The sequence below is a fragment of the Glycine max genome, chromosome 15 (genome assembly GCF_000004515.6).
Source record: "Glycine max cultivar Williams 82 chromosome 15, Glycine_max_v4.0, whole genome shotgun sequence".
Lineage (NCBI taxonomy): Eukaryota > Viridiplantae > Streptophyta > Magnoliopsida > Fabales > Fabaceae > Glycine > Glycine max.
Genome location: NC_038251.2, coordinates 44125727 through 44197815, shown reverse-complemented (window position 1 = coordinate 44197815; position 72089 = coordinate 44125727). Strand labels below are relative to the sequence as shown.

General features: G+C 34.4%; 2 protein-coding genes and 2 pseudogenes across 2 annotated transcripts; 1 reads left to right on the top strand and 3 right to left on the bottom strand.

Moving 5' to 3' along the window:
• Nucleotides 1-30287: 30287 nt before the first annotated feature.
• LOC121173574 (putative disease resistance protein At3g14460) lies at nucleotides 30288-31010 on the bottom strand. The gene has a single exon (XM_041009664.1). The coding sequence runs from the start codon at nucleotides 31008-31010 to the stop codon at nucleotides 30342-30344; it is 669 nt and encodes a 222-aa protein (XP_040865598.1). The 3' UTR covers nucleotides 30288-30341.
• Nucleotides 31011-31063: 53 nt separating this feature from the next.
• Nucleotides 31064-33308, bottom strand: LOC100783392 (putative disease resistance RPP13-like protein 1; annotated as a pseudogene).
• Nucleotides 33309-36817: 3509 nt separating this feature from the next.
• Nucleotides 36818-37507, top strand: LOC106796183 (uncharacterized mitochondrial protein AtMg00810-like). The gene has a single exon (XM_014767760.1). It carries the CDS (start codon nucleotides 36818-36820, stop codon nucleotides 37505-37507), a length of 690 nt encoding a protein of 229 aa, XP_014623246.1.
• A 29030-nt stretch (nucleotides 37508-66537) lies between these two features.
• Nucleotides 66538-70463, bottom strand: LOC102669571 (putative disease resistance RPP13-like protein 1; annotated as a pseudogene).
• Between the last annotated feature and the right edge of the window lie 1626 nt (nucleotides 70464-72089).

Sequence of the window (72089 nt, the reverse complement as noted above, 5' to 3'; positions counted from 1 at the left end):
TCTGGGTTAACAAAAGCACTCTCCTTAGGTGGATTTCGGTTCCTTTCCATTTATTAATTAGATTTATTAGCTGGAAAGAAGAAGGAACAACTGTTGACCTAAATACTAAGTCTTTCCAAATACCGAGTCTTTTGATACAGGATGATGTTCTTAGTTTTCTATGCATGATGATGATTTGGGAAGGATCATGCATTTTTATTGCTAATTTTCTCTTTCTTAATATTGTTTTTAGTCATGAAACTTGTTGTGAATCCATACCTAACTTAAGCTTTTAAGAGAGTTGCGGTGGCGGACTTACATTGCTTTGAGGGTGTGCACTTGCACCTCCTCATTTTTTAAAATTCACTAAATTTGTAAATAAAATTTTATATTTTTATATTTTATTTTATTTATATTTATATAATTAAACCCACGTATTTTATTTTGTATAATTTACACTCACTGAGTTAGGATCTTGGATCCGCCACTGGAGAGTTGGCTCTTTTCATGGTTTCAAAGTGTCTATCAGCTGGTGATCAATAGTTTGATCCTTGTTTACCTATTTTTCTTTCTTAAATTGAATTTCAATCTGCTTCGGGCTTCCAATTTAAAAGGGTTTTTGTATGAAGGGGGATACTAGAGATAAAAGTAATAATTCTTGGGCTGCAACTAATAATGTAGTTTTCAGGATAGTTGGTCTGGACAAAATTGATAGTTAACTCTGATTTAATTCCCCCTATATGTTTCCTGGTAATAATATATGCTGAGGTCTGAGGATATATTAATTAATAAAGTTAACATTTTTTTTAATAATTAATGTCATTTGTCCATTTATTTATATTGACATGTAAGATTTAAGCAGCTCTAGTAATATAATGTGTTTGTTGTCATTGCAAATTATTCTTATTGTAGTAGCTCTAGTAGTTTTTGATCCTTGGTCTATTGGAGCATCATTTTATAGGTGCCAGAGTATTCAGTCTTTGACAAAGATGGTGCTACCTGGTGATTTCTTATTTTTTCTTACTAATGAAATATGAATTGTCTTTAATTTTAGGTATTTTTATATGTATGCACTAATTTTTTATTTTGATACCTCTAATTTTTTCTGTAGATTCAGTGTGTAGAATATTTTTATAATTCAAATATTTAATTAAAATTGTGTTAATTTTATGAGTAATTAAATGAGTGGTTACTTTTATTCTGTTTTATAAGAATATTTTTATAATTAAAAAACTTAATTAAAATCATGTTAATTCAAATACTTGTGTTTCATAAGGAAATTTTAGTAACTAAATGAGTCGTTAATTTTATTTTGCTTTATATTTATTTTATAGAAAACTAGTTTTGTTTAGGTGGACTTCTTCCGTAATAGATACTAAAACCTAGGGTACCAATCTTATTTGGATTGCATGCCTTATTTTGATGCCATTACACGCCCTTATGACCAAAAAGAAATGTATTGAAGTCTATTCTATAATGAAATATAAAAGTGCACTTTCTTGTAAGACTAACAAGAGAATATGTGGGTAACTAAGCCTTGCATCACTTAATTCAAGTGCGTTAGTAGCATGATACGAAGCAAGGAGAAGCAGAAGGCAGAAGCACACATGCAGGGGCATAGAACACACAATCAGGGGTGCAGAAGCAGAACCAAGAGGTGCAGATAGCAGCTAGGACTAAGAGGACCCTCACAAGGCCCTCTTAGTGACTATGTCTAAAGCAGTACCAAGAGGGAGGAGCTAACCTGAGTGGCCATATTGCATCCATTTTGCCTTTTGTCTTTTTGCCAATTTATTGTAATGGTTGGGTACGTGGGGGACAGGGTAATCAACTTTTTGTTGATCCAACAATTGCAAATGATTTGTCCTTGGCACAAAAGGAAAAAGGTCGTTAGAAGGAAATTAGCATAAATAAGGCAATGTTTGTAATTCAGATATAGAGAAATCAGTCAAAAGCTTCTTCCTCACTCTTTTCTCTTCCTTATTACCTTTCTAGAGGTGCTGGCCTCGAACCCAGCTTTCTGCTTAACAATTTTGGTGCTCTCGTTGAGAGTCGAACTCAAGTGCGAAATAGAATCATGCTTCAGAAAGGTCTCATACAACCCAGCACGAGCCCTTTCTCTTCTCTGATACTATTGGTGAAGAAGAGCGGCGGGTCATGGCGGTTCTGTGTAGACTACCGCGCCTTGAATGCCATCACCGTCTGGGATCAGTTTCTCATCCCCACCATTGATGAGCTTCTGGACGAGCTCGAAGGCGCCAGATGCTTCTCCAAGTTGGATCTTCTGCAAGGGTACTACCAAATACGCATGCACCTAGAGGATGTGCCCAAAACCGCATTTCGTACCCACCATGGGCATTATGAATTCTGCATAATGCCATTTAGGCTATGCAATGCCCCCTCATCCTTTCAAACAACAATGAACAATCTTTTCTGCCCATATCTCTGGCAATTCATTATTGTATTCTTCGATGATATCTTAATCTACAGCGCGTGCCCGGATGACCACCTGCGCCACCTTGAATTGACCTTCCAGGTATTATCAGACAATCAATTCGCTTTGAAAATAACTAAGTGCTTTTTTGCTCAAAACCAGGTTGAGTATCTGGGCCATCTAGTTTCGCATAAAGGAGTGGAGCCTCTCGCTTCTAAGGTTGAAGCCATTCAGCAATGGAGGACACTGAGAACGGTGAGGGAAGTTCGCAGTTTTTTGGGATTAGTTGGATTCTATAGGCGCTTTATTTATGGATATGCTTCAATAGCGGCCCCACTCGTCCAGGTCACCACTTTGGCTGAATTCAAGTGGCCACCACAGGCTCAGGCTGCGTTCGAGCAACTCAAGTAGACCCTATCTCAGGCGCCTATCCTTGCCCTGCCGGATTATGAGCATCCCTTCATTGTTGAAACAGATGCTTTGGGGATTGGTATGGGTGCAGTGCTCTCCCAACGCAACCAACCAATCACCTTCTTCAGTAAGCCTTTTCCACTGAAGTTCCTCAATGCCTCAGTTTATGTTCGTGATTACAGCAGTAGTGAAAAAATGGAGACAGTATTTACTGGGTCGTTGCTTCACAATCATCACTTATCACATGAGCTTGAAAGAGCTATTAACTCAGGTAATTCAGACGCCCAAGCAGCATATGTACCTGGCACGCTTGATGGGCTACGAGTATCAAATCCAATATCGCACAGGAATTCATAATCAAGCCACAGATGAACTTTCTAGATGCTTTGATTCAGAGGGTGCCTCTCTTTTAAGTTTCTTTGTTCCTTGTCCTCTTTTTAGGGAGGAATTACGTCGGCAATTGGAGGCCAATGCTAAGTACCTTCATCTCTGACAAGCAATTCAATCCAGTCCAACCACACATCCTGAGTACACCTTGACTCACAACCTGATCCTGCGAAAAGGTCATCTATGGCTCCCAAAAGGATTAGCCATGATTCCTACACTATTAGTGGAATATCACACCACCCCCACCGGCGGGCACATGGGCGTGACAAAAAAAAAACCAATCGCTTGCTCGAAAATTTCGATTGCCCAGGGCTCCGACAAGATGTGATAGATTTTGTATCAAAATGCCTTGATTGTCAGCATGTTAAGTATGAAACTAAGCGAACCGTTGGCTTGCTATGTCCCTTACCCATCCCTTATCGACCTTGGGAAGATTTGTCCTTGGATTTTATCATAGGACTACCCCCGTTTCGTGGCAATACAATCATATTGGTAGTGGTGGATAGATTCTCTAAAGGGATTCACCTTGGTATGCTTCCGGCAGCACACACAGCCCATTCCGTCGCCGCCCCGTTCATGGACATAGTAGGGAAAATTCACGGGATACCTTGCAGCTTGGTCTTTGATCGAGACCCATTGTTCTTGAGTAAGTTCTAGCAAGAACTGTTTCGTCGGAGTGGCACACAGCTGCGAATGAGCTCTGCGTATCATCCACAGAGCGACGGCCAAACAGAGGTGTTGAACAGAGTCATAGAGTGCTTATGCGCCTTCGTCCATGGTCGACCAAAGGAGTGGGGTAAATTCCTTCTATGGGTAGAGTGGTCCCACACACACATCTTGGAACGCAGCCACCGGCACCACCCCTTTCGAAATCACCTTTGGCCGCAAGCCCTTTAATTTTCTAGAATATATCAAGGGAGCTTCAACCTTGGATGTTGTGGATGAAATGCTCACTAATAGGGAGGAAACATTTCAGGTGATTCAAAAGAAACTCCTTCGTGCTCAGGAGCGAATGAAGCTGGTTGCCGATACCAAACGAAGAGAGGTACACTACCAGCCAGGGGACTGGGTTATGCTCAAGCTGTGCCCATATCGACAGGTATCAGAAAAGGGCACCCACGCCATTAGTGGCAAGCTAGCAAAGAGGTTCTATGGCCCCTTTCAGGTTTTGGAGCGCATAGGACCCGTGGCCTATCGCTTGAAGCTGCCGGAGGAAGCCCGTATCAACTTTGTTTTCCATTGTTCAATGTTGAAACCCTTCAAAGGATCTCCACATGAGGTGCCAAGAGCAGAATTACCCACCAAACTCATTCAACACCAACCCCTCATTTCCCCCTTAGCTTTGCTGGATTACCGCAGAACCTCAGAGCACGCACTATTGGAAGTGTTGGTGCAATGGGAGGGTCTCCCTCCTGATGATACTTCATGGGAATTTTGGGAGCAATTGTGTGAAGACTTCCACCTTGAGGACAAGGTGAATCTCCATGGGCCAACGGATGATACGAAGCAAGGAGAAGCAGAAGGTAGAAGCACACATGCAGGGGCATAGAACACACAATCACTACTACAAATGAAGCATTTTACGACGCACATTCTAAGACGGTTATCTAGGACCGTCTTAGAATGTGACGCGGTGGCAAACTTGTAATTAAATTATCTAAAAATTGCTTTTTACAACGTTCAATCTAAGACGGTTGTTATTAACCGTCTTAGAATGTGCTTTAGAGGCAAATTTGTAATTATCACCATAACAACAACGACGGGTTTTACAAAAAACCGCCTTCGTTTTAATACATTTTACACAGCTGGCCCCAGTAGTTTTTTCATGATTCCTAGTCTAGGTCGCAACACAAATTTTACCCTAATTACAAAACTGCTTCAAGTCCTTTGAAATCTCTGACTCTTCGACTCAGCCACCAACTCAGAGTCGTTCAAGCATCGCTCATGGCACGGGGCTGTAACAGAAGGCGAAGCACTCCGTTGTGTCGGGGTCTATCTCAAGGTGCACCGTCATGCTGAACGTGAGTTTTCTGTCAAAGTAGTGACGGCCGAGCGTGTCGATGTTGCCGTCAGGGGTTACGTTAACGGCATAAGGGAGGTCGGATTCGCCAAGCGCGAAGAGACGATTCTCGAAGAAGGCTGGTGTTGGTGAAGCCAATGCCGTTAGCGGGGTTAAACTGCCCCATTAAGACAAATGTCGTGGAGGCCATGAGGGAGTTGAAGCTGGAGAACACGTTGGGGATGAGAGGGAAACTGACATCGTTTTCCATTGTGTATTTGCAGGTTTTAACGTAGCGGCTGCAGAGCATGGGTTTATTTGCAGGTTTTAGCTCCACGCGTTGTTGCGGCGTCGTTTTGGTGGTGGATGATGGGCTTTGTTTGGTTTTAGCTTTTTGAGTGGTGGTGGTGGGGGGTTAGGATTTGTGTTTGGGGTTTTTCTTCTATTCTGAGGGGTGAAACTACGTTGAGCGGTGGAGGGTGCATAAGTTGCCGGTGGTGGTGTTGTGACTAAGATTGGTTTTGGGACCATTTTTGTGGTGAGTGCGAACATGAGGGAGAGAGGGTTTAGGAGAAGTTTTGGGACCATTTTTGTGGTGATGCTGCTGATTTTGTTAACCAGAATTTTTGGTGATGCTGCTGATTTTGTTAACCAGAACTTTTGGTGATGTTGCTGATTTTGTTAAGCAGAACATTATAGTTATGAGTTTTCATCTAAACCAATTTTTTTTTTTATTTAAGCAGGAATTTGGGGAGAGGGGATATTTGATTTATTCTTGGTTTTGGATTTTCTAGTTTATGATTTGTGGTTAAATCAATATAAGTGAATCTGAAGAGTGTTGATTCTAAATCTAATAAATTTGTTCTGAAATGATCTAGAAAAAAGCTTGATCCTCTGAAGGTTTATATACCAGCTGTCATACTTACAGAGTTTCAGATCAAGGACTTGAAGCAATAATAACTTGAAGGTAATATAAAGTTTACTTACTCAGGCTTTTCTTTCTGCCACTACAGAAAAAACATTAGAGGATTAGGAACCCCAATTTGCCCTCTGCCCGTCTCTACTTCGTTGTGAGCCTGCAGCATCACTTTGTGTAAATATTAGAGCAGTAAGTGAAGCCTTCCTTCAACTTCTTAGTTCTTATTAATAATGTGATAATGTATTTTATCTATCGATCTTTTCTTTTTTTTTTTTTTTACCCCCCAACTGTTAAGTCATGTACTACTTATGCATGAACCAACTCAACAACTAGTCACTAAGTCATGTACTTCTTATTTATTTGCAGATTTCAAATCATGGCTCTCTTGAGCATCATGGATTTGCAAGGAACAAGTTTACCTTCACATTCGGAACACAAATACATATGCGAAATCGTTTACCTTCACATTTGCCTATAATACATATTTCTATGTTACTGACATCAGGTTTTATTTAGTGATATATGCATCCATCAATATCTTTATTTTTCCATCTAGCCATTCTAAATCAACTTTTAGTCAAAGATGATGATAATATTCTTGTTTCATTATCTTTTTAAATATTTTTGCTCATTGTTAAAGTATATATTTTGACTCCTTTAAAACAAAATGTATACTTTAGATTAGAGAACAAAATACACTTATAATCATTAACTAAAATCAACTTCAATAAAAAAAGTAAGAAAATCAACAATTGAAATTGTGATAAAAATAAGAAAAAAACATATAATAAATTTAAAAGTTAATTACAATCTCAGTCATTGATTTTCTAATTAATATTTAGAGTAGTCAAAACTTTGTTATTAAATGTTAATATTGTAGCATAATAAATAAGTGTAGTCTAGGTGAATCCATTTCTTAATAATTGAAATTTTGATAATTGGTGAAACATGGGTAAATCTTACTTTTTATAAAGTTTTGAAAACTTCAAATCTTTATTTATGATTAAGCACAAATATACAAGATACTTTATCAATACTTTAAAAAATGATTCTAAGTTTAGAAAGTTCATAAACAGCATATAAATTTTGGACACTTTCATATCTACGTATTGTTATTTCCATTTGGCCCTGGTCTAGTTTAACATCATATCATAATTACATTGTTTTGGAAATTATTATTTGTATTATTTGCAAGCTAATTAACACAATTCTTATGTCCAGTGAAGTGCGAATTGAAGGATTAATATTTATTACAAGTATAATAATTTTTTTGTGTTGCTAATATTTTATTGGTTCAACTATAACTATTTTATTTCATTTTTTTATGTTAAAGGTGGATAAAGTATACTTAAACACCCCCACAAAAATTGCTATCATAGACCATGAAAGGAAAAGAACTTTTGTACTACGAAAAGATGGGCTTCCAGATGCCGGTGAGTTTAATATTATTTAAAAGCTTTATGAGGTTTCCTTCTTATTATTGAGTATAGTATTCATATATTTACAGCGAGTATTTTCTTATTCATATATATACACAGTTCTTATTGTGAAGGTCACAGGAAGAACTTGATTCCTTGCTTTTCCATGCATCAAGAAATGATCCTGAAGCCTCAGTCGAATCAATGAAGGCAAAAATCAATTCTGCCCTTGGCGCTCTGGACAGGTGATTTGTGTAGTTTTTCTTGCCCATAATATCATTTCTGCTTCTTGCACATATTTCTCCGTGTCATACCAACTTAGTGTATGTGTGGATATTAGTTGGAAGAGCTCAAAAATATTTTTACTCCTAAAATAAAAAAAATTTCCAAATCAAAAATATTTAGTTGGAAGAGCTCAAAAATATTTTTACTCCGCCAATCACTAATAATTTTCTTAGATGCCAATCAATAATTTTACATTCAAGGTACAGACAATTATTGTCATGATTCATAGCATTTCATTCTTTATGGCCTATTTGATAAAAGTATAAAATTCTTCTCTTATATTAGCACTTTTTTTTATTGAACTGATAGGAAGTAAAATCTATTTAGAGGCAAATGAATAATATTAGGGGGGTCGACGGCAGGCTAAGGTTAAAGTTTGTTAATATACTTATATTAAAAAAAAATAAGGATGTGAACATTAATGAATACTTGTGAGATGTAAATATTTGTAAGCTGTAGGTGAAAATGATATTGCTCCTTGACGATGAGATTGCCGGATCACAACGGTAATAATTAAAAGGGTAAACAACGACATACTAAAACTTTGTAAGCTGTAGGTGACTTTTTACGACGGTTGTTCTATAACCGTCGTAGTTTATAATGTAGACACCGACATATTAAGACGGTTTTGGAAATAACCGTCTTAATAAACCAAGCAAAATAATGTTTTTCTAAGATGGTTATTACAATAACCGTCGTAAATTCTAAGGACATTTTAAGACGGTTATTGTTTAACCGTCGTAAAAAGTGGGACATATAAAGACAATTATCAAAACCGTTTAATTTTTTTTTACCTTTTACGACGCCTGATTCTACGACGGTTCAAAACCGTCATAAAATGCCTATTTTAACCGACTTAGAATGCGTTATTTCCAGTAGTGAATCAGGGGTGCATAAGTAGAACCAAGAGGTGCAGATAGCAGCTAGGACTAAGAGGACCCTCACAAGGCCCTCTTATCTTAGTGACTATGTCTAAAGTAGTACCAAGAGGGAGGAGCTAACCTAAGTGGCCATATTGCATCCGTTTTGCCTTTTGTCTTTTTGCCAATTCGTTGTAATGGTTGGGTACGTGGGGGATAGGGTAATCAACTTTTTGTTGATCCAACAATTGCAAATGATTTGTCCTTGGCACAAAAGGACAAAGGCCGTTAGAAGGAAATTAGCATAAATAAGGCAATGTTTGTAATTCAGATATAGAGAAATCAATCAAAAGCTTCTTCCTCACTCTTTTCTCTTCCTTATTACCTTTCTGGAGGTGCTGGCCTCGAACCCAGCTTTCTGCTTAACATAGCATAATAAGAAGTATAGTAGTTTACTCCAATAAAATTAAAGGACACTCTTACAAGCTTCGTCTGATTGAGAGAGAACTTTGGCAATCAACTCCCTGATAGTTGCGTACAAGAGTTTCTAAGTGAAAAAATTATAATCTATTTTGCATCTAAAATAACAATAGTAATAAATAGAGAAAAATAGATTTGTGTACCCGGATGCGCATTCTCAAAGCAATAATTCTTCAACAGTGTGAAGACTTTACGATAAATGGAGAAAAATAAATTTGCTATCAACTCTTGATGAGTGGAACTCTAAAAAGTAAATTTTTCTTGTACTTTTCAGGTCTAAAACTAGACTTAAACTTCTCTAATTTGTGACGGGTGCATTTTGTCTCTGGTATATGTTTCTATTTATGATGTTAAAGAGATATGGATTTGACCCTTCTTTCAACGAAAAAAAGAAAATTTTAAATAATTTCATATCTTTATAAAAATAAACATGATCTCATATATTTTATTTTAAGAAGTTTTCTCGTATAAGACAAATATATCACATGATTAATTATGATAATTAATCACATTCTAAATAGGTAGCAATAGAATATTATTCTTATTCTATGGACAACTTTCACATTTATAAAATAATATTCCTTTTATATATTAAATATATTTTTGGTGCTAGCAAAAAATATAATACTATTTCATTAGAATATTTATTTGATTAAATTAAATTCTTCAATTTAAGTATCAAATAAATTATTTTCTTTTGCAAAGATTGAAACATTCGTTTGCGTGACTCCGTGGGTTCAATACTAAACCGATAGTAAATTAATCATAATTAATTTACCAATCAAGGTAGGTGTCTAACAACACTTTTTGATATCCTGGTAACATGAAGTAACATCTTTTTCTTTCAAGAACCAATAGAAGAATAATGTAATATATCATTTCATTATTTATAGCTCAAGTTAACTCTAGAGTATAGTATCATTATCAAACTCTAGTAAGTTAATACATTTAATCAATGAATGACTTAAGAAACTCTTTTCTTCTTTTGTTGAATTGTCCCGTCCAAGGCCTTAATTCTATCATAGAGCTCAAACTCATTATCTAAATTTGATGGATTCCTTCTTGATTAATCATTAATTTTACAAGTATTTAATCATATCCAGTATTCATTCAACTAGTACTCTAAGACATTAGGTGTTCAAAATTAAAATATAATAAATAACTTGTTAATTAATTTGATAATCTCATATCAAAGAAAACTATTATATTTCTTCTTGAGAACTTCCTATTGACACATCAATGTAATATTAACTATTAAAAATTCTCAATTGAGCTAGTTCAATGATGACATCCACAATACATCATCTATATATGCAATTTAATCAACTATATCTATTAATCTTTATCCAATAAAGACCAATACATATATATTGATCTATCTGGATTATTGATGTTTTATTCAAAATAATCTTACGATAAAGAATAATTTAGATTAAAATTATAAAGGACTTGTTTCTTATTATCATAATCTCTATTATGATAACAAGTCTCTAATTTTAATCAAGGACTTGTCAAACTAACAATTTAATAAAACAATAAATATGATAATAAAATAAAGAACAATTCTTTGATAACATGATGAATTGAATCTTGGAGATACATATTTATCCCCAACACTCCCTACTAAAGATCACATGGAATTGGGATATTCTCCAATTATCAATGGCTCCATAAACCTATAATACAATATATAGAATTAACAAATATATTGAATTCCACATAAAAAAACAAATATATTGAATTGTTTATTTGTAGATTAGTATATATACACACATTTATTACATTCCCTAGCTAGTTAAACTATTATGTCAAAAACATATTATGCCATTCACCATTGTCTAACAAGATTTTGAATCTTCTAGAATTAAGCAAAATATCATTGTACTGATGACAAAAAATGAGAAAAAAAAAGTACACTAGTTAATAATTAGGTCTCTTTTAATGAGGCTTGATGACTATGATATTACTATATATAGTTGAGTTCTACATAAGATTTTAGGTTCATAAAGTAGCTACCATCCAAATATAAAATCAAGGGCTCTTTCTGCAGCATCATGATCCAACTCTGTATCATAGGGTGGCACTATCTACTGACATGCTAGCGATATCCCTATGATACCCTTTTGAGATGCCTAAATGTATGTGAAGAAAAAATTAAGTTTAACTAAATAAGAAAATCCATACACCTAGTACTTAGTCTTATAGATGTTGACAGAAACTCCATGAGCAAGTAACTAATTATGAGTTACTATATATGGCTCAAAGGCTGAAAAACCTCCACTACAATCTTTGTTTTGCCAAGTTGAACATCTTCCCATGTGTTGAAATTCCATCAGCATAGCCATATTTGCTAAATGCCCATGGTTCATTTAATGTAACCCAATGTTTCACCTTGTCTCCAAATTCTTTAAAGCAAAGCTTTGCATAGTCTCGAAAATCATTCCTAGATAATGATGAATGTGAGACCCTCTATCATGACATACGTATTTATATAATATCATACATAAAAATACGGAATATTAATTAAAGAGATTTTATTCAATAAACATAAAAGAGTTCATGTGGGCGCGTTAATCATCAAAATTAAAAACTTATCAAATAAGGGTATGAAAGCATTTCCAGCTCAAAATAAGGACGTTCAAGTTTACAAAAGAACTCAAGTTAAGTAGCAAAATAAAATAAAGTAAAGTGACATGTTTGGAACATCATGCAATTAAAACACAAACCCATGCCCCAATGTCACATCCTATCAGAGCAATGTGTCCTGATGTCCTCTACCTAGCACGAGGTTCTTTAAAGTAATTCACCAAGTCATTTGCTCACACGAATACAAGGTTCGAGATCACCACAAGATCCTAACACAAATAACACATGGAGAGTGAATTATCACATTCCTAAATAGGCAGAGATAAACGAAGACACATATATATGGTATAAGTATAACAAGGTTAACTTAGCACAATTCACATCATTTTACCACTCATTTTGTAACATCACTTGTCTCAAGGATTTAATCACAAAATTAAATTTTACACCTTCACATTAATCACGTATTCAGAACAACAAATCTCAAGTACAACATAATGTCTCACACTGAAAAAATTCATTACCCACCATCACGTAGCAAGTCACAATGATCATTAAACAAGCATTATGCAATAGATACACTAAGACTCAATCCGCCTATATGAAAAATGGTACCATGTCAGTGAAAAATAACACTAGGACAACTAGAAGTACATAACAAGACACACAACACAATGGGTATATGAGGTCACTCTTACTAAGTGAAATCATAATAAGGTGACCAGACAAGATCACTCTATTTTGCAAAAATGCTCTAACCTTATGAGATTAACATAAGCTTAAAGGAGCATTCAAATCCAGTGTATTTACCCCCAAGGTCTAAACTCTGAAGAATCCATTAGGGTCTCACCTTTCTGATTCAGGTCCAACCCCTAAAACAACTTTTGCATGCTAACACTAATCATGAATTATACAATACACATGATCTCACACTTATTTTTAATTACATTTAACACAATGCACTACAACTTAACACCTCAGGTCCTAACTTAGAACTCTACACTTTCCTTTTAACACATCACGCATTGCACCACAATTTAATACCTCAGGTCCCTAACTTGGAACCCTACATTTTCCTTTTAACACCTCGTGCATAAATATTTTTTTCAAGGTAAAGATCAGTTGGGTTATTGTATAATCACAACTCACAACACAAGTAATATCACCTCAAGTAACCACACACATAAACCAGATTCCATGTCCATAATTTTAACATCTCACAATTTAACACATTCAATTTATCCCTTACACACAATTTCATGATCCCAATATAACAATTTTTCACGCTAATCCAGTAAATCTTGTCCAAAATACAAACAAACTATACAAAAATGTTTCTCACAACATGGAAAGTAAAACCCCTTAAATAATTTCACATAATCATATTAAAATCAAAGGAATCAAAATCATTGGTCAAAAACACCAAAAACACTCAATTTTATCAACCAATTCACATCAAGGCATCAATTGGTCCATCAAACACAACAATTCCGTAATTATAATTGTAAAGGAAGAATTACAATATAATAAAAATTCTAAAATAAACCCCAATTTTATCATCTAATGATCCCTACATTTGTTCATTCTAATCTTAATTGCGATAAACTCATCCCTTACCTCTAAGCGGGCTCACGTATGTAGTCTGGCAACGATAGCGGCGTCTCTAGCGGTTCTGTAAGATTCCTCAAGTTTTTCTTCTAGTTGCTTTGCTAGGGTTTTCAAGCATTAGAGAGAAGGAAAAGAGATTGAAGCCTCAATTTCATTGATCTGCCTTTAGTTTCGAACATGGTGATCAAATTTTACAAAAATCCAATTGTTAATGATTTCAGGATCATAGTTTTACTGGACAGGTTTGGGTATATGTGGAAAAAAAAGAAAATTTTGAAAAAGGAAGAGAAAACAAATAAGAGAGGAAGAGAGAGTGTAGAGACATATGTAAATGTAAAAACTAACCTAATATATCTCTATTTATCGTTAGGGTACTCTCAACCTATTATTTACTCTATTTTACTCCCTATCAAATGAATAAATAAAACATTCTTTTTATTTTTTAAGAATACATATTTATTTTATTTACCTTAAAATCATTATTTTAATTAATAAAAATATTTTTCCTCATTTTATATATTTTAAAATAAAATCCTTTTTAATTTATTTTAAAAAAATGAGATATTACAATGAACAAAGTAGATCATATTAGTTAATTAAAGTATGTTCACCCAAATATATTTTGATTTTTAGCTATAAGAGATGTGAGCTACACTATATTATGACTTAAATAGCCACCATATTCGTCTTCTATGGCTTGAGGAAGGTCCCAATGAAAGAAGGTCTCGAAGGATTTAAGACCTGCATTATTGATGTCAACTAATTAAGGTATGTAATTGTTTCTGTTTTAAAACTAATTGAATTAGTGAAAATGAAAATTAATAAAAAGAAGAAACATTTGCACCTATAGTACTAACTGAGCTGCCTATGTTTAGTCTCAAATAAGAATTCATAAAAATAGATACGGTTCAAGATGGTTAGACACGGTTCTAATATGACTCAAGCTGTTTTAAATACAGCACCGATATGACTTATGTCACTTTTGATTTTATTTTTTAATTTGATCATTTTAACTTTAGGATTTTTAAAATAAAAAAGTTCTCAACAGCAATCATTTAGTTAGGAAAATCAGTTAGGAATTAGTTAGAATCCTGTTGTAACCACCTAACCACTTTATCTCTTCCTTCTTCGTCCCTGTATAAAAGCAATCTTCCTAACATCAATAAGACAAGCTGTTGATTTTGGTCATCTCAAATGCTTTACATGATTCCTTCTTCTTTCATGTATTTGTACCATTTTAATATTCAAACATACACAAAACATAACTCCATTTCTCATCTCAAAACACAAATAAAAACACGATATACTCCTTCCCTCTTATCCCAGCATGGCAAGTCGTTTTCGGTAGTCTTGAATGTTTGCTAAAACAAAATTTTCATATTTGCAGTGTTTTAACACCAACACTTTTATATTTTATTTTACATTCACATATAATTTTTTATTAACCTATCCAGGTATTGTATCCTTAATTTCAAAAAAAAACTATCATATCCTCATGTCCGTGTCATATCGTACCGTGCAATCTGCCCAAATATAAAATATCGGATTCTTATCATGTTTCGCGCATATGATGCATTGGGCAGTCTAAATTTGTACATATCTGTAAATATATCAATTGTATTTTAAATCTATAATGAACAATTAAATTCGGATATAGGATTATTTTCAATTGTTGACAATTTCTTTAAAATAATTAATGAAATTGAACAGGAAATTTGCTTTTGACCGTTGTGATTTTCAACCGGGTGTGGAATATTGTATTGCAATACTCCCAAGAAATTTGTTATGTTGACAAGGTTGTCTCTCCCATTTATTTTTGTTTTTTTTGTGGAAAATTCTCGATACTGTCATAAGTGGAAAATGATGATTTTCAAAACTGCTCAAGCTATCCCGTGCTCAGAATCAACCTATATGAATTTACCTTTTTTTGTATGGACACAATGTTGTGAAGTGTATTCCTCCCACTGCTTGTGGCCTCTCTAAACTCAGAATTACCGGTCTTATTGCTTTAGTGGCCACTACTCTATTCTTTCCGACTTGGATAACCTGTTTTGGCCATGTTTCCTTCTTCTCCTCAATCAATTGATTACAATTTTTTCAATTGATCGAACTTTGTTTCTGCGCCATCACTTTCAACATCTGCCATTTCTTCCTCATTGTTGACCACAGTGTGGTTGTGTTTACCTTTTCAATCTCTAATGACTTTGAATTGTTCTACATTTTGTGACTTATATGTACCAATCCTTGTCTCTGATTTTCAGACTTGGTGAAAATTTGTTATCTCTCCCTGATGCATCATCCTAGCGAGCAAAAGCTGCAGCTATTGAATCTTATGTGACTTTGATTATTGCAAGATCATACATGGTCATAATCTGAAATTTCGCATTGATCTCCTTGTGGATCCAGTACTTTGGACTAATTGCTAGTGTATGAGTGTTATTTATTTCAAAATAATTGAGTGGTAGTTCTTACAAGAAGAAAATAGAAACAACCAGCGTAGAAACACCTTGACTCACTCTGCCAGAGATAACACTCCTCAAAGAAAAATCCCTGCCCAAAATATAGAAATATGTCGCACAAACACTGAATTCCCCTTGCTTGCCTCTCTTGCAATCTGTTTCGTTAAGCATCCAATCCTCTTGATTGCCTCTCTGCATTCTTTCCTATATAAAAATCAGTGATAGATAGGTTCCTAATATTGACTCCATTACTTGGTCCATGCCTTTGTTTTCTTTTTTTTGTTAATGATTAATATTTGAAGAAGGATTTAGGACCATCTTGGTCCCTAAACAGTTGTTACCATCTAGCAATGCCTTTTTTAAGGCATATTATGCTGTTTATAAAAAGAAAATGAATACTGACACTTTTGCCGAAACAAAATCTAGATATATATTTTTTTCTCTCCAAAATTCAGTGATGCATGCCATCTGCTCTAAAATATTGTTCCACATGCATTACGAATTATTTTGTTTTCTTATTTTCACATCCCAATAGGCTGTTATTATGTAAAACACCACCTTTGCACTATGAAACAGAATGGATGAGGGGTGGAATCAAATCCCATTTAACCTGACTGATTTCACCAAGATAACTCATGAGAAGATATACTTCTCTGATTGACTCTACGTTGAAGAACTACCGCCGGCCAAAGTTCAAATTGCACCTTCCAATGCAAGTTACAAATCCTTTCATTTAAACTACTAGTTCTTATATGTTTATATTTTGGCTAAAATATATTTTTTATTCCTGTAAAATAATCAAAGTTTGGATTTAGTATGCAAAAAAATTTGTTCATTTTTAGTTCTATACAAATTTAATGTGTTACTTTTTGATCCGAGCAAAGGATTGTGAGATTTCTCATCTATTGCTTATCCACTAAAAACCCAACACATGTAGTTCTATTATGACTTTCTCTTTCCCCGATTCTTTCTCCTTTCTTAATCTCCTCCTATCTTGCTTTCAGATTTGAGGGAGCAAAATGTGTCGCTTTTCCTCATAGCATGATGACATTCCTTCGAGAGAGAAAACACGACGTAGTAGTACGTGTGTGAGACCACTAGTTAATCTAATGCGTCCCTAACTACTGCTAAGATAAAGCTATGAGTATCTGGAAAAGCTTCTCAATGATTTTATTCATTCATATGGCGGATACATATATAGTGGAATTACAGGGAACCAAATACTATTCTATTATAACGAATATAGCTTGTCTCGCTACCCCCAACACGCCTAACGAACTTAACATGTAATCACGCAGATGTGTGGGCCTCTAGTGGATTCGAGAAGTTCCACGTGCTTCCTTGGTTCCTGTGGCATTAATGGGCTGCATGGGTGTCTCATTGGGCTGCATGGTGGCCTCGTTGGTGCTTATCTCGCTATCATAATCCTCCATGTGACACCCTCTACCCCTCACATATATACTAATAAAGGAATAAAAATTCAAATATTAATTAAAAGTATTTTTTAAAAAAATTTAAATATTAGCCTTTCAAAGGGGTTAAAGGCTCAAATTTACTTTCTTCTGCATCATATTCAAACTTGTCCAAATAAATAATAAAGTCATCTCGGCTCAAACAAGGTCGTCTAAGCTTCATACAATTAATATAGAACCTATATCCTAATGTCACATCCTATCAGAGTGTTGTGTTCCCGTGTCTTCTAGCATGAGGTTCTTCATAGTCATCCACCTATTCATCTGCTCCCCCAAACACAAAGTTCAAAATCATCACAGGATCCAAACACAAACTACATACAAGGAGTGAGTTATCACATTCCTAACTAATAGAGAGAAACAAGATAACATGTAGGTATAAATATCATATAAACAAAATACAACTTACTTAAGCATCACTCACGTTATTTCACCACTTTGTCGCACAACATTACATCGCAACACCACACATTTTGTTCATTTTCACAACATTCACGTACTCAAGGATCAAAACACAATATCATCAAATCAATCAATACCGATCAATACACAAGCGTTATGCAACATACACACTAAGACTCAATCCTATATGCAATGTGGTATCATATTAGTAAAAAACCACGGCAGGCGCCTAGGAGTACATGACAAGACAAATCACACACTAGTAGGTCAGGTCACTCTCACTAGGTAAGATCATAGGGAGACCAGTTAGGGTCACAATGTTTTGCAAGAATGCTCCAACCATATGGGATCAACATAGGCTTAAAGGAGTACTCAAATCGGGTGACCCCCAAGGCCTACACTCCGAAGAGTCCGTTAGGGTCTTTCCCTCTTGATTCAGGTCCAACCCAAAAAACATTTAAGCACACAGACTTTATCTATGAACTGTACAAAACACATGACTCCTCAATTGTTCTCAAATATTTTTAACTCGTCGCCTTAAAAGGGACTTAACATCAACTCGTCACCCTTAAAGGGACTTAACATTAACTCATTGCCCAAAAAGGGACTTAACGTTAACTCGTCACCCTTAAAGGGACTTAGCATTAACTCATCGCCCTTAAAGGGACATATAGTCGTGTGATTGTACAATTCATAGTTCATACTCAATGCACACAACATCTCACTTGTGACACCCTCTACCCCAACATATATATAAATAAACAAAATATATAAAAATATCGATAACCAAATTCACACGGGTAAAAGGTTTACATTCACTTCACTATTATCAATTAAAACATATTCGGCTCAAAATAAGGCCGTCAAAATTTACATAGATATTTTGTTAAATCAGTGAAATAAAATAAAATAGACTAACATCATGCAATTAATATAAAAACTTATATCCCACTATCACATCCTATCAGAGCATTGTGTCTCGACGTCCTTCAGCACAATGTTCCTTAAAGCAATTCACCTAGTCATCTGTTCCCCCGAACACAAAGTTCAAGATCATCACAGGATCCAAACACAAACAACACACGGGGAGAGAGTTATCACATTCCTAACTAATAGAGAAACAAGACAACTAGATATGCATATCATATAAACCAAATAAAACTTACTTACACGTAATTCACGTAATTCCACCACTTTGTCATTCACAATTCACTTTTCATCCATCAATCACACTTTTCAATCATCAATCACATTACACAAGAATCACACGCTCTGATCAAGACATAATAACACATCAATTTTATAATAAACAATTAGCAAGCACATGAGACAGTTATGCTAAGACTCAAGCCTATATGCAATGTGGTACCATGTTAGTGAAAAACCACCCTGGGACACTTAGGAGTACATAACAAGACACACCACACAATGGGTTTGTCAGGTCACTCTCACTAAGTAAGATCATAGGGAGACCAGTCAGGGTCACGATGTTTTGCGAGAATGCTTCAACCATATGGGATCAGCATAGGCTTAAAGGAACACTCAAACCCGGTGACCCCCAAGGCTTACACTCCGAAGAGTCCGTCAGGGCCTCTCCCTCCTGATTCAGGTCCAATCCCTAAAATCATTTTAGCACACAGACACTGTTCGTGAATTATACAATACACACGACCTCACACTCGTGTGTTAAACACGTACAACATATTGTGCTACAATTTGACATTGGTTCCTAAATAGGAAACCTACACTTTCTCTTTAACACTGATTCCTAAATAGGAAACCTACACTTTCTCTTTAACACTACGCATTTACACTTTTCTCAAGATAACACTAGTCGGGTTATTGTACAATTCACAATTTACAACACCAATAATGTCACATCAAGAGTTAATCACACACTTATTCACGACCAAAACTCATTCACAATTTCACATCTCATAATGTCACAATCCACCATCACATGTTTTCACGTATCTCACAATTCAACACCTGTTCTACTTTACACTTTTACTCAATCTCAATAACAATATTATAATCTCAAGGCAACATATTATTCCACAATTCATCACATATTTCATTTATAAGCACTGCTCATGAATTATACAATACCACGACCTCACACTCATGTTTCAAACATATTTAACACAATTGCGCTACAATTTAACACTGGTTCCTAACTAGCAACCTACACTTTCTCTTTAACATTGCGCATAAAGACTGGTCGGGTTATTGTATAATTCATAGCTCACAATATAATTAATGTAACATCAAGTGTTAAACACGTCCACTTATTCACAATCGAATATCATGTCCACACTTTAACATCTCATAACATCACATCAACCATCTCATAACATTCCTAATGATATTCATAAGGTACAACATACACATGTTCATCAAATTTAACCATAATATTCTCAAACTCCAACACTTAATAATTTTTGGAATCATACTATAACACTCTACAATATTATTTACATAAATTATTAATATAAATAACTACCTCTATATATATAAACTAGCATACATCATATTGAATCACAAATTTAAGTGAATAGGCAATTTCGTCCCTGAGATTGTTCCCATTTTGCATATTAGTCCCTAACTTAATATTAAATTCAAAATAGTCCATATCTTTGCATAAGTGTTGCAAAATAGTCATTTTGTTAAATTTTAAAGTAACGTCGTTAGTGAGGTCAATTTTAGTGCCACATGGACTATTCAACATGGCACTAAAGGATGACGTGGCATGACACGTGGACGTGCCTCTTAAAAGATGCCACGTCATTCAATGATAACAAAACAAGTAAATAGGCAATTTAGTCCCTGACTTTGTACCCCTGTTGCATATTAGTCCCTAACTTAATGAAAAATTCAAAATAGTCCCTATCTTTTGCATAAGTATTGCAAAATAGTCTAATAATGGAGAAAGGAAGAGAGAGAGGAGACGCCACTTCAAGGAGAAGATGAGTCTAGAAGAAGCTCACCACCATAGGAGACCATGGATAAGAGCTTGGAGGAAGAAGGAGATGAATGAAGGGAGAGGGAGAGAAGAGCACGAAATTTTGTGCTCCAAATGAGCTTTGAAATCTGAAGTTTAATATTCAAATGATCAAAGTTGAAAAAAATGCACACACATGACCTCTATTTATAGCCTAAGTGTCACACAAAATTGGAGGGAAATTCAAATTTCACTTGAATTTGAAATTGAATTTGTGGAGCCAAACTTTGGAGCCAAAATTTCACTAATTATGATTAGTGAATTTTAGTTATGGTTCAGCCCACTAATCCAAGATCAATTCCAAGATTCTCCACTAAGTGTGCTTAGGTGTCATGAGGCATGAAAAGCATGAAGGACATGCACAAAGTGTGACTATATGATGTGGCAATGGGGTGTAGTAAGCAAATGGTCACCTCCCCCTCTAAAATTTAATTGGATTGGGTTTCTACCAATTCAATTAAATTTATTTCCAACCACACACATCAAAAATCCACTTAGTGCATGTGAAATTACAAAATTACCCCTAATACAAAAACTAGTCTAGGTGCCCTAAAATACAAGGGCTGAAAAATCCTATATTTCTAGGGTACCCTAGCTATATTATGGAGCCCTAAATACAAGGCCCAAAAATAATGAAACCTTAATCTAATATTTATAAAGATAAATGGGCTCGTACTTAGCTCATGGGCCCGAAATCTACCCTAAGGCTCATAAGAACGCTAGAGCCTTCTCTTGCATCTCTGGCCCAATCTACTTGGAGTTTTCTATCCAATGCCCTTGCGGGGTAGGATTGTATCATAGTCCTTCCGTTAAATTTTAAAGTAACGCTGTTAGTGAGGTCAATTTTAGTGCCACGTCATTTGATGATGATAGAATGAGTGGCTTCTTCAAATTTGATGGTTCTGAACCAATTGAGGCATATATATGAAAAAGAACCCACACACACTTGAACAAATAAAAAGAACCAAAACTCCACAACAACAACCATATCTCTATAGTCGTCAACACCAATGGGTGAGGCCTGCATAACCATTCTCTTTTCCTCTTTTTTTTTTCTCTTCAATTACCATCAATGTATCATTCCGGGTTTTGATTTTTTTTTTGTGTTTTAAACAGGAAGAGAAAAAATAAGAGGAAAACAAAGTGGAGGAGAAAAAAGCAAATGAAGAAGAAAAGAAAGAAGAAGAGAAAAAACTAGAGGAATCAAAAGATGATAAGGAATCCAAGGAGGAATCTGCGCCGCCAGAAATCGTGCAAGGCACAACCTTTGCAATGCATGGATACTTTAAGCACGATTTCTGGCATCTTTTAAGTAAAAGACTATTTTGCAACACTTATACAAAAGATAGGGACTATTTTGAATTTTTCATTAAGTTAGGGACTAATATGCAACAGAGGTACAAAGTCAGGGACTAAATTGTCTATTTACTCATTTTGTTATCATCAAATGACGTGACATCTTTTAGGAGGCACGTCCACGTGTCATGCCACGTCATCCTTTAGTGCCACATTGGATAGTCCATGTGACACCCTCTACCCTTACAATTATAACTAACTAATTAAATAAATCATACAAAATTTATTTAAAAGATTATAAACACATAATAATAAAAGAAGGAAAAAAACATGCAAAATTAATTAATATTTTTTCTTTTTAAACACATTTAATTTAAATCAATTCAAAAGGATAAAGGTCCACATCCGCTTAGTCAAAACATAATAGAATTTATATATATATATATATATATATATATATATATATATAAATAAAAGGTAAGATTATTCCGGCTCAAAACAAGGTCGTCCACTCTAAATAAATAATAAAAGAAACAAAAGTAGAAAAGTATAACGTGATTGTATCATTCAGTAAATCATAACATATGAAAATCATAATATGCAAAGTAAAATCCTATGCCCCAATGTCACACTTATCAGAGCATATCCCTATCACAGACTAATTCTCTCCATCTCTAGCATGTGATTCATCATATGAAGGCTCACCTGAAACAAAGTGGCAATCAGCCCAAACACAAACACACACCGGGAGTGAGTTATCACATTCGTATATAATAAAACATTAGAGCATGTGAAACATATAATAATACTTAAAGCTGAATTTATATAAATAACATTACTGCACAAAATCGCACACATTATTCACACCCATCCAAGTTTACACACTCCATAAAATAACATCAACCACAATTGTTAACTCAATGAAATTCAAACACAAGCATTATGCAACAATTATACTAAGACTCAAGCCTATATGCAATGTGGTACCCATGTCAGTGAAAAACAACACTGGGGCGCTTAGGAGTACATGACAAAGCACACCACACAATGGGTATACTCGGTCACTCTCACTAAGTAACATCATAAGGTGACCAGTCAAGGTTACTCTGTTTTGCGAGAATGCCCCAACCACATGGGATCAACATGGGCTTAAAGGAGCACTCAAACCAAGTATATTTACCCCCAAGGCCTAGACTCCGAAGAATCTGTTTGGGCCTCACCTTCCTGATTCAGGTCCAACCCCTAAAATATATATTTTTTTCACACAGACACTGTTTATGAGTTATATAATACCCATGACCTCACTCTTATATTTCAAACATATTTAACAAATTGCGCTATAGTTTAACCCTTCAGGATCCTAACTAGGAATCCTACAATTTCCTTTAACACTGCGCATAAAAGTTCTCTCAAGGTAAACACTGGTCGGGTTACTGTATAACTCATAACTCACATGACAAGTAATATCACTACAAATATCAATCACACACTCATTCACAACCATATTTCATGTCTAGAGTTTAACATTTCACACTTTAACTAATTACAAAATATACTCAACAATTAAATAACAATGTATGATAATAATAATAACATACAATATTTAACTTCAAGGCTTATAAACAAATAACTATAAAATACACGTAAAATATATATATAAGTATATTATATTCAATATATATATATATAACAAAATATATATTAACGTAAACGTAAACATACATACTATATAACTATATATATATATATATATAAAGTATTAAATATATATTAATATAAAATAATCACAATAATATCAAATATATCAGTAAGTATATACAAATTATATATAACAATAAAATATATACTCATATTGATTTCTATGAACAACATATATACTTATATTCTAAATATATTTCAACTAAGTTACTAACATCAAGAAAATGCCTAATTACAATGTGAATACAACTTAAGTTAATTTCTTTAAATGATTTTAGCCAATTCAATTATCCAATAATCCCTACACATACGAATTTCATGACGAGAAATCACCCACGTGAAATAAAATATAAAGTTTGTAAAAAAAAAAGCAGTATCAATATATATGTACACGTATACATTGCGGTGTGATAAAAAATAAAAAAAATAAAAAGAACAAGATTGAAAGGCCAACATATATGGTATAAACAAAATCACCACCACACAATTTTTATGCTAATTATAAAGAATTCTAATTCCTAAGGTACACACCTAACACAGGAACACATCAATTCTACAACAAACTCGCAACAGAACACCAATTGGTTCATCAAACACACTCAATCCGCGACTAAACATGAAAACATAATTAAATTCATAAACACCCCAAAATAACCCAAAAATTGATCCTTAAGGGATCTCTACACATGTTCATTCTAATCCCCAAGCGTGAGTAACTCATCCCTTACCTCGATGTAGTCGCTTAAATGTTCTCTGTTAGCAATGGTGGCGTCTCTAGTGCTCTCTAGAGCTCCTCCTCTGGTTGCTCTATTAGGGTTCTTGTGCGTCAGAAAAGAAGTAAGGAACAGAATGTGTTTTCTAAAAAGCTGCTCTAGGTTAACATTAGGCTTATATAGTGGGAATTTATGACCTAATAATTATTTATTTATTTATTTATTACTTATTTATTTATTTATTAATTTATTAATTTCTTAATTACTTATTGAAATTTACGGCTGTTACAGTTCACGTGGCATTAAAATTGACCTCACTAACGATGTTACTTTAAAATTTAATGGAAGGACTATTTTGCAACACTTATGTAAAGATAGGGACTATTTTGAATTTAATATTAAGTTAAGGACTAATATGCAAAATGGGTACAATCTCAGGGACTAAATTGCCTATTCACTCTACAAATTTCAAAGTAAGCTTTCAATGCACAAATTCTAAAATAATTATATGAACACTTTGGTCAATTTCAATTATGATATTAATTTTTTTAAATTATATATAAAAACCTAAAAAGCAAGAAAAAGCGAAAATACAAATTTTAATACAATCCAACGGTTAACGAATCCAGAATTGTAGTTTCACCGAGACAATTCTGGGTTTCTATGGAAAAATAAAAGGCTACAATGCGAAAGGTATTCCTCTAAGCCCAGACATGATTTTGAAATTTCCAATGGTGAGAATGCTCGGAATTGGGTTGCGAACCTATTGCTTAAATTTCAAGACGATCCAACGGTGAATGAGTCCGAGATCATCATTTTTCTGAGACATGTTTGGCGGTCTTTGGAAAAGAGAGGTTGAGAAGGGAAAACGAAATTGAGAGGCGGAGGAAGCGGCTGAGGAGTCAGTCTGAAAACTAACTTAACATTTTTCTATTTGTAGCTAAGGGTATTCACGACCTATTATTTACTCTATTTATTTATTTTTATTATTTTATGAAAAAATCTATTTTATTCTCCATCAAATGAATAATAAAATACCTTTTTTATTTTCTCTCAAATCATTATTTTAATTAATAAAGTTAATTTCCCTTATTTATTTAATTATAAAACCTCATCATTTTTTTTCTTAAACTCTATTTATTTACAAATAAAAAATCATTTTTAAATTAGTTTACGAAAATTGGGATGTTACACTCCAGCTTGAACCTCAGGGTTCTCATGGTGAGGCCTGATTAGAGGTGGGTGGAAAGATAAACTGCACAAGCCACTACTTCCACACAAAATATCTTTTGGAAGTCTTTTGCTCTTAAGCATACTCCTCGCCATGTCTAAGATTGTCTATTCTTCCTTTCTGCCACTCCATTTTGCTTGCGGGAACCCATTAAGGGTCATCAAATTTCATGATCTTCAAAATACTTTTGAAATTCATTAATTGTAAATTCTCCTCCATGATCGAATCTCATGGCTTTTGTCTCAAGACCACTCTCTAGGAATTTCCCCAAGCTCAAGATATTAATTTTTATATTTGGCACATATATAATACATTTGAGATGAATTGATGGTCACCATTCTTCAAACGGATAAGAATATTACCTTCCTTTCACTTGTATCTTGGATTCATCTCCAAAGATCATATTTTCGCTCACCAATTCACCTAGCTCCACCAACATGATCTTTTTCCGCACATATGATTGCTTGCACCGGTGTTCAGGTATCATCTATTGTATTTGCTTCTTTCAAAAATCGTGCAAGTCATCAATAAATGGTCACCTTCTTTACTTCTTTCTTCAATTTAGTTTTCCTTTTCGTTGACTCTATTGTTGCTATGAGCTCTACATTAAGAAGCATAATGACCAAATTTCTCACAATTGTAACATTTCACATTTGACTTGTTATACCTTGATCTTGAATTGCCCCTAGCTTTGTCCTTGTCCACGACCTTATCCTTTTCCTTGATCTCCACCACAACCTTGCCCTTGTTGACTTCTAATATTGTGACTACAATCTTTTATGGTTGAATAAAGTTTCATCTTGAGTAGCTGTTCCATGGTTCCCTTCTCCTTCTTTTTATTTTCCTTATAAGTTTGTAATGAGCCCAAAAGTTGCTCAGTGGTTACAGCCTACAAGTCTTTTGTTTCTTTGACGATGGCAACAATATGTTTGAACTTTGGATCTCACGATCTAAGAATATTCTTCATAATTTTTACATCATTAATCATTTTGTCATTTCTCTTAAGTTGATTGGTGATTGCTAAAATTCTAGAGAAATAGTCGGAGATGACTTCACCTTATTTCATATGCAAAGTTTCAAACTTGACTCCTAATGTTTGAAGACATACCTTCTCGACAAGATTTTCACCCGCGTGCAAGGTTTGAAGCTTCTCACATGCTTGTTTTGCCGACTTTGCTTTTGGAACCTTTTCAAAAGGATCATAATCTAATCCTTGATAGATTAGAGAGAGAGCCTTCTTGTCTCTCTTTCTTGAGTCTCTCAAATTATCCCTTTGAGTTTGAGAGAGACTAGCTTCATTCTCTGGCTAAGTGTGTCCTTTTTTTTTTATATCTCTCAAACATCTTGTGTGCCAAGGAGAGTCTTCATCTTGATGCTCCTATTGTCATAGTTGCTCTTGTTGAGCATTGGAACTTGGAATGGAACCATGCCGCTACTTACCTTCTCCTTATAAAGGACCTTCTAGCTCTAATGCCTATTTGTTGGAATGAAATTTTAGAAGTGTAGGAAATATTTGAGAATGGGAGGGATTAGAAATTTTAGAGGAAGAGGCTGTTTGTATAAATGATTCTTGATTTTTTGCTTGATTTGATTTGATACAAACTCTAAGACATCACCCCTATTTATAATAGTGGCTTCTCATAAACCAATGGTTAAGATTTCGACAACACACACTTAATCTAATGACTACAAATGGCTTTCTAGAACTTTCTTCATAGATACAATCTTACTCATAAATTATAGATCATTCTATATGCCACTCTAGAATTTTCTTTTAAAATGGATTTCTCTAGAACATTCTTGTAGAATTTGACTTAAGGATGTTTCTAGAAATTGACCTTTTACACTAATAAGGCTCAAAATCAAGTTTATATTTCAACATCTCATGGGTGAATGCATATACTAAATATTCTCCATCGGGGGTTTGTCTAGGATGGAAACTTGAGGAGAAGCATTAGTGAGTTGGTTGGGTAATAGATGGATTTGCATTCTGTTTAAGATCATAGATTGGATTGTGGAAGAGTTCGTATATATGGCATCGTAGAATATGGTGGGGAAGTCGTTTCTCTCAGAGATGCAAACGAGTTGGATAGGAGAGGAGTGTTTAGGGAGTTGAGTAGTGGTGATGTTATAAAGGAAAAGTGATTGTTGAAATTAATGGAGTGGCAATCGGGGAGTTGAAGTTCTTGATTAGGGGTGGGTGGTTGTTGCTGAATTGGGACTCAATGAAATAAATGTCGAAGGTGGCTCTACCAAGTGTGGTGAAGATTCATACTAAGAGTTATTCTTCATTGTTCAAACTTAAGATCCAATTAGTCCCTATTTTTTCTTTAAAATTCCCAAGCAATTGAAAATCTTTAACGATCTCCAATTTTTGAATTTGGGTTTGGGTTTGTTATAGTGTCTGATGGTGATGATACGATGTTATTAGGGAAAAGGGATTTAATTTTTATTATTTTTTATTTTTTTCTACATTTGGGGGGGGGGGGTTATTGTGTTTTGATTCTTATACTTTTTTTGGATTTTATGACAATTTTTAACCCCCATAAATTTATATTGCATTTTAAAATTTAAATTAAAAAATATCACATAGGTTCAGATAGATTCAGATTTATCCAAACTTAATTCCAAGCCAAAAAGTAGCACATTAAAGTTTATAAGGACAAAAAAAAGACAAATTTTTCCAAGGACTAAATCCGAACTATGTTAACTGTTTAGGAACGATAAATGTATTTTAATCATATATTTTCTTATCAAGTAGTACTCATGAAGTGTCATTTTGTTATACTTTCTCCTTTATATAAAATCACACCTTCTCTTTAACACGCTAAAATCATGAAATTGTAGTGGAAAAGATAAAATTGGAGTCATAAAAGAGTTGGATGTTAGTTATTTCATAAGCATACTACATGATGATGATATTTGGTGGATAAATCATGGTGATGATGATTGATTCATTACTGATGATGATGATGATTGAATCTTGATATGATTTTTAACAGAACATTGAAAGGGAAAAAATTTAAATTTTTAAAGAAAATTAGTAACTAAACTTTTAGGAAAAATTATTGGATGACCCAGAAATTACACGTCAATTGTTAAAACAGGATTAAAAACATTAATATATCATTAGTTGTTATTAAAAAGGAATTAAATTTCATTTGTCTATAAATTTAAAGTTTTTTATTTCTATTGTTAAATATGAAAAATTTATTTAAAAAAAATATTTGTTTATAATTTTGTTATAATTTTTTTAATTAACAAGATATTAACCTCGATAATTCATATTTTTACCCATCCTTGCATAGGTAATCATATTATGACAAATTCATTTGAGTTATTTTTATAATCATTGATTTTTTTAATGCCAAGAGACTCTTAGATATTTATACTTAAATTAATGTATAAATTTTTTATAAGAATGATGTTTATATTTCTCTTTATATTAAAACATCCTTCATATTTTTAATATGAATCTATAAAAATTTATACTTTTTAAACAATTATATATTATTTTTTTGTTGCATTAATTCATCTTTATATTCTTTATGCACTTGGGTAACCATACTAGAACAAATTCATTTTGATGATTAATTTTTTTAATAATCATTGTGTTTTTTTATATTAAGAAACTATAAAATATTTATATTTAAATTAATTCATACAACTTTTATATGAATGATGTCTAAAATTTTTTTATATCAAAGCATCATTCTTTTTTTTGAAATTTGAAATTATAAAAATTATATTTTATAAAATATTATATATTATATTTATGTTATCCTAATTGATATTTATATTTATGGGTATCATACAAAATCATTTGGACTTTTTATTGCAACAGTCTTAGATATTTATCATATTTTAGTTTATGTTTATTTTTATATTAAAACACTTGTCATTTTCTTTTCAAATTGAAAGTATAAAAAATAATATTTTTAAAATTATTACATAATCTATTTATGTTACGTTAATTCATATTTGTATCAATCTATCACTGGGTAACCATATACTAAGACAAATCCATTGGGATGTTTAAATTTTTTTGTATCAAAACATTTTCTTGATTTGGTTATATAAAAAATTATATTTTTAAATTATTATTTATTTTAATTTTTATCACGTTAATCCATATTTATATTCGTGTATTACATAGGTAACCATATTAGAGTTTATGGATTTGAGTAAAAAAAAATTATAATCAAAGATCTATGGAAGTCAATATAATATTTCACTATATCCATAGATGAAAAAAATATATTTTAAAGAAGGTATTTGTTAAAATTCATAAGTTTAAAAAGTAATATTTTTAATTATAAAAATAGTAGTTATAAATGTAATTATAAGATAAGTATAATTTAATATACTCATTTTATTGACTAAAAATTTAGATAAACTCATTAGTGAATATTTAAAAATTAACAAATATTGAAACTATTTACAAATAAATTCTTATATATAAATTTTTTTTTGGATTTGACTATTAAGATAAATGACGTCATTGGTGAAAAATAATATTTATTGAGTATAGACTTTCCTGTTGTAAGAAATAAATTTCATATTACATAGATAACTATGTAAATATAAGAAAACAATTATTTATTAATTTGCTTGAAGCACAAATGGTGTAGAAGGTTCATGATAATTCAGATCAACTAAAAAAGAAAAAGTTTCATGATAATTCTTACAAATAATCATAAATATCATACGAACACCGTTGTAATGTGAGCAATCTTTGGCCAGTCTTCGCCTCCTGGGTTCTGGCAACGCTGCTCGAGTTTGGGGCAGCCACCAATAAAAAGATATGAAATGGATTTGGAAAGACCCTCCTCTGGTAGCTGTTGGAGGTTGGGGCAGTTTCCAAGAATCAATTTCTTGAGAGAGGAGAGCTGACAGAGCCCCTTGTAGTCCAGTTTTTTTAGATTTCGAAAATCACGGATGCGTAGACAAGTAAGAGAGAGAGGCAGCAAACCTTCATCAGGAAAAGATTCTGCATCCAGCTCTACTATCCCCAAGCTTTCCAGAGAGGGATTGCCTCCCAAAGCCCCTTTCAGTGAGGCCATGAGTCCGGAGGAGCATTTATAGAGTCCCATCTCTTTTAGATTTGATGGCAAACCTCCTTCAGGGAACGACTCAACTCTTGGACAATCATATATTCGTAGCTCCTTCAGAGATGGAAGCAGCATATGCATGCTTCCAGGCAATGATTCTAATTGAGGGCACTCTCTGATTTTCAGAAATTCAAGATGATTATGGGTGTAATCCTGTGTAATCATCTGTAGATTATGAAAGCCTCTGAGATGAAGGGTCCTGAGTGCAGGGAAGAAATCTAGCGGAAAAGTCTTTTGAGAGTCAAAGCCATTATCACTCATTTCACAATTGCATAATATTCCATATTTCGGGCAACAACAAATATACAGTTCTTTCAAAGTATCAGACTTTTCCTCAACGACGTTTCCGCGCTGTGTCCGCCCATTCTGAGCTTTTTCAAAGAAGCCCAGTCAAGTTGCAGCTTTCCAAAGTCCTTCAGGTCTAGTTCTAGAGCCCTGGGAGCTGAAGCCTCTAGTTGTATGCACTCACTAATTTGTAGCTTCTTTAAAGGAAGAAGTTGCTCTGGGAGGTCACCTTTCAGCTTGGGACGTTTGCTTATAGAAAGATATTGAAGACATGGAAAAGCACCTATCACAGCTTCACATTCCCATTTTTCCCATGCTTTCATAGAGGAGAACTTCAATGTTTCCAACGATGGAAATGAAGAAGTGCCATTACCATGAAAATCAGCACCAATGCTCACTATCCCATCAAGAGATGACTTGAAATCTCTAGGTTCTTGAGAAATGGAAAAAGTCCAAGGGAAGGCAAATGTTGGCAAGATTGACAGTTGTGCAACTTTAAGAACACCACATTTGATAGAGAATTATTGGATAACCAATTAGGGAATTGTTTACCACCATAGTTCCTGATTGACAACTTCTCCAAGTGTTTGGAAGGTTGTAGATTCTCGATTACGATTGCATCCCTTTCTTTGGCAGAATCATCAGGGTTCCGGTTCCAATTCCATTCTAATTCTAGTTCCACAAGGCGTGTTTTATTTTTCAAATCTGCAGCTAATGCATCTGAGGGGTTCTCAATATTCTGCAGCTCCCAAAATGATAGTCTTCCATGAAGATTGAGCTCTCCTAATTGCTGAATAGTGAACTCGCTAGTTTTACCAACATCAAATGAACTCATGGATACTTGAAGATTCTTCAGCTTTCCCAGATGTGGTGGCACCTTTATAATTTTAGTATTTACAAATTCAAGGCGATGCAAATTGGTGAGTTCATGCAAATTCGAGGGTTGCTCCTTCAAATATCTACAATAGTTCAGCTTCAGTATTTGCAAGTAGGAGAGTGAACATGTTGAATCAGGTAGTTTTTTTATGCTAGGAGAGATAAGACACGTAAGAACTTAAACTTGGAGAACAATTCAGGTATCGACATATTGCAATGCCAACTATTGTAATATTCATTCATGATCCTAATTGTTGGCATAAATGTACGTAGCCTTTTAGTATCACATAAAGTTCCAAACTCATCAAAATGTTGTTTGTTATTCATTGCAACTGAAAAATAGCAGGCTGTCTTCTGTGTACATTTTGCTTGATCAACTTCCAACCTGAAATAGATGTCCCCACAAACATATTTTCCCAAATCATTTAGAACGTCATGCATGAAAAATACTTCTTTATTTTCGCTTGATTGTTGAAAGAAGGACCTTGATAGTAAATCATTGAAGTACTGCTGGCCAACTTCTTCTGGACTCTTACTGCCTTGATGGCAGTGTAGGAAATTTTCAGCCATCCACAACTGAATTAAACACTCCTTGTCAAACTCATAATCCTTGGGGAATAAAGTGTAGTAAGCAAAGCATGTCTTGAGATGGGGAGGAAGGTGGTGATAGCTCACTGCTAAAGCAGGAACAATATCACTGTCCTCTATTTCCCATATCTCACTTTTCAATATGTTTTCCCAATCTGAAACAAATGATTTGTTGTGTAATAGACTTCCTATTGACTTTAAGGCTAGAGGAAGTCCTCCACATTTTTCAACTATCTTCATACCAATCTCGTTGTACCCTGGATTTGGTTGAGGATTATCATCATGAAATGCATGTTTGGCAAACAGCTTCCAGCAATAATCTTCTTGTAATTGCTGCAGGTGGTGTTGTTCTGACCGCATGGTAGAAGCAACTTTCTGACTGCGTGTTGTGACAAGGATCCTACTTCCCTGAGCTCCACAAACAAGAGCATTCTGCACAACTTCCCATTTAGGCCTGCTTTCGTTCCAAACGTCATCCAAAACGAGAAGAAATCTGTTTCCTCTCAATTTGTCTTTCAGTTTTGTATGAACAATTTCTAGCCAATCACTATTTTCAGTTGATTTAGTAAATGTGTCAAGAATTGCTCTTGATACGTTCAAAACATCAAATTCCTCTGAGACACAGACCCAAGCTTTAACAATAAATTTGCCCTCTATCCTTGGGTCGTTGTATACAAGTTGAGCAAGCGTGGTCTTACCCAGCCCACCCATGCCCACAATAGAAAGTATTGATAGCATGTTATCAGTGTCAGAAGTGAGCCAGTTAATGATCATTTTTTTATCAGCATCTCTGCCACAAATATCACTTTCAACCACTGAAGATGTTTGTTGAAATTGCTACAAATTTCTAGAATATTCTTAAATATAATATGTATGAAAATAGTAGAATATCCTAGAACTATAGAATATGGTAGAACAATCTAGAACTATAATGTGTATGTGGTAGAACAATCTAGAACTATAAGTGTATGTATAAGATAGAAGAATCTAGAACTATAAGTGTATGTATAAGATAGAAGAATCTAGAACTATCATGATACTAATCTATCATGAAAACTTTAGAAAGACCTAAAGTAATGTAGAAACATTCACCACCATTGAGAGGTTGGTGACTTGAGCCTATAAATCGACAATTGGTATGTTGTAATTGATAATCCAAGAAATCAATGACATAGCCTTCTTTCTAAAACAATTCTCTAAAATTATCAACTATCAATTATCATCTAATCAACTACCAACAGTGGCATCAGAGCTACGTTCGGTCATACATTGGGCGTAGTTATATTACCTACCTACCATTCTAAAATCCTCCCAACTACTTCAAAAATTTCCTTTGTACTATTAACCCTCTCTAATAATATTTTTTCTAAGCTATAGATAACACTACTCAATCGTCAACTATTTCTGTCCTTATCTTCAATGGTGAAAATTATGATTTCTGGCGTGTTAAAATGGAAACGTATTTTTCATCTCAAGATTTATGGGACATAGTAGAAGAAGGCTTCACCATTCCCGCGGATACTTCAGCTTTTAATGCATCTCAAGAAAAAGAGTTGAAGAAAAATAAACAAAAAAATTTAAAGGCGTTGTTCACCTTGCAACAAGCGGTGACTGATCCAATTTTCCCAAGAATTATGGGAGCTAAGACTGTCAAAGAAGCATGGAACACATTGCAGGAGGAGTTTCAAGGAAGTGTTATGGTACGTGCCGTTAAACTTCAATCTCTAAGAAGAGATTTTGAACTATTGAAGATGAAGGAGTCTGAGATAGTTAAATATTAATATTCTAAAGTTAAAAAAATAGTTAATCAAATGAGAGCTTTTGGGGAAGATATTCTTGACAAGAAAATTGTTGAGAAAATTTTAATTACTATGTCCCAAAAGTTTGACCCAATCGTGACAACGATTGAGGAAACCAAAGATCTATCCACTCTATCAGAGATAGAACTTGTGGGCTCTCTTGAAGCATATGAGCAAAGACTGTATAGACATAAAGAAGATATAATTGACAATGCCTTCCAGTCAAAGTTTAAATTTCAGCCCCAAAACAAAGAAAATGGAAGAAAGAAAAATTATGGAGAAACTTCCAGAAGAAGAGAAGGTTCTAGGAATTTCCTTAAGAACAAAATAGATAAAAATCTTCCATGCAATATATGCAAAAGGCAAGGCCACGCAGAGAAAAATTGTTGGTTCCGTAATATGCCACAATGCAACCATTGCAAGAAGTTCGGGCACGTAGAGAAAAATTGTCGCAACAAAAATAGGCATCAAGCCAATATTGCAGAGGAGCATGATCAAGAACAATGTACGTTCTACGCCACTCAAGACTCAATAAAAGAAAAGGGAGGAAGCTGGTACTTGGATAGTGGATGTAGCAATCACATGGCCAAGGATGAGACTATTTTCAAAAGTATTGATGAGTCTGTCAAAGTCAAAGTTCGACTGGGAAATGAAAGTGTGGTTGAATCAAAAGGCAAAGGCATTGTCATGGTGGAGACAGATAAAGGTACGTGACTCATCCATGATGTCTTACTAGTTCCCAGCCTAAAAGAAAATCTTCTAAGCATTGGCCAAATGATGGAGAGAGGCTACACACTTTACTTTGAAGGAGGTGTATGCAAAATCTTAGACAACAAAAATAAAAGGTCTGAGATAGCCCAAGTAAAGATGAATAAGACCAATAGAAGCTTTCCTCTAAATTTAAAATATGCAACAAACATTACCATGAAGGTACAAGTTGATGATTCATGGCTATGGCATCGAAGATTTGGCCACTTCAACACACATGCCTTGAAGTTGTTACATGAGAAGAACATGATGAGAGATCTTCCAAGCATAAAGGAGAACAATGAAGTGTGTGAAGGATGTCTCCTTGGTAGGCAACACCGATTTCCTTTCTCAACAAGCGGAGCATGGAGAGCGAAAGATCTATTGGAGCTGATACATACGGGCGTTTGTGGACCAATGAGGACACCATCACATGGGAACAACAGGTACTTCATACTCTTCATTGATGACTTCTCTAGAATGACATGGGTATATTTTCTAAAAGAAAAATCAGAAGTCTTTGGAGTATTCAAAAAGTTCAAGGCCCTTGCTGAAAATCAAAGTGGAAAACGGATAAAAGTATTAAGAAGTGATCGCGACAAAGAGTACACCTCTCGCGAGTTTGAAAGATTTTGTGAGGATGAAGGCATTGAGCGACAACTTGCAGTCGCATATTCTCCTCAACAAAATGGAGTGTCCGAGAGAAAGAATCACACAGTTATGGAGATTGCTAGATTGATGCTCAAGGAAAAAGGACTACCGAACACATTCTGGGCTGAAGCAGTCTACGCTGTTGTTTACATACTCAACAGATGTCCAACTAAGTCTGTAAAAGACAAGACTCCAATTGAAGCTTGGAATGGGAAGAAGCCATCAGCAAAGCACCTAAGGGTCTTTGGATCTATATGCTACATTCATATCCCAGACATAAAGAGGCACAAGCTTGAAGACAAGACTATACGAGGTATCTTCCTTGGGTATAGCAATATCTCTAAGGGCTACCGTGTCTACAACTTGCAAACTAAGAAACTCGTCATCAGTCGAGATGTTGAAGTTGATGAATATGCTTCTTGGAATTGGGATGAAGAAAAAGTGGAGAAGAACGTTCTTATACCCGCTCAACTACCTCAAGAAGAAGCTGAGGAAGAAGACCGAGGTGAACCACCTTCACCTCCACCACAACAACAAGATCAAGAACTATCATCACCAGAGTCTACTCCAAGACGAGTAAGATCTTTGGTGGACATATATGAAACCTGTAACTTGGTCATACTTAAACCTGGAAGCTTTGAAGAAGCGTTAAAGCAAGAAGTATGGGTCAAGGCAATGGAAGAAGAGATACAGATGATCGAGAAAAACAACACATGGGAGTTAGTAAATCGTCCCCATGGAAAAGATATCATTGGGGTTAAGTGGGTCTATAAGACAAAGCTCAACCCTGATGGCACCATATAGAAACACAAGGCGAGGCTAGTAGCTAAGGATTACTCACAGCAACCCGGAATTGACTACAATGAGACATTTGCACCAGTAGCTCGTCTTGATACCATGAGAGCTCTAATAGCTCTTGCGTCACGAAAAGGATGGAGTATCCATCAACTAGATGTCAAATCCGCCTTCCTTAACGGCGTACTTGAAGAAGAGATCTATGTGGAGCAGCCATAAGGATTCGTGTCTGAAGGCAAAGAAAACAAAGTGTTAAGACTAAGAAAAGCACTCTACGGTTTGAAGCAAGCACCTCGAGCATGGTATAGCAGAATCGATCAGTATTTCATGGATCGAGGATTCAGGAGGAGTAAGAGTGAGTCTACACTTTACATCAAGTATCAAGGGCAGTACACTCTCTTACTCTCTCTATATGTAGATGATCTTATCTACATGGGAAACAATACTAAGATGATGATGGAGTTTAAAGAAGACATGATGAAGACCTTTGAGATGACCGACCTTGGTTTGATGAGTTACTTCCTCAGCATAGAGGTAAGTCAGAGAAATGAAGGGATATTCATCTCGCAAAAGAAATACACAGAAGGCTTACTTAAGAAATTCAAGATGTATGGTTGCAAACCTGTTGCTACTCCACTCATAACAAATGAGAAACTACAGAAGAATGATGGAGCACCAAAAGCTGATGCATCCAAATACCGAAGTCTAATTGGAAGCCTCCTATATTTGATAGCTACACGGCCTGACATAATATATGCTACAAGTCTTCTATCAAGATTCATGCAAAGCCCAAGTCAAATACACTTTGGAGCAGGAAAAAGAATTTTGAGGTATCTACAAGGAACAAAAGAGTTCGATATATGGTATACTACCGAAACCAACTCAGAATTACTTGGCTACACCGACAGTGATTGGGCAGGTTCAGCAGATGACATGAAGAGTACCTCTGGCTGTGCTTTCTCACTAGGATCGGGAATGTTCTCTTGGGCATCGAAGAAGCAAGCTACAGTAGCATAATCAACAGCAGAAGCAGAGTACGTGGCAGCTGCGGAAGCAACGAGTCAAGCTATACGGCTCCGTAGGATACTTGAAGACATGCGAGAAAAACAAGATGGGCCTACTAAAATCAACTGCGACAACAAATCAGCAATTGCAATGGCGAAGAATACAGTTCATCACAGCAGAACAAAACACATAGCAATCAAGTATCACTTTATCAGAGAAGCTGAAGCAACTAAAGAGATCAAACTCGACTACTGCAGAACAGAAGATTAAATTGCAGACATATTCACGAAGGCTCTGTCGAGACCAAGATTTGAAGAATTACGAGATATGCTCGGAGTCACAAAAATTTGCATCAAGGAGGAGTGTTGAAATTGCTACAAATTTCTAGAATATTCTTAAATATAATATGTATGAAAATAGTAGAATATCCTAGAACTATAGAATATGGTAGAACAATCTAGAACTATAATATGTATGTGGTAGAACAATCTAGAACTATAAGTATATGTATAAGATAGAAGAATCTAGAACTATAAGTGTATGTATAAGATAGAAGAATCTAGAACTATCATGATACTAATCTATCATGAAACTCTAGAAAGACCTAAAGTAATGTAGAAACATTCACCACCATTGAGAGGTTGGTGACTTGAGCCTATAAATAGGCAATTGGTATGTTGTAATTGATAATCCAAGAAATCAATGACATAGCCTTCTTTCTAAAACAATTCTCTAAAATTATTAATTATCAACTATCATCTAATCAACTACCAACAATGTTGATTGTGGCACTTTACCACCTGATCCTGAGGCAAATTTCCTGCATGGGGTTACTTTTAGAAACATTTTCCCGAAATGGGTCTATTTCTAAAGTAATCCTTGCATGGTGCTCTTTTTTACGTAGAGCACATGCAAATCGCAGGAGGGAATGGCGCTTTCCCTGTGAACGCGACAGCTGGCCATGGTGTCGCCATTCACGATGGCGTGTTGCAGGGCTTGGACTCGCCAGTCAAATTGGCGAGTTGAGGGTGCAGATTTCCTAGGGTGCAGGCAGCAGCAGCAGCAGCAGAGGCTGTTTCCAAGGTTGCAGTCTGCAACGCTGCAGGAAGTCGCCATCTTCAATGGCGTTTTGCTTGGCCAAAGGCGCCAGCACCAGCAGCGATTCGCGTTGCCTGAGCTGCTTAAATCCCCCCTCTTCGTAGACCATTTCACACGAGAAAAAAAAAAAGAAAAGAGAAGATTGGTGCTGTGTTTGAGGAAAAACGAAGGAGTGTTGCTGTGCTGTTTGTATTTGAGCAAACCTCTTCTTTTGTAAGTTTGTTTAATTATTTTTTTATTTTATTTGTATTGTGATGATAATTATAGTTTTATTAATATGTATTAGTAGTATTTTTATAAGTTAGTTTTAGTTAGAATTGATAATTATAATTTTATTAATATGTGTTATTAGTTTTTTTTATCTTAAGTTAGTTTTAGTTAGAATTGATAGTTATAATTTTATTAATATGTGTTATTAGTTTTTTTTATCTTAAGTTAGTTTTAGTTAGAATTGATAGTTATAATTTTATTAATATGTGTTATTAGGTTTTTCATCTTAAGTTAGTTTTAGTTAGAATTGATAGTTATAATTTTATTAATATGTGTTATTAGTTTTTTTTTATCTCAAGTTAGTTTTAGTTAGAATTGATAGTTATAATTTTATTAATATGTGTTATTAGGTTTTTCATCTTAAGTTAGTTTTAGTTAGAAATTATAAACTTAATTTAATTTCATAATTATAGTTTTATTAATATGTGTTATTAGTTTTTTTTATGTTAAGTTAGTTTTAGTTAGAAATGATAAATTTAATTTAATTTGATAATTTAATATGTGTTATTAGTTTTTTTTATCTTAAGTTAGTTTTAGTTAGAATTGATAATTATAATTTTATTAATATGTGTTATTAGTTGTTTTATCTTAAGTTAGTTTTAGTTAGAAATTATAAATTTAATTTAATTTGATTATTTAATATGTGTTATTAGTTTTTTTTATCTTAAGTTAGTTTTAGTTAGAAATTATAAATTTAATTTAATTTGATAATTTAATATGTGTTATTAGTTTTTTTTTATCTTAAGTTATTTTTAGCTAGAATTGATAATTATAATTTTATTAATATGTGTTATTAGCTTTTTTATCTTAAGTTAGTTTTACTTAGAAATTATAAATTTAATTTAATTTGACAATTTAATATGTGTTATTAGTTTTTTTTATCTTAAGTTATTTTTAGTTAGAATTGATAATTATAATTTTATTAATATGTGTTATTAGCTTTTTTATCTTAAGTTAGTTTTACTTAGAAATTATAAATTTAATTTAATTTGATAATTATAGTTTTATTAATATGTGTTATTAGTTTTTTTATGTTAAGTTAGTTTTAGTTAGAAATGATAAATTTAATTTAATTTGATAATTTAATATGTGTTATTAGTTTTTTTTTATCTTAAGTTATTTTTAGTTAGAAATTATAAATTTAATTTAATTTGACAATTTAATATGTGTTATTAGTTTTTTTTTATCTTAAGTTATTTTTAGTTAGAATTGATAATTATAATTTTATTAATATGTGTTATTAGCTTTTTTATCTTAAGTTAGTTTTAGTTAGAAATTATAAATTTAATTTAATTTGATAATTATAGTTTTATTAATATGTGTTATTAGTTGTTTTTATGTTAAGTTAGTTTTAGTTAGAAATGATAAATTTAATTTAATTTTATAATTATAGTTTTATTAATATGTGTTATTAGTTTTTTTTATGTTAAGTTAGTTTTAGTTAGAAATGATAAATTTAATTTAATTTGATAATTTAATATGTGTTATTAGTTTTTTTTTATCTTAAGTTATTTTTAGTTAGAAATTATAAATTTAATATGTGTTATTAATTTTTTTATATCTTAAGTTATTAGTTTTTTTTATCTTAAGTTTGTTTTAGTTAGAATTGATAATTATAATATTTGTTATTTATTTGAAATTTGGAGACTATGTGTAATTTTTATTATTAATTTTATTGTATTATATTTTATTGTGTAGGATCAATGGCATCTTCGTCATCATGCGCATCAAGTATACAAACGAGGTCTGATCCAATTGAGGGTGACGTTTTGTGGATGCAACCCAAGCATGTTTCAGAACATGTTTGGAATGGAGAAGCAGACAGAAAACTACACATCAGACGAGCAGTGCCGACGTATCAAGGTGAAGAACAAATACCAGAGGAAATTGTTCCTCTGCTTCGGCAATGTGGGTTTTATTGGATAATTAAGATGGGATACCTAAAGATAAATGCAGCCTTAATTAGTGCGTTCATTGAAAGATGGAGGCCTGAAACCCACACGTTTCACCTGAGATGCGGAGAGGCTACCATTACTCTCCAAGATGTGTCAGTCTTATTAGGTCTTCGTATTGATGGGACACCACTAATTGGTTCAACAAATCTTGATTGGGCCGACTTATGTGAAGAATTATTAGGAGTCCGACCACAGGAAGGCGAACTTGAAGGCAGTGTCATCAAATTAAGTTGGCTGGCTCACCATTTTTCTCACATAAATATTGATGAGGGTAACGTTGAACAATTACAAAGGTTTACCCGTGCGTGGATCCTTCGATTCATAGGAGGTGTCCTCTTTGTTAACAAAAGTAGTAGCAGAGTTTCCTTAAGGTACCTACAATTTTTACGTGACTTTGAACAGTGCAGCACGTATGCGTGGGGACCTGCCGTGCTTGCGTATTTATATAGAGAGATGTGCAGCGCCACCGATTACAAAGTTAAATCAATCGGAGGTATGTGCATCTTAATCCAAATGTGGGCATGGGAACGATGTACAACTTTAGCTCCAAAGAGGACGCCTCCCGTCATAGAAAATAAACCACTCGGACACAGGTTTGTCGTTTAAAAAATTAGATTTGAATTAAAAATATTTAATGATGGAATGTGTTGACAATGATGATTTCTTTTTTATTGTAGGTGGCTGCGACGTGGAAATCAGCATATTGGCAATGATGATCTTAGACTTTTCCGTCGCAAATTGGATCTGATGAAACGACATGAGGTAAGAACATCGTAATGTAATGGTTAAATGAAATTTTAATATCTAGCCACTTGACTGAAAATTGACAAGTGTGTTGTTATATGCAGTTTGTCTGGGAGCCATACACAGCAACTGTGACGGGAGCGTTGCCTCCAATTTGTGTGGTTGGAAGTGTAGCCTGGTTTGCGGTGGTGCCACTGATTTGTTTCCATGTTGTTGAGTGGCACCAACCCGATAGAGTTTTATGACAATTTGGATTGCAACAACCCATTCTCGGGTGTCCTTCGCAACCGCAGAATCTCCATGGCATAACGCTCAAAGGCAAACAAGATGAGAATTGGTTCCACCTGTTGGCCCCAATCATTGGTCAGTGGAACAACCGAGCAGAGTTTAGGGTCGACGTTTATCCTCGACAGGAGGGCCTACTGGGTTATAACTCGGACTACGTGGTGTGGTATAGGCGTAAAACAAAGATGTTTGTCGACCCAAACAATGCAAACACAGCTGCATTGGTATTTATCTGTTTCTCAATGTTTAACTTCTAATTAATTTCTTAAGCATGAGCAATAATTTGTTGACGCTACTAATTGCAGGGTGAAGTTGTGGAGACTTTACAATATATGGTGTCACCACAAGGGAGGAACACGTGGACGGTTGATGATCTCGTGCCTTACGTGGATAAGTTAGCGATTATATCTAAAGAGCAAGAGAGAATCACTGAGCCAGTGTCACATGGTCCAGCATCAGAGCGTGAATTCCCAGCCCCAGAGTTTCACATTCTTCAGTCAAGTGTTGAAACTCGGGGCATAGGCAGACGAAGGGAGCCTGTTGAAGCCGAACAATATTCCCAACAAATGATGGAGCGTGGTCATGGAATGTATTACATGCCAGCAACATTTTCCGAATATCCTTCACAGATGTATCAGTATCCTTTTGTAGGTCATGATACTGATACTTCTGAGACCTCACATTCGTTCGGTGGTGTTGCGGAAACACAAGCTCATTTTTCATGGCCCACTATGACTCCTTCACAGCAGCACGATGCCTCCATGGCAACACCTAACGCCCCATTTGCTCCGCAATGGAATGTACCCGGAGTAATACCTGATATGGGCGACTTATTAGGTGTTGATTTGCGTCAGGAGTTTTCTGCAGAGGCTGAGCAAGCAGAAGCGGGGAGACAACGCGGCGGCAAGAAGAAATCCTGATCGTCAAGCGCGAAGATGGGATCGACCATGTGGCACATCCTCACGACATCACGGACACCATAATGATTGATTTTGATGTATCTGTGTAATTTTGTTGTTGTTTGTAAGACATTTGATTTTGACAATTAATCTATCGCATCTGATTTATTATGCCTTACTAATGTATAGAGTTTATGTGGCGCATCAAAGTATAATAATAAACTAAGTTTAGGGTTTAGGGTTGATGGATATGTTTTAGGGTTAGGGTTTATGGATTATGGTAAAGGTTAAGGTTTAGGGATTATGGCAAGGGGTTAGGGTTAGGGTTTATGCATTATGGTTAGCTTTTGGGGTTAGGGTTAGGCTTTATGTATTATGGTTAGCTTCTAGGGTTTAAGTTGATGGATTAGGGCAAGGGTTTATGGTTAGGTTTCATGGATTATGGTAAAGGTGTAGGGTTAGGTTTCAGGGATTAGGGTAATGGTTTGTGGTTAGGTGTTAGGGTTGAGGGATAGGGTTTATGGATTATGGTAAGGGTTTAGGGTTAGGTGTTATGGATTATGGCAATGGGTTAGGGTTTGGTTTTATGCATTAGGGGTTTAAGGGATAGGGTGTAGGTGTTTGGGTTTGGGTTTGGGTTAGGGTTAGAGGTTCCGGGTTTAAGGGTTTAGGGTTGAGTTGTTTGGGTTTGTGTTAGGGTTAAGGTTAGAGGTTAGGGGTTTAAGGGTTTAGGGTTTCGATTAGGGGTTAGGGTTAGGGTTAGATGTTTGGGGTTTAAGGGATATGGTTGAGTTGGTTGGGTTAGGGGTAGGGTTAGGTGTAGGGTTAGAGGTTTGGGGGTTAAGGGATAGGGTTGAGGGTTTAGGTTTGTGTTAGGGTTAGATGTTTGGGGTTTAAGGGTTTAGGGTTGAGTTGGTTGGGTTTGGGTTAGGGTTAGGGTTAGATGTTAGAGGTTTAGGGTTTGGATTAGGGGTTAGGGTTTGGGTTTAGGGTTAGACTTTTGGGGTTTAAGGGTTTAGGGTTGAGTTGGTTGGGTTTAGGTTAGGGTTAGGGTTAGATGTTAGAGGTTTGGGGTTTAAGGGTTTAGGGTTTGGATTAGGGGTTAGGGTTTAGGGTTTGGGTTAGGGTTAGACTTTTGGGGTTTAAGGGTTTAGGGTTGAGTTGGTTGGGTTTGGGTTAGGGTTTAGGGTAAGGGGTCAGGGTTAGGTGTGATGGTTTAGGTTTTATGGATTAGTGTAAGGGGTTAGGGTTAGGTGTGATGGTTTAGGTTTTATGGATTAGGGTAAGGGGTTAGGGTTAGGTGTGATGGTTTAGGTTTTATGGATTAGTGTAAGGGGTTAGGGTTGGGTGATGGTTTAGGTTTTATGGATTAGGGTAAGGGGTTAGGGTTAGGTGTGATGGTTTAGGTTTTATGGATTAGGGTAAGGGGTTAGGGTTAGGTGTGATGGTTTAGGTTTTATGGATTAGGGTAAGGGGTTAGGGTTAGGTGTGATGGTTTAGGTTTTATGGATTAGTGTAAGGGTTTAGGGTTAGGGTTTATGTATTAGGGTTAGGTTTAGGGATTAGGGATGTTTCCTAGGACTTGGGGTTAGGGTTTAGGTGTTTGGGTTAGGGTTTTAACTAATTAATTCATGGAACCCCACAAATAGTTAATGTACACAAACAAAAATAAGTAATGTTTTTAACTAATGAATTCATAGAACCCCACAAACTGATTCAACCCCAGAAATTCAATTCATTGAAGACAACTTAAACAAATACAAGTCACTCGACTAACATACATAAATCAATGATTTGAACAACTCCCACGCTCAGATTGCATTGGACATCGACGCCTGTTATGCCCTTCGGCTCCACATCTACTGCATTTTTGTCGGTGGTCAGATGGTTCGACCCAATCCATCTCATTCCTTATCCTTGTTGATTTTGGCCGACCTTTCGCACGAATTGTAGTTGGGTCAGGGATAAGTGTCCATGCGTCATTAGAAGGAGGAATAGCCGCTTCATTCCCAAGAGGCCACCATTGTGGGGAGTAAGCTTTTAAGATGTGCTCATTTATATAAACAACATCTATATATTGGTAGTAGTTCAGGCTCACGTAACCACAAGCTGCAATAATATGTGAACATGGATAGTGAAGCGCAGAATACCTTCCGCATTGACAATAATGACCATTCAAGTTAACTGCCCATTTTTGTCCGCCACGTTGCGTAATAGGATTGAAGGTCTCCTCTACTTCAAACCTTGTGGAGTGGATGTCATACACGCGAACGATGTGCGAACAAGCTTGTTCTTGATTTTTTCTAAGTTCTTTAACAAGCTTTGAACAATATACTTGCCCTTCATTTAACTGTCTTTGCGCTTGGCGGCCCCGCTCAACAAAGTACTTTCGACACGTACTGTACGTTGATTTGACCAATGCTGTTATGGGAATGTTGCGACAATCCTTCAAAACCTTATTGATACATTCTGAGAGGTTGGTTGTCATGTGGCCATATCGACGTCCTTCTCTATCATAAGCCATCGTCCATTTTTCCTTTGAAATTCGATCAATCCATGTGGCTATGGCTGGACTCAGTTCACGAAATTTTTCTAAATTTTGATCAAAAATGTGCTTGCAAGGAGTGTAGGCTGCATAAAATTAGTTATGAATAACGTGGATAAGTATATATGAAAGGTAAATAAACGGGACCATCAAATATGAAATCTTACCCAATTTCTTCAACATTTCTTTTTGTTTTGCATTATTGAATTTCCGATTGAAGTTGCTTGCTATGTGACGCACGCAGTAGACATGATAACCGTGGGGAGGTTGCCAACCAAGTGCTTCGTTAGCGACAGCGGACTTTATACTCGCGTGTCGATCAGATATCAGACAAATACCATTTTTATCTGTCACGTGTTCACGCAAGTGTGCCAAAAACCATGACCACGCTGTCAACGTCTCACCTTCAACCACCGCGAATGCTAGAGGAAGGACACCACCATTTCCATCTTGTGATGTGGCCATTAAGAGGGTCCCACGATATTTGCCGTACAAATGTGTGCCGTCAACTTGTATGATTGGCTTACAGTACTTGAAAGCCTCTTTACATTGGCCAAAAGTCCAAAAAAATCTATGAAACTGACGGTGTTCGCGACTAACCGTATTCCCAACGATAAAATCGTCATGTAGTACTTGAAAATATGATCCAGGAGAATGATTTTGCATGTGTGTTAGCCACGACGAAAGTTTCGCATAAGACTCATCCCAATCGCCATATTCAATTGCAATGGCTTTCTGTTTCGCCAACCACGCTTTTTTGTACGACACCTTGTACGCAAATTCACTATTAATCCTCTCTTGAATCAACGAAATTTTTATTGATGGATCTTCTCTGACCATGCCTGTCAATAACATAACAAAATTTAAATGACAATTAACAAAAAATGAACATAATATGAACATAAAATACGTACCTACTACACAAGTGGCACTTAAATCTGAATCAAGTTTCTCGTGATCTTGTGTCATGGTCATATTCAGACATGTGTGTGGTCCACCCCATTGTGTGACTTTCCACGTATCTGTTTTTTTGGATAAAATTGCCCTCATATAGAAAGGGCAAGGACACTCTGCATTTTTATTCAAGCAACAAACCACATACTTGTTCGATTTGCTTTCAACAACTTTGAAACTTTGATGCACCTTCATAACATATTGTTTGAGTGCATTCTTGACCGCATCTTTACTATCAAATTCCATGCCAACATATAATTCTTGGCCAACATTAAAGGTCGACGGCATCTCCAAACCACAAATGTCCTCCTCATCAGGATAACTCCAGTTGATATTGTTATAATGTAAAGCATCATTCCAAAATGGATTTTCAATTCGTTGTGCACCTAACAGTTCAAAGCATTCAAATTCAAATAATGCTTATTTAGCATTAAATTCAATAGACATCAAATAATAAATGTATTGTCTAATTTTTTAATTCAGCAAATTATACCTTCTGCTGGGTGAACAATTCTTACTGGTTGAGGAATGTCGGTGACTTCATCGTCTGTATCAGATATACCGTCAACACTATCATCTTCGTCTAAAGACTCTTCAACGTATGAGTTAGACTCAAGATAATCATCATCATCATGATCATCATCTTCGTCAAGATTTAAATTGCTCATATTTGTTGGCGGTTGTGTGTCATCGTTAGATACATAATTTCCACATGATGTAAGGGAATTTGCAGAATGAAACATTGAACCTCTAGCCACATCCTTTTCTATGTACAATTCTAGAACTGACATTTCTTGTTGTTGTTTAAAACTTTCCAGCATCGTCTCGACGTCTTCGTCATCACAAATTTGCAAGGCAATATATTTTCCTGACACTAAAAATCTACAGCTGATAGCAGAAATAATTTCATTATTTTGTAACTTTACCTTATCTCCAATTTTTTTCTTCAAAGCATTGAAACTAATTCCACGTTTAATCTGTATCGCTTTTTTACTGCCTTCAAATATTACACCGTCATTATCTTCATATACTCTTCCATTGAAATACAGCACTGTTATAACCGAATTCATCGTGTACCTACAAAAATAATATTTTAACACGTCATAAAAATTATAAAATGGGACACACTTAAATCCAAACTAATAAAATCTAATCACAAAAGCTCTCTTTATTGGAATTTCACATTAAATTTGTCTTTTAAAATTATTTAATTAACTTGAAATAAATTTCTTGGGACACATTTAAAAAAAATGAATAATTTCAAACTAATAAAATCTAATCACAAAAGGTCCCTTTATTGGAATTTCACATTAAGTTTGTCTTTTAAAATAATTTAATTAACTTGAAATAAATTTTATGGGACACACTTAAAAAAAATGAATCATTTCAAACTAATAAAATCTAATCACAAAAGGTCCCTTTATTGGAATTTCACATTCAATTTTTCTTTTAAAATAATTTAATTAACTTGAAATAAATTTCATGGGACACACTTAAAAAAAATGAATAATTTCAACATAGTGATTTTAAAGACAAAATAAAAAAATTCATGAACGAAGTTAATAATATAGATAATTAATCTTAACAATAATAACTTCAAAATGAAAATAGGTAGTTACAAAATTACTACAAATATATTCAAATAAATATGATACGAGAAACAACAAAGCATCGTCAAATAACTTATTATGGTGTCTTTCGTTAAATGATTTGACGGAAAAAAATATAACAAAAATTTAAACATATTGTTATGGTGTCCGTAATTTATAAGTGTCTAAATATCAATAGCATCAATCATTTGTACAATATCTCAAATAGGCGGACATATAAATAATTAATCTTCACAATAATAACTTCAAAATGAAAATAGGTAATTAAAAAATTATTACTACAATTATATTAAAATAAATAATACTTTCAACTTCAACGCATATAAATTTTTAACACACCAACAAATGAACCTAATCTAATTAAAAAAATACTATCGCTTCATCTTAAAAAAACACCAACATCAACACAGTTCAAAGAACACTCATAAATTTTTAAGACACTAATACAACATAAACACCAACACCAACTTAATATAATTATAAAATAACTATAAAATAACTAACTATAAAAATAACATTCATTCAATACACATTTGAACTTTTATACCTGCCTTCAACAACGTTTTTCGGATTGAACTTGATAGGATAATAAACAATTTGAAACTCACTATTTTTTAAAAAATGCACATAAAATATGGATGTGCACCTTCATAAACATATGAACTCTCAGTATTTTCAAGAAACGCACATCAAATAGAGGGACCAGGGGTTTATAAAGAGCTGAAATCGCCATTGGGAATGGCTACATCAACCTCAAATCGCCAGTGCCACTGGCTACTCCCAACTGCAGCCCAAATCGCCAGTGGCACTGGCGCTTTCATCTGCAAAAAGCCTGTCCCTCTCTGCAACTTCCTGCTGCACGCGTAGGCTGGGCAAACAGTGCCCTAACATCAACTCGCCAGTTTGACTGGCGAGTCCAAGCTCCAGCAACACGCCATCGTTAATGGCGACACCATGGCCAGCTGTCGCGTTCACAGGGAAAGCGCCATTCCCTCCTGCGATTTGCATGTGCTCTATGTAAAAAAGAGCACCATGCAGGGATTACTTTAGAAACAGATCCATTTCGGGAAAATGTTTCTAAAAGTAACCCCATGCAGGAAATTTGCCTGATCCTGATCCAGCTACAAGATCACTAGCCTTTTTCAAACCTAGATTATCCATCTGGCTTGCAAGATCATCTAGGTCATCAAGGATTTTTTTCATGCTGGAATTAATTTCCTTGTTAATGGAACTAAAAGAGGAAGATTGGAAGAATTTGGGTACCTTGCAAGTACAGCCTGAACCAGTTTGAGATTCAGATTGAGGTTGAACTTGGAGTTTGGAGTGTTGTATTTCATCCAAGACATCTTCTACGTCAAGCATGGCAACTTTGAGCTTAATAAGCCAGTCTCTCACTAGCACATTTCCAAACTGTTTTTGTTCAGCATCATCAAGCACAACTTGGATGGAGAGGAGCTTGTTTTCTAAGTCCTTCCGTAGCTTCTGATCGATCTTTGTTCCACGAAAGAAATCCAGAACTTGAGGAGAAGCCAGCTTCTGAAATAGAGCCCCGAGGAAAGAAGAAAGAACAACACCACCAACGCTTTCTAATGCCATTGTATGGTAGGAAAGGGAGCAGTGGAGTGGATGAATGGAAACCTAGATCTTTTTGTTTCAATGTCAGTCAACCCAACAACTCTTAGGGTTCCCGACAACACAAACTTTAGCAGCTGTATTCTATCAATGAATGATTTTAAGATTTGTGTTTTATGTATGATTTTTAATGAGTTATATATGTGAGGATGGCAAATCATGTTTTAATTATTAAATTTTATTCTGTTTTAATATATTTTTTAACCTTCAAACATCTTAGGCTTTTTTATTAATAAGGGGTAAAAAAATTTTAAATTTATCAATTCGGAGATATATTTTAAAAAATTATCCAAGAGGAGTAAGTCGTAATAGCTGTTACGACTTCTAATTCAGAAGTCGTAACACCTGTTATGACTTATTATTTTTTTAATTTTTTAACTGAAGTCGTAAAAATATTTACGACTTCATAGTATAAATCTAATTTTTTTACGACTTTAAAGTCATATTTTTTTAAATAACGAAAGTCGTAATATTTTACATGACTTTAAAGTCCTAAAGCGTATTTTATTTTATTTTTCTAAATTTTTAAAGGTTTACCACTTACTTCAAAGTAGTAAACTTATTTTTTTTAAACTGCTGTTTTGTTATTTGCAGCCACATTTTTGTTTTGTTCACCTATTTTCTTTTTGTAAATCTGTTTTTTTAATTTAATACTATTTACGGTTTTATTTTTATTTTAAATAAAAAATTTAAAAAATATATTTAAATATATAATAGATAATATTAAGTTGATTTTATTAGTATATTTTTTGTGATTTTATTTGATATGTTATTATTTTATTTTAATATTTTTATTATTTAAAACATGTTATATATATTTTTAATATAGTTTACTTTAAATGTTTTTTATTTAAAGTTTAAATAATCTATCAATAAAAATTAAAAACAACATAATTAATACATTAATATAAAAAGCACAATACAAATGAAAGAAAAACATAAAAATTACAAGTTATTTTGTCATGTATTTGTTTGTATGGACAGTTAGTCCGATTATGTCCTTTAGTTTTACATAATGAGCATTTTTTAGGTCTATTTGAAATTGGTTCATCCATCTCATTATGTATTCAAGTAGTAACCGGCCTGCCTGATGATGTCTGTCGCCGTTTTGAAGAATAAGACATAAAATGCGGACCTAAATATTGAGGCCATGTGGCTTCACTTCCAAGGGAATGAAAATGATGTTGATAAACTTTGAAAATGTTTTTCAACTTGTATACAGGTCAACAAAGTCATCATAATTTAAATTGGAAAAAGTACACGATGCAATTGCATGCGAGCAAGGTAGTCGAAGTGCTTGAAATTATCCACAATCACATGACCATTCATTCAATTTGACAGTGCATGTCATTGCTCGTAGACCAAGTCGAACTAGACGATATATATCACGTGAAGGAACAGTATCTACTGAGATTGTAAATCTACTTTACAATTTTAATCATTCTTGATATTATTATTCATAGTTATTTCTAACTTTGTAAATTTGAATCACAGTATTATCTTGCTCATCACCAACATCAATCATATGCAGAACCTAATGTACCTCCAGTGCATGTTCCTGAATTTATGTCCCAACATCATCCATCACAAGCACAATATCAATCAACAAGTTTTTCTGGTCATGCGTCTCAAGAATATCAACAAAGTTTTCAACCACTGGGGGTTCTCATCGTATATACCTCAATACTCATTTCAAGTCCCTTGTACCTCAAATGTTTTTGATGGCTCCTCACAAATGTTTGCCACCACTTTCAAGACTCCACCATTTGCATATAATCTTGCACAAGTTTTTGTTATCGTTCATCATTACCTGCTCAAATAGGTGACATCAGTCATGAAGATGAGGATGAGAAGGATAACAACAATAACAACGATGATGATGACGATGATGATGGTGATGGTGATGGTGATAATGATGATGACAACGGTAGTCATTATGTTCCTCAACTATAACAGACAATTACGCATCCTAGAACAAGAGGAGGTAGAGGTCACAGACGACCAAGAGGACAACAAACACAGACAAATTCAGTCCAACAACATGAGAGACCCACGCATATCTAGAAGAACTCGTTGTGGGACATCGTCTCATTATTAATTTAACAAATATGTAATTTTTATTTAAATAGAATCAATTTTTAATTTAAACTCTTTCAATTTTTTTAATATATTTCTATTAATAGATTATTTAAACTTTAAATAAAAAACATTTAAAGTAAACCATATTAAAAATATATATAACATGTTTTAAATAATAAAATATTAAAATAAAATAATAAAATATCAAATAAAATCACAAAAAATATACTAATAAAATCAACTTAATATTATTTATCATGTATTTAAATATATATATTTTTACTTTTTTATTTAAAACAAAAATAAAACCGTAAATACTATTATATTAAAAAAACAGATTTACGAAAAGAAAATAGGTGAACAAAACATAAACGTGGCTGCAAATAGCAAAACAACAGTTTTTTTAAAAAAAAAAATAGGTTTACTGTCCTCAACCTTTAAAAAAATAAATTAAAATAAGCTTTACGACTTTAAAGTCGTGTAAAATATTACGACTTTCGTTGTTTTTTTTTTAAATACGATTTTAAAGTGGTAAAAAAAATTAGATTTACACTGAAGTTGTAAATATTTTTACAACTTTAGTTAAAAAATTTAAAAAAATAATAAGTCGTAATAGGTGTTATGACTTCTGAGTTAGAAGTCGTAACAACTATTACGACTTATCTTCTTTTGGGTAATTTTTTAAAATATACCCTTGATCGGTAAATTGAATTTTTTTTTTTACCCTGGTTGGTAAAAAGGCCAACATCCTAACTATGACATTTGTTTAAAGTTTAACAATTAAATTAAACCAATAATATAAAATAATCACATTAAATATTAATTACATGGACCAAGTAAAAAAATTTGTACTTTTCTTGAAGTATGTCAACAAACATACAAAATCAAAAGAAATCTTTCATATATTGTATATTGAAGATATAAAATAAAAGTAAAATTATTATGATATAGTATTTATAATATAGTAGTAAAAGAACAAATATATGAATATATGTGAAAAACTTGTACAATGATTATACAAACATAAGATAAAATAACAATAAAATGACAAACATAAAAAACAAAAAAAAATCATATTAAAACTAAGTAATTTATTATTTTCTTTATAATCAAATCAAAAGTGATTGATGTAATATAGTCAATTATCAAACTAGCTAGATGGGTGACATTGTTTTAACTTGGAACATTAACACCAAAAGTTTATATTTATTTTCTTAAAATCATGAAAATATAGTTTGTTGGTGTGATTATTTACTAATTTTCTTTCTCCAACAATAACGATCATCCCGCCTAATAAAAGAAACTAATATTTATTAAACGAAGGTTGTAGAAGAATGCTTGTTTTATATAAAATAGAAATAATATTATATTAGATTGTTTGAAAAAAATGATAAAAAATCTAGATGAAATCAAACCTAATAATTACAATTGAAAGAACACAAATTAATCAGTGAACAAAACAAAAACTAAATCATGAACAAAACACAAACCAAACCCAACAATTACAATTGAAAGAAAAAGAAAACTCACATAATAGTATCAATTATTACAACAAATTTTTGTATACACATTGATTACAATAATTAATTTTTAATTTCTAAAAAATTAAGCAAAGTATTGAAAAATAGTTTTTATTATTTTATTTTAAAATTTCATTTTTTCTATTTTCATATTAGAACAGGGAAAGTCACATATTAAATATTAAAGTAATGAAGATTAAAATATTAAATTCAATATACAAAAAATACTTATTCATGAGACACATATAAGTAAATTTTTATGTAATTTTTTTCTACAGAATAGGATCCAACACTTTCCATTGCATCTCAATGAATAAGATTGACTGGATGAAAAAAATAAAATGTTAACTAGTTACCTGGATTGATTCTTTATTTATAATAGAAATAAAAATGTATATAAAAAGAAAATCTTATGTATTAATTATCTACTCAATGAAGAAAATCTTATGCCATTTACTTTTTTTCTTTCATTTACTCACCAAAAATATATTTTCAATATTGCTCACCGACTTCCTTTTATATATATAAAGATACATCATTCACATATTGTTAATGTTTTCTAATTTATATAAATAATATTATTTTGACAAATGTTAATTTTATAGTATAATTTCAACAAATATTTTTACATTTTTTACTCATATAATTTAATAAACTATTTATTTTTAACACTTTTAACATCTTCAAATTATATCACATACAAATTAATATTAATTTACAAATAATTTATACAATGGATATATTTTATTCTAAATATTTTTTATGTATAATTCCAACAAACATTTTATATTGAATTAATTTTATAACTTAATGTAATATTTTAAAAATATTTAAATATATATCTCAAAATTATTTATAGTCTTAGATGTGTTTTTATTCATATTAAATACCTGATTATTTTTCATTTGTTCCTAAGTAAAATAACAATTTTATTTTTAGTCCTTGATATTTTATTTTAGTCATTGATGAACTAACAAATTTTATATTTATTCTTTGATAAATTAGCTCATTTTGTTTTAGTTCTGACAATTAACAAAAGAAAAAAATTATAAGAAAAAAACCACAATATTTACTAATTTATTAAGGACTAAAACAAAGTATCAAGTATAAAAAATAAAATTAGTTTATTAGGAATCCAATGCAAAGAAAAATATATTAGAGAGTAAATACAATTTTTTTGTATTTATTAGAAATTAAAAATATATTTTATAAGTTTTTTTTTAAACCCATGCAACGCCTAGGCCAATACCTAATTTTAATAATTCTGACAAAAAATGACATATTGGCAGCAACGGATATTCACAGAAAGCTACCACCAAAATGAAAATTCTGCTGGTCCCTTTTGTTGTACTCATCCCTCGCTCTAAGCAGAAGAACTGGGTATTTTGTATTGTTTCTTCAGGAATTGAAAAGCTTCTGAGTCACTCCTGTGACATGATATTCTCAATAGAGTTTTGATATTGAACTGAGTATTTCCATGCCACTAGCAGATTTCAAGTCTTCGATCAACTTCCGTGTCTGCAAAATAATACAAATTATTTTACATGCTTTCTTAGACATAATTGTTGCAAGAAGATATTTTCTATCATTGACGAATTATAACTGATCCCTCCAAGCTCGGATAAAGGAGGAAGATTCCATTAGTCATCAGCAATCAACATAAAATTTCAAATATCAACGAGCAAAAACCAACAAAAACCAAGAAAAACTTGTCAGAAAACAAATATAAAACTCGAATATATATTAACAAGCACGAACATATTTTAGCCTAAATAAATCCAAGATATCTAACACATATTTAATGAAGACTTTAGTGTGTTTAGTCAATTTTAATGACTAATTTATCAATAAAGAAATTCAAGAAATCTAACATCATGCATATGTGTAGAGTTTAATGACAGTGGGTCTGTGCATTGCAATAATTTAAAATGTGTGTAAAAAAAAACTACAACTTAAATAGCTCAACAGAGCATAGCAAACTCTGATCAAACTAATTAAATAAATCAAATGTACACAATTAAGTTATATATTAGCAGTGGTCAGATTCAGTGCAGGGTTTATCTACTGATGAAATAAGTAATAAGCTATTTCTATGAACGATCATTACTAGCAAATACAGTAGCAAACATGTTACGATTGTCAGTGTGAGCTTTATTCCATGAATGAATGAGTTGCTATAATTCTACTGAGGGTAGCTTTTGGGATATTTTCAATAACTGTGTACTTACTGTGTGTCAGGCGTTTGTGTACGATTGCTTTAATTTGGGTTGTGAACATCTTTTTCTTTGCTGGCCCGTCAACCATAGTCTTCCCTAAAATACTGACATTAACAGCAGCTGCATTTTGCTCTCTGTCTTGGCTAGCTCTTGGGATATTTTCGGAAAACTATCAACCTACTATATTATAGAATTTAGGAGAAAGGTTCCATTAGAGCAAATAAGAGTATTGCATTTAATCACTACCAAAACCAGTATATCTAATCATTCAAGTACAATATATAGAAATAAAACTGCTTTATTAGGAAGTTAGGGAATAAATTCCACAATCAGTTGAAGTTTTCTAAATATGAAACAACTACCCTCGTAAAAAAGAATAGCAGCTTCATTAATTGAACTTACAATTACAGTATTCACATGGACGAAATTTTACAATGAAGATCAACAACATTGTAGTTAGATTAAAACCAAAACAAAGGAAAGGCAAAAACTCAATTATGCTCCCTAATTATACACTGAATGGACAATTTTAATAATTCCAACAAAAAAAGAAACATTTCCAGCAATGAATATTCACAGAAAGCTAACCCCAAAGTGAAAATTTTGCTGGTTCCCTTTTGTTGTAAACATTCCTCTAAGAAGAAGAACTGGGTATTTTGTATTGTTTCTTCAGAAATTGAGAGGCTTCTGAGTCGCTCCTGTGGCATAATATTCTTAATAGAGTTTTGGAATCAGTTCCCAGTTTGCTTTTGCCACCTTGCATTTCCATGCCACTAGCAGATTTCAAGTCTTCAATCAACTCTCGGGTCTGCAAAATACAGATTATTTACATGAATTCTTAAACACAGTTGTTGCAATAAGATATTTTCTATCATTAATAAATTATAGCAGGTCCCACCAAGCTCGGATAAATGAGAATGGTTGTATTAGGTGACAATAAGTTTAACATTAGGTTGTTAGCAACCAACGTAAAATTTGTTAATATAAGAGCACAATAGTGGGATAAGGCTTTTATTGCTGTAATTGTAATAAATTATAGGGTACATCAAACAGTGGAAACTAACATACAAGAGATTTTAAATATAATGATGAATTTGACAACAAAACAAAACAATAAGAACACATAATTAATTAACACCAAACATGGCCTTAAGATATGGCTAAGGCCTAAGGCTATTAGGTAACTAGGCTAATCCAATACCAAACATGGCCGCAAGATATAGGTGAACTAACCTCATAGCCATGCAAGTTGATCACATGCCGAACACGTGCAACCTGATTTTCGACAACACCCTGAGGGAGGCCGTCACCTCCAGATATAAAGAATTCCTACAAGAAGCACATCATCATTCACTGACATTGAAACATTATTAACTTACTCAAACTCTCATTTTTATTGGGAAAAAAAGTACAAAAGTCCAAAGATCTGATTAGTCTGTTGAAAATTGTAGATTCCTCTAATAATTTTGCATCACCGGGAAAGAAAACTCTTGATGGACCCCATCTAAGATTGACACGGAGTAAGCCATCCTGGCATGCGGGATAGTGTTAAAATTACGATACTAGTAATGAAGTTATCAAAAGAAAGGCTAAGCTACCAACCAATGATGCCTGAAGAAGACTTGTAACTATGCGATCCCTGAGAGGCTCCACAACAATATCATAAAGTTGGCTAAGTTCCTACAATAATTCAAAAGTGGTAACCAAATGATCAATTAAATTTGCTAAAAATTTCAGACTTTCATGTGAATCCAGATAAAATATGTGAGTGATGCTTGTTAACAGACATTTAAAAACGTTTTAGGTGAATCCGCACTTAATATTTCAAGTGGTATTTTAATTTCTACATTTAAAAACTAATTCTGAAATTTAAATTTTTAAATTTTATTTTCTATAATTATGTTTATAAACATATTAAATATATTTTTTGGCCTTCACAAAAATGAAGCCCTCAACATCCGCATAGGCCATAGTGACCTATGTGGCTTTGTTTTTACTTTTTACTTTATTTTCATTTATCAAACATAAATAAAAATCTTGTGTACACAATGCATATAACACTACATATTCATCATCAACATAGCATGACGTAGTTCACGCAAAGCATAACACTGCATACACATTAAATTTTTCAAAACTGCATGTTAGACTTCAGTGTGAACGAGGAAATGATAACTGCACTTGGTAACTGACTAAATGAGTCTAGAAACTGAATTACACCAGAGAATAACTGGGCTCAGGTATTTACAGCTCCCCAAAGACTACTTTAACAGATACAGAAGTTAAAGTACCCTATTATTACATGAGTAACACTATAATACCCCCAGCTCGAGGTGATGCGATGCAGAAGAATCACACAGCTGAACTTGCTCGGAGCAACAAAACTAGTGGGAGAGAGAGCTTTATTTAGGATACCAGCACAATGATCAGAAGCTAGAAGATGGATTTTAGTCTGCCAAACCAGGCCCGGGGAGACTGTTTAAACCCTGTGAATAAATAGTTTTTAAGTCAATGTGAGGATGAGCCGAAATGACAGATTTAATAACGGGAGAAAGTGTCTCTCTATTCTCACAACCATAGATTTGACTATGTCAAACTTAACCCTGGGCAAGGTGAGTATTTTGGGGTCTAAAAGGTTAAGAGACAGGTGAGACCCAAAAAAGTGTGCCAATAGACTTAAGCCTTGGTTTCCTGCACTACAGTGATTTCTTTACGATTCACTTTGAATCAGAAAATTCAGAATATCATCTTATAATCATATGAGATTGATGCAATCTAAGATTTTAGCATACAATGCTCACAATGTATTTGTAATTAAAAGCAATCAAACAAGTATAATACAAAATAAAGACAATTTTCTAATAAGAAAAAAAAGTTTAATGGGAAAAAACAACAAAATGAGACAAAGCTCCATATTCTCACAAGAGGTAGTTATTGTTGTTGGAGAGTCCAAAGCCTTATAAACCCCACCCATTCAATTGGATCCTATATTTGCTTTAAATTTTCTCATGCAAAGAGCGAATCATTATAATATCTCAATAAACCTCTATTGGGGAAGAAAACAAAATAAATTTCTTCTATAAGTTAAAATTATATTATGCATAAGCTAACTTGTAGATACTCTCTCATTTGACATCACTTTTAACTAGAGTAAACCTTTATGACCTAAGAAAAACAATTATCTCTTTAGAAGTAAAGTCTTCGGATTGTTAAACAATATACCAAGAATTTGTTATCAATAACATAATAAATTCTTAGTAGAAATTAAAAATAAATTTAAATGTGAAATATTTTATTCAGTAATAAAAAATAAAAAACTTGGAGTCTCGCACAAAAAGCAGATATAACTATGTAAGTATAAGAAAACAATTATTTACTAATTCCCTTGATGTACAAATCGTGTAGAAGTTTCATGATATATAATTCAGATCACCGAAAAAAGAGAGTTTCATGATAATTCTAAAAAATCACCGTCACTACCGTATACTACCAAAAATATCCACGGTTGGAATGTGAGCAATCTTTGGCCAGTCTTCGCCTCCTGGCTTCTGGTAACGCTGCTTGAGGTTGGGGCAGTTTAGAAGAAACAATTTCTTGAGAGAGGAGAGCTCACAGAGACCCTTGTAGTCCAATTTTTTTAGATTTGGAAAATTATCGATGCGTAGATAAGTAAGAGAGAGTGGCAGCAACCTTCATCAGGAAAAGATTCCGCATCCAGCTTTCCTATCCACAAGGTTTCCAGACAGGGATTGTCTCTGAAAGCCCCTTTCAGTGAGGCCATGAGTCCGGAGGAGCATTTATAGAGTCCCATCTCTTTTAGATTTGATGGCAAACCTCCTTCAGGGAACGACTCAACTCTTGGACAATCATATATTCGTAGCTCCTTCAGAGATGGAAGCAGCATATGCATGCTTCCAGGCAATGATTCTAACTGAGGGCACTCTTTGATGGCCAGAAATTCAAGATGATTATGGGTGTGATCCTGTGTAATCATCTGTAGATTACGAAAGCCTCTGAGATCAAGGGTCCTGAGTGCTGGGAAGAAATCTAGCCGAAAAGTCTTTAGAGAGTCACAGCCATCATCACTCATTTCACAATAGCTAAACATTTCATATTTGGGGCAACAATAAATTCTCAGTTCTTTCAAAGCATCAGACATTTCCAGCAACGATGCTGTGTCCGCCCATGCTGAGCTTTTTTCAAAGTAGCCCAGTCAAGTTGCAGCTTTCCAAAGGGGTGTTGCTAGGTGCACCCAGTCAAGTTGCAGTTCATGTGAAATGACCAAAATATCCCTGTTTTTTAAAAAAATTTGTGCACCCAGCAGCGCGCCTGTTCCTCTTCTTTTCCGCGTTCCTGTTCTTCTATTCTGCGAGCTCAGTTCGTCTTCTTCTTCCACGTTCCTCTCATCTTCTCTTGCGCTTTGCTGCTTCCACGACCAAGTGGTGGTGCTGCTGTTCACCATTGTTGACGGTGTCGTGGTGGTGCTTTCGTTCTTCTTCTTCATTTGTGCTTCTCCGTCGAGGTAAGCATTTCGTGCCTTTTTCTTTCGTGCTTCCATTGTTGTTCGTTTTGTGTAGTTGGTCTTAGATGATGGTAGGCGTTTCGTGCTTCCATTGTTGTTCGTTATCATGCTTCTATTGTGTCTTCTTCGTTGTATGTAGATGATCTGTAACCATAAAAACATTATCCGCGTTTGAGTTCTGCGCCGCTGGATATATGCGGATCAACTTGATTCGCATGTACCCTGCGGATCAACTTGATCCGCATGTATCCAGCGGCGCAGAACTCAAACGCAGATCAACTTGATCCGTGTGAATGTTTTTAGTTTTCAAAAATTTAAATTATAATGTTTAACAAAAAATTTTGGTTTGTATTAATGTATGAGATTTATATTTTGTTTAAGATGGGTTTGTTTAACTGAAGCATAAGGTATAATGCTTAGAAAAGCTATAAAATTCAAACCCCTCAATGCTTTCTCACTGATTACTTCTCTCTGCAATCAGATTAGTAACACAAGTTGGGGAGAAGCATTGGTTAAACATGAGGAGAAGCTCAACCTAAAATGAGCAAAGAAAAATACAGAACAAAATGAATATCTCAAGCTTAACCAATGTCATGTTAAAACCACTTTTTTTAAGTAACGTCAAGACCCTATCACTCTTATATATTCATGTGAACCCAGCATATAGCCATGAGCATGCTGTTATCATAAATTTAAATTACAACAGTGCCCTTGAAGGAAAGTCCAGAAAGGTACAATAAGAGAAAAGTTATAGAACACACCAATAGGTAAATTAGTTGCATCAGCTAAAATGATGATGCAACACCCTCTAATGATCCAATAATTAACTAGCTAGCAACTTGTGGGTCTTATATATAGCACAACAAAATCACTAATTCAAAACCTAACATCACCAAAGAGACTAAAGACCATTTGCTTGATATTGTGTCAATGTAAGGGTCATGTTAATAAGTTCTATCACATAATGCACCATTTTTTAAAAAATGTTCTGCCAAAATCTATAGCCATCCCATATTAAAGGGAACACATGTCATGGTCGCTCATTTTTATTTCAGTCAAAGTTGTAAAACTACCTTACTCTACTTGGTTCTCCACCAATGATTGCAAGGAGAAAGATCCATTGGCCTTTTTGATTCATAAAAGAAAAGTAAAATTGTTGGGTTCATAACTATAAAAGTTATGGGTACAAAACAGTGCCTTCTGTCTTCTACCATGCTTTTGTGGACATGCTAAGAGGCTGGTAATGAATGGCTCACTTCATTTGATTCTGGTCTAAGAGGACCATGCCCAATTCTACTGATTTCTTTGGTAATGGGTGTGCCATCTGGATGATCTCTATACTCAGGGAACACTCCATATGATGGCATTTCTTCTTGCTTGCTAGCTGCAAAGTAAAAGCATACCTTAATATCTGTGAACCAATCCACTAGTTTAACAGAGAATATCAAAATGTCATCATTTGAATTGCTTTTAACACAAACTAATAGTTGTAGCCTAATCTTCTTTGATGTCTGTTTGATTTCTACTACCCATTTCCCTTAAGCCCTTTGTCTCACTCCTACAAACTTTGGTAATTCTCAAGCTTATCACACTGCTAGTGCTATTTATTGAACAAACATTAAGCATCTAAAGAAGTTCCAACATAACAGCAATAGTCCAAACCCAAACACAAAACACCAAATTTCTCAAAACCAAACCAAATGAAATTTCGAAAACCATACACACATAAAAGGATTGATTGGAATTTGTGTGGTTTAGTGATGGAATTTGTGGTAGACATTTGCAGATCATGGTTAAGACTAGAGGATTAGGCCATGCGTTAGGTAGGGTTGTTGCTAGAGGTCTGGGGAAAGGGGATGATGATGATTCTGACGATGCTCCCCAGTGCTGAAGGCCAACTGCATCAATACGCAGGCGACGAGTACCTGTCATTGTTGACGATGTTGTGCCTGCAGTACCTGCGGACTCGCCTGCGGTACCAGAGGCACATGCTACTGTAGTTGGGGATGAGCCAATGGTAGATGCTGACGCATAGGACACCGGTCCAGAGACTGACGCACAGGATATTGGTGCACAGGATGCTACAGATGAGCCTGAGGGATTTCCTGGTGGACCCAGGGACCCATCAGTGCTTACGGAATATCTTGACCATGTTGCAGCCAGTGTATGGTCTGGACAGGTATTTATAATATTCAAGTATGTTAAGTATTCTTTTTTATTGAGTTTTTGGTTACTGATTGACGTTATTTGAACAAATTATGTGTTCCTTTGTACTTCAATTCAGGAATGTCCTAAGTTGAAGTTATCCTCCCATGGGAGGAAGGTGCATAACTTGGGCAGGCCTGTTCCTGCAATTGAGGACATGGTTGTTGGGATAGGATTAAGTCCTTTGATCGCATGTTCGATAGACACTGGCGATCGGGGACTTATATCCTCCTTTATCGAGAGGTGGCACCGGGAGACTTCTAGTTTCCATCTTCCTATGGGGGAGGTTTCGATCACGCTGGACGATGTCGCGTCTCTTCCCCATTTGCCTATCGTTGTTGCATTCCATGACTTTCAGCCTCTACGCACCGATGGGGCGATGGTGCTGTTGGTTGAGTTACTGATGGTCTCAACAGAGGTGGCCATGGCCGAGACTGGCCAATGTGGTGGACCATATGTACGCCTACAGTGGTTGTGAGACGTATACCAATGCAGATGTCAAACGCAAACACTGAACAGCTTCCACTCGCGCTTATTTTATACATCTTTTGGGTTACACTCTTTTTGCTAATAAGAGTACAACCCATGTTCATGTCTCACACTTACAGGCCCTGCGTGACCTCACTTTTGCTGATGGGGAGCTGCTGGCCTCATCCATATGTACGATCAACTTAATGATGCCAGTCTCAGCACTAGCTGACAACTTGCTGGTTACATCACCTTGTTACAGGTAATTAACATGTATTTCATAATTTATTTACAACAATGTTTTAATGAGTGTATATTTAATTAACATGTATGATTTTCGTGTAAACCTTATAGTGTTCGATATACGAACACTTTTTGTCAGTTGTAGAGTGCAATGCTGATTTGGACTACGACGAGGTGTCACCACGTGCATGTCGGTGGATTGCGACAAAGAAGACTGTGAAAAAGGTATCCACAACGACGTACAAGCAGTGCTTGGATCGTCTGAGGATCCTATATGTCTGCTGGATGCCATATGCGGAGCACCGACCTGCGCAGGACTTTCATCTGATTTCATGCTTCTCAGGGCAGCTCCGCTGGGGGCCTGTTGTTGTCAGATACAGACCAGAGAAGGTTATGCGCCAGTTCAGCTACGTCCAATGCATTCCTACACACCCTATCCATTCATGGGTGTCATATGATGACATGGATGATACTTGGACGCATTACTCAGACCATTTGGCGGCAGCAGGTGATCTATGTGTTGTGCTAGGTCAATGTGCACCTGACTACATAGACTGGTTCTTCATCATATCGCATCCATTCATGACTACGCCACAGACGGATCCTCCTCGAGATGCATATGCGACGCAACCCAGTCATATCCCTTATGAGGTAGCACCGGCATCGACACATGCGGATCCTGATGCGGACGAGCCCAGACATGTAGTGGTAAGTGTTACTATTTGGGCCCGGGCCCATACTCCTATTTGAATATTACCAAACATGATATATTTGAGATTTTTTAAATGTTAAATATTACTAATATTTAAAAATATATAAAAAAATTAACGTGTATATTTAAGCAAATAACAAATAACCATATAGTCTAGTAATATGGTTCAGATTACAAAAATGGAACTTTGTCTGATAAGACTGGTTAATGGAATTACAATTCAAAGTACTATGACAGACAAATAATATATTCATAAACAAACAATTATAAAAAAAAATGTATGAGAGGTCTCATGACGTCAACCTGAAAAGTAGTAATGTTTGTCCCATGCGTCATCCATATATATTGTTGGTCATATAATGATCATCTTTTTCACTTCCCATGATAATCTTTTGCACCTCAGCAAACATTTAGTCTATTAATCCATATATATACTCTAATAGAACTACCAAACCAAGCCAAAAAGCTTTGGCCTTTGGGTTTTCCTCTCATAAGAGAAAACAACCAAGCAAGAGCCTTTGGGTTTTTTGGCCAAACCAAACAAACGGAAAATGAAAACGCAAAAGAATAGTTTTGAAAAACCAAAACGCAGAAGGATAGTCTTGAAAAGAACCCAAAAATCATTTTCCAGCCAACCCAAGCAAAGAACTGCCAAACCAAGCCAAAAAGCTTCAGCCTTTGGGTTTTCCTCTCAGAAGAGAAAACAACCAAGCAAGAGCCTTTGGGTTTTTTGGCCAAACCAAACAAACGGAAAATGAAAACGCAAAAGAATAGTTTTGAAAAACCAAAACGCAGAAGGATAGTCTTGAAAAGAACCCAAAAATCATTTTCCAGCCAACCCAAGCAAAGAACTGCCAAACCAAGCCAAAAAGCTTCAGCCTTTGGGTTTTCCTCTCAGAACAGAAAACAACCAAGCAAGAGCCTTTGGGTTTTTTGGCCAAACCAAACAAACGGAAAACGAAAACGCAAAAGAATAGTTTTGAAAAGAACCCATAAAAAATAATTTTCCGACCAACCCAAGCAAACAACTGCTAAACCATGCAAAAAAGCTTTGGCCTTTGGGTTTTCCTCACGGGAGAGAAAAGAACCAAGCATCAGCCTTTGGGTTTTTTGGCCAAAACAACCAAATGAAAAAATAAAACACAAAAAGATAGGAGACAAAAGAACCCATAAATCATTTTTCAGTTCAACCAATGGGCAAATCAAGCAACAACCTTTTGATTTTCCGACCAAAACAATAGGAGAATGATGGATTCCCTCATTCCCGTCCAGCATTTGGAGAACAATAGCACCAAAGCATTATCTTGGATTGCAGTGGAATAATAGAGAATGAAGAACGGGTAGGAAAAAAAGAAAGAGAATGAGAGAGAGAATGAGAATGGGAAAGGTGGAAAGAGAATAAAGAACGGGTAGGAAAAAAAGAAAGAGAATGAGAGAAAGAATGAGAATGGAAACGGTGGAGAGAGAATGTGTGTTTGTAAAATAAAAAAACGTAAACAGATGAAAACACATCATTTTTCCCCTCACTGTAGCATGATGAGACATTTTTGGGCGGGAAATGGGTTAATGGCATTGTGACACGTGGCCACTCAGGGCCTTATTTGTATATAGATAGATGATTTGTATAATTCGTTTGTTTTCTATTTAACAGGAGGCTTGCCATGCGATCGCGGAGGCGTTGGAGTAGCATCTAAATGCGCCAGGCACATCCACACATGAAGAGGTCATCCAAAAATGCCTCAGGATTGCCAGAGGTGTCATAGAAGACCGCAATGTGTATGTGAGGTCTCGACATAGGCGCCGCACGGATCAACAATAATTTATTCACACTTTAGATATCATTAGTTTTTGACGATGTATTTGACTTAACATTTTGTATATTTTAAGTTATTTTGATTAATAATATTAGTTTATAATATTAGTGTTATTTTGTCAATTATGTTTAAATTACTTGATCCGAAATTTATACCAAATTCATTCGAAATTCATTGACATATTATGAATGGAATTAAGTAAATTAGAAATGTTAAACTAATATTATAGATGTCATTTAAAATTAAGTTTCAATAAAGTTAAACTTTTTTAAAAAATTCAGTCTCCTGCGAATCAAGTTGATTCGTGGAAAACTCGCGGATCAAGTTGACCCGTGTAATACCTGTTGATCAAGTTGATCCATGTATGACTCACGGATCAACTTGATCCGCGTTTGGTCCGCTTGTGTTACACGGATTAACTTGATCCGTAGTAGACTTTTGCGGATCAAGTTGATCCATGGATCTTTTACGGATCAGCTTGATCTGTACAACGAAACATTAGAGGGGCATTTCTGACATTTTTAAGTGATGCTGAATGCACTAGCAATAACGCTGGTGCACCTAGCAACACCCTTTCCAAAGTCTTTCAGGTCTCAAGTTGTTAAATAAAATGCAAACAGGAAGCTCACTATTGCGGTTAAATAAATTCAAATAAAAATACTCAAATCGTTTGCTCATCGTGTGTGAGAATCGCATGGGTTAAAAAAACTAGTTATATAAATAGTGAGAGTTAATTAACCTTTTTGTAAATTATAAATTTAGAATTTTTAAAAGTAAAAGAACTTATTTTAATAAAATCATAAGAACCAATTAATAAAAATAATTTAACATAATCTTAAATGTGTTTTCATAAGTTTTCATTTATTAATTTTTTAAACAATAAATGTGTCACTTTAATTTCGTTTTTCATCAAGGTAAACTAAAATAAATAATGACAAAAACAAACAACTTTATCAATCCTTTTAGATTCAGAACACAGGATTCAAAAAGAAAATAGTTATTCAAAAGTTGAGATTTTTTTCTAATTTTATGTAAAGTTGAGAATTTTAAGATTGCAATATTAGCCGGTAACATATTCAATATATCTGAATATCGATGAACTAAATCTTATATGTATTTAATGTACAACAGTTGAAGCTTTCAGCTTTTTTTTTTTTTTTAAGTTTTTGTCAGTTTTGGATGATTAGTGTTCGTGAGAGAACCTAATTAATCACCCTCCGTAGGATCTTGTTTTTGTTATTAATTTTTTTTTTCATCTCTGACACGTTATTGATAAAAAAAACAATATTTCATTTTTTTAATATAAACTTTCATGTTATAATAAATAAATTTCATATTATAAGACAAGATGTAAAAGTTGAGAGGTAAAATTCAGATAAATTAAACATCACTATAGTATATCCAGGTTTTGAATGTGGGCAATCTTTGACCAGTCTTCGCCTCCAGGGTTCTGGCAATGCTTATTGAGGTTGGGGCAGCCAACAATTGAAAGAGGTGAAATGGATTTAGGAAGACCCTTCTCTGGCAACTGTTGAAGGTTGGGGCAGTTTACAAGAATCAATTCATCGAGAGAAGAGAGCTGACAGAGCCCCTTGTAGTCCAGTTTTTTCAGATTTCGAAAATCATGGATGCGTAGATAAGTAAGAGAGAGTGACAGCAAACCTTCATCAGGAAAAGATTCCGCATCTAGGTTTCCTATCCACAACATTTCAGAGAGGGATTGTCTCCCAAAGCCCCTTTCAGTGAGGCCATGAGTCCGGACGAGCATTTATAGAGATACATCTGTTTTAGATTTGATGGCAAACCTCCTTCAGGGAACGACTCAACTCGTGGACAACTATCTATTAGTAGCAACGTGAGAGATGGAAGCAGCATATTCATGCTTCCAGGCAATGATTCTAATTGAGGGCACATACCGAACTCCAGATGTTCAAGATGATTATGGGTGTGATCCTGTGTAATCATGTGTAGATTACGAAAGCCATTGAGATGAAGGATCCTGAGTGCTGGGAAGAAATCTAACGGAAAAGTCTTTAGAGAGTCACAGCCATCACTGATCTCAGAATCGCAAAACATTTCATATTTCGGGCAACAATAAATTTTCAGGCCTTCGAGACTAGTATGAGACTTTTCAAGAAACGATGCTTCCATGCCGTGTCCGTCCATTCTGAGCTTTTTCAAAGAAACCCAGTCAAGTTGCAGATTTCCAAAGTCTTTTAGGTCAAGTTCTAGAGCCCTGGGAGCTGAAGCATCAAGTTGTTTGCACTCACTAATTTCTAGCTTCTTTAAAGGAAGAAGTTGCTCTGGGAGGTGGCCTTTCAGCTTGGGACATTTTCTTATAGAAAGATATTGAAGATATGGAAAAGCACCTGTCACAGCTTCACATTCCAATTTTTCCCATGCTTTCATAGATGAGAACTTCAATGTTTCCAATGATGGAAATGAAGAAGAGCTATTCCCAAGAAAATCAGCACCAATGCTCACTATCCCATCAATACTTGAAATCTCAAGGTTCTTGAGAACTGGAAAAAGTCCAAGGGAAGGCAAACGTTGGCAAGATTGACAGTTGCCCAACTCTAAGGACACCATATTTGATAAAGAATTATTGGATAACCAATTTGGGAATTGATTAACACCATAGTTGATGATTGACAACTTCTCCAGGTGTTTCGAAGGTTGTAGATTCTCTATTACAATTGCATCCCTTTCTTTGGCAGAATCATCAGGGTTCCAGTCCAAATTCCATTTTAACTTTAGTTCCACAAAGCGTGTTTTATTTTTCAAATCTGCAGCTAATGCATCTGAGGAATTCTCAATATTCGGCAGCTCCCTAAATGATAATCTTCCATGAAGATTGAGCTCTCCTAATTGCTGAATAGTGAACTCGCTAGTTTTGCCAACATCAAAAGAACTCATGGATACTTGAAGATTCTTCAACTTTCCCAGATGCGGTGGCACCTTTATAATTTCAGTATCTACAACTTCAAGGTGATGCAAATTGGTGAGTTCATGCAAATTCGAGGGCAGGTCCTTCAAATAACTACAATAGTTCAGCTTTAGTATTTGCAAGTTGGAGAGTGAACATGTTGAATCAGGTAGTTTTTTTATGCGAGTATGGGAAAGGTCTAATGAACGAAGTTGTTTAAGATTACAGAGTCAGGAAGCTCATAAATGTCAGAGCAATGAGACAGACATAAGACACGTAAAAACTTAAACTTGGAGAACAATTCATGTATGGACATATTGCAATTCCAACTATAGTGATATTCATTCATTCTCCACCTTGTTGGCATAAATGTACGTAACTTTTTAGTATCACATGAAGTTGCAAATCCATTAAAACATTGTTTGTTATTTATTGCAACTGAAAAATGACGGGTTATTTTCTGTGTACTTTTTTCTCCATCAACTCCCAACCTAAAATAGATGTCTCCACAAACATATTTTGTCAAATCATTTAGAAGGTAATGCATGACAAATACCTCTTTATTTTCGCTTGATTGTTGAAAGAAGGACCTTGATAGTAGATCATTGAAGTACAGCTGGCCAACTTCTTCTGGACTCTTACTGCCTTGATGGCAGTGTAGGAAATTTTCAGTCATCCACAACTGAATTAAACACTCCCTGTCAAACACATAATCCTTGGGAATAAAGCACAGTAAGCAAAGCATGTCTTGAGATGGGGAGGAAGGTAGTGATAGCTCATGGCTAAAGCAGGAACAATATCAGCATCCTCTATTTCCCATATCTCTCTTTTCAATATGTTTTCCCAATCTGAAACAAATGATTTATTGTGTAATAGACCTTCCATTGACTTCAAGGCTAGAGGAAGTCCTCTACATTTTTCAACTATCTTCATACCAATCTCGTTGCACTCTGGATTTGGTTGAGGATTACCACCTTGAAATGCATGTTTCGCGAACAACTTCCTGCAATAATCTTCTTGTAATTGCTGCAATGCAAGCGGTGTTGTTCTGACCACATCGCAGAAGCAACTTTCTCACTGCGTGTCGAGACAAGGATCCTACATTTTGCACAGCTTTCCATTTAGACTGGCTTTCGTTCCAAACGTCATCCAAAACGAGAAAAAACTTGTTTCCTCTCAATTTGTCTATCAGTTTTGTATGAACAATTTCTAGCTGATCACTAGTTTCAGTTGAATCAGTAAGTGAGTCAAGAATTGCTCTTGATATGTTCAAAACATTAAATTCCTCTGAGACACAGATCCAAGCTTTGTCATCAAACTTACTCTCCATTCTTGGGTCATTATATACAAGTTGGGCAAGCGTGGTCTTACCCAACCCACCCATGCCCACGATAGAAAGTATTGACAGCTTTTCATCAGTGTCAGAACTGATCCAGTCGAAGATCAATTTTTTGTCATCATCTCTGCCATAAATAAATATCACTTTCTACCACCGAAGATGCTGATGCCAATTTCTCTAACACTATACGACCCGATCCTGATCCAACCCCATCACCACTAGTCCTTGTCAAACCTAGATAACCACTTCGGCTTTCAAGATCATCCAGGTCACCAAGGATTTGTTCAATCCTTGATTCAATTTCCTTGTCAAAGGAGCTAACAGAAGAAGATTTGAAGAAATTCCACACCTTGTTACGAATGGACTGGGATTCAGCTTCCACTTGGCATTTGGAGAGTTCAAACACTACATCTTTGGCCTTAAAAAGCCAATCTCTGACACGTGCATCTCTGAACTGCTTAAGTTCTGCATCATCAGCAAGAACATCGATGGCTAGTAGCTTCACCTTCAAGTTACTCAGCAGCTTCTTATTGAGTTTTCTTCGACGAAAGTAGTCCACAAAACGAGAAGCCAAACTGTCAATTGTCATCTGAACGAAAGTAGAAACAAGAGCACCATCAACCATTTCTGCTGCCATGGTAGGAATGAAAGTAGATGAATGGAAAAGAGTAATTTGAAAAGAGCAGCTTATGCCAAAGACTAAGTGCAGGAAAGGGTCAAAATATTTTGATGAAATGAGTAATAAGATATGCTAAAAATGATGGTTGACTTTACTTGAAGAAGGTTGCTGAACAACTGAACATTTTTTTTTATTTATTGGATGACCAAATAACTGCTGAGTCTTCCGGATAAGACAAACAATGACACCTGCATTCCACCCTTCATATTCATTAAATTATCATGTTAAGCATTATTGTACTTTTATATTTAGGAAACAACACAGAGAAAGAGAGGAGGTCTTATTTGTTAAGTGTATTTCCCAAATTTCCAACTTGTTGGATATTCTATGACTTGATAGGATTTCTTAATTAGATATAGTATATTGCATGCAAATTTGTTTGATATCCTTACTTAATCACTTAATGAAAGATTTAATTAACCAAGTTTAGCACATTCTGTCAGATACTATGTTTAAATAGGATGATTTAAAATTTGTTGCATTTGTTGTTTTATTGTAATGGTTAAAGTGATAACTAGTGTAAAATTATGCAAAACTAATTGCGTGTTTGTTGTTATAATGATAACAATTAAGATTATTATTATTTATGATAAAAATTAGTTTCAAATTTTGTGTTTAAAAAATATATATTTTAAGATTATTATTTATTAAAATTTAGATATTTAAACAGTTATAAAGGGAAAAAAAATCAACCCCCTTTATAAGGTATCTGTTTAAAATTTAAGTATTCTTCATTCATTTTTTTTTCAATTTACTGGACTTCAGTAATCTTCAATCAGTAATATCTTTGATTTTTATAATCTATAGTAATAATAAAAGAAATAAAAGCTCAATCCCAGAGGTTAAACTTTGATACCAACTAAAATAAAAAGAACACGCTAGAAGATGGATCAAATAGTGTGTTAATTATATCTTTGAAATCTTTTCAGATGGAAGGGTTAGATCAACAGTTTAGACAAAGAGCTTTAAACAGATAGGTTGTAAGGGATCATCCAATAAACAAAAATAGAGTTTCACAAAACAAGAGCTTTTGAAGAAGATCATCCAATATTAAAGCAGCTAGTTTTAACAAAGCTTGTGTGTAAAATGTGCACAAAGTGAAACTTAAGAGAAAACAAGTATAGCAAAGGATAGAGTCAAAACATTGTGTTTATACTGTTTCGCTCAATCTTTTAAACTACATCCAATATTCCTTTAAACTCTTAAAGGATTCCACTAATAAAAAATGATTATAAACAAGTATTGTAATTTGTTATTGCTATCTACAAAATTTTTTCTCTAAGTTATTCCTGGCACACCTTTAATATTCCCTTGAGATTAAAGAACACTCAAGTATTCTTTGTCACTCTTGTCTTTCCAAACAAAAGTTTAAATGAGTACGAATATTCAACACTCTCATCGAGAAAATTTAAATGAAGTAAAAAATAAAAAAGACTTTGCAAAGGAAAAGATTGAGCTTTTTAGAACAAGTGTTTTAGCACCTAATAATGCATCAGAGTTTCAACACTTAGAGAATGATAACTTCACTTCTTTTTGAGTGTTGGATCTTGAGACTCCTTTTGTAGACCTGAGGAATAAATCCCTTGTGGGATCAATGCCTTGATAAAATATCTGTTGTGGGATCAGTGCCTTCCTTGAAGTTATTAGTTGTCTCTTAGTTGGTTATTTTTTGGCAGAATGTCAGTGGAGACATAGAGAAAGGAGAAAATGCAACTGTGCTTTTTTTACAATGTGATTCTTTGCTCCGTAGCAAATAGTCTCTTGTAGGGATATGCTTTTCTGTCAGCTTAGAGGACATTCATTGAAATTCAAACGTTAGTGAAAACAAAATTCAAGAGCAAAACACAAAAATGTCAAGAAATTCTAGAATGTATATCAA

Excerpts from the sequence above, each read along its gene's own strand:
- LOC121173574 (XM_041009664.1), bottom strand. The coding sequence starts at position 31,010 with ATGAGTGATAATGGCTTTGACTCTCAAAAGACTTTTCCGCTAGATTTC.
- LOC106796183 (XM_014767760.1), top strand. The coding sequence starts at position 36,818 with ATGGATCGAGGATTCAGGAGGAGTAAGAGTGAGTCTACACTTTACATC.